The sequence below is a fragment of the Arachis hypogaea genome, chromosome 13 (genome assembly GCF_003086295.3).
Source record: "Arachis hypogaea cultivar Tifrunner chromosome 13, arahy.Tifrunner.gnm2.J5K5, whole genome shotgun sequence".
In the NCBI taxonomy this organism is placed as follows: domain Eukaryota; kingdom Viridiplantae; phylum Streptophyta; class Magnoliopsida; order Fabales; family Fabaceae; genus Arachis; species Arachis hypogaea.
Genome location: NC_092048.1, coordinates 30,493,858 through 30,556,587, shown reverse-complemented (window position 1 = coordinate 30,556,587; position 62,730 = coordinate 30,493,858). Strand labels below are relative to the sequence as shown.

General features: G+C 33.5%; 5 protein-coding genes across 7 annotated transcripts; 2 read left to right on the top strand and 3 right to left on the bottom strand.

Moving 5' to 3' along the window:
• Nucleotides 1-16,615: 16,615 nt before the first annotated feature.
• On the top strand, nt 16,616-17,206 carry LOC140177528 (serine/threonine-protein phosphatase 7 long form homolog). The gene has a single exon (XM_072210649.1). It carries the CDS (start codon nt 16,616-16,618, stop codon nt 17,204-17,206), a length of 591 nt encoding a protein of 196 aa, XP_072066750.1.
• A 68-nt stretch (nt 17,207-17,274) lies between these two features.
• On the bottom strand, nt 17,275-18,413 carry LOC112733292 (uncharacterized). The gene is made up of 5 exons (XM_025782210.1): nt 18,280-18,413; nt 17,926-18,231; nt 17,714-17,869; nt 17,496-17,629; nt 17,275-17,402 (listed from the first exon to the last, which is right to left on the bottom strand). The coding sequence occupies exons 1-5, from the start codon at nt 18,411-18,413 to the stop codon at nt 17,275-17,277; spliced, it is 858 nt and encodes a 285-aa protein (XP_025637995.1).
• A 4,583-nt stretch (nt 18,414-22,996) lies between these two features.
• On the bottom strand, nt 22,997-27,396 carry LOC112737913 (uncharacterized). The gene is made up of 5 exons (XM_025788067.3): nt 26,825-27,396; nt 24,683-25,256; nt 24,214-24,369; nt 23,752-24,114; nt 22,997-23,378 (listed from the first exon to the last, which is right to left on the bottom strand). Exons 2-4 carry the CDS (start codon nt 25,226-25,228, stop codon nt 23,767-23,769), a joined length of 1,050 nt encoding a protein of 349 aa, XP_025643852.1. The 5' UTR covers nt 25,229-25,256; nt 26,825-27,396; the 3' UTR covers nt 22,997-23,378; nt 23,752-23,766.
• Nucleotides 27,397-27,809: 413 nt separating this feature from the next.
• LOC112737912 (peroxisomal 2,4-dienoyl-CoA reductase [(3E)-enoyl-CoA-producing]) lies at nt 27,810-32,950 on the top strand. Its single transcript, XM_025788066.3, has 5 exons — nt 27,810-28,186; nt 28,420-28,579; nt 30,148-30,317; nt 30,397-30,619; nt 32,677-32,950. Exons 1-5 carry the CDS (start codon nt 28,001-28,003, stop codon nt 32,829-32,831), a joined length of 894 nt encoding a protein of 297 aa, XP_025643851.1. The 5' UTR covers nt 27,810-28,000; the 3' UTR covers nt 32,832-32,950.
• Nucleotides 32,951-36,563: 3,613 nt separating this feature from the next.
• LOC112737911 (uncharacterized) lies at nt 36,564-41,298 on the bottom strand. Of its 3 annotated transcripts, none has more exons than XM_025788062.3 (7): nt 41,025-41,291; nt 40,757-40,838; nt 39,641-40,200; nt 39,046-39,098; nt 38,746-38,783; nt 37,293-37,908; nt 36,564-36,842 (listed from the first exon to the last, which is right to left on the bottom strand). In XM_025788062.3, the coding sequence occupies exons 3-7, from the start codon at nt 40,080-40,082 to the stop codon at nt 36,660-36,662; spliced, it is 1,332 nt and encodes a 443-aa protein (XP_025643847.1). In that variant the 5' UTR covers nt 40,083-40,200; nt 40,757-40,838; nt 41,025-41,291; the 3' UTR covers nt 36,564-36,659. The 3 variants fall into 3 exon arrangements, with proteins under 3 accessions (XP_025643847.1, XP_025643848.1, XP_025643849.1); XM_025788063.3 differs by having other exon boundaries at nt 40,726-40,838; nt 41,025-41,289; XM_025788064.3 differs by lacking the exon at nt 40,757-40,838 and having other exon boundaries at nt 41,025-41,298.
• Nucleotides 41,299-62,730: the final 21,432 nt, after the last annotated feature.

Here is a 62,730-nt window from a genome sequence, read left to right as displayed (position 1 = left end):
ACTTATGTGATCTATAGTTTAATTTATTCTGATTAAAAGGTGTAAGAAGAGAAAAAGTATGCGCTACCAAAGATTTTGAGAGATTGATAATCAGGTTTCTGTTTAAATAAGACCTCAAAAGGTGATTTTTGTGACAAAATAGGAGTTGGTAACCTATTTATCAAATAAGTAGCTGTAACAGCTTCATCCCAAAAAATCTTTGGCATTTGAGCAGTGGATAACATGGCTAAACTCATTTCTATTAAATTCTGATGTTTTCTCTCAGCTCTTCTATTTTGTTGGGGAATATATGGACATGAAAAACGATGTTGAATACCCTCTTGTGCAAGGTATGTAGAAAAAACTTTAGAAGTGTACTCACCGCCATTATCTGACTGTAAAGCCTTTAATTTGCAATCAGTTTGGTTTTCTATAAAATTTTTATATTGAATGAAAGCTGTAAAAACTTGAGATTTGTGAGATAGTAAAAAAGTACATGTATATCTGGAAAATGCATCAATAAATGTAACATAATACTTGTAACCAAGATGAGAAATAATGGGAGATGGTCCCCAAACATTCGTATAAACCAATTGCAATGGTGAAGTGTAAACAGTTAAAGAATCACTATATGGAATAGAATGCATTTTAGCTTGAACACAATTTTCACAAAGACTAGGCTTCTTATTATCAGCACTATTATCAAAAGGAATGTTACATTGTGATAGAACAAGATGTACAGTTTTGGTGGCAATGTGTCCTAATCTCTTATGCCACAAATCAAAAGAAGGAAGAGAGATAGAGAAAGCTTTAGGACATGAATTTGTTTGTGAATGATAAGGGACAACAATATTAGAAAACCGATATAAACCTCCTTGCCTAAAACCTTGTAGTAGAACCTTCTTGGTGAACTGACATTTAACAAGACAATAAAAGGTATGAAATTCAAAATAAACAAAATTATCCTCAGCAAATTTAGAAACAGAGATCAGAATCTTGGTTATATGAGGACAGTGAATTAGCTTTTGTAGAGAGAACCATCTTTTAGAAGATAAAGAATACAAAAAGGAGTGTCCAACATTAGATATAGAAATACCTGTTCCATTACCTATCTACACTTGTTCTGGCCCTGTGTATTCAGATGATGCAATCAAGTTAGATTGAGAATCGGTTACATGATGAGATGCACCTGTATCGGGATACCAAGCTGGGTCAGAGATAGTAGATGGCGCAACAAGAAATGCAGTAGGGTTGTGAAAAGTATTTGTAGGTGGAGGAGGAGTAGTTGCAATAGAATTCACTTGGGATGGAGTGGAAGCAATCGATGAAAGAGAGTTGTAATTGTTCATTTGAGTGCCATAATTTTGTGACGGTGGGGGAATCTGTTGATCAAATCTATGAAAACAGTGCCAAGCAATGTGTCAAAATCGGCCACATACTTGGCATTGAGGTCGTGGTTGTTGATAAAAGGACCTGCCACCTCTAAAAGGTCGACCTCCACCTCTCCCCTTTCCTCGCATCGGATTGCCTCTCATAGTATTTGACATAGAAGGAAAAGAACTTTGAGTAAAATTAGCTTGTACAAGAACATTATCTGGCTTTCTGAACTTATTCATCATATCATCATGAGTCAATACCAGAGTTTGCACTTCACAAAGACTATACATTTTAGGTTTCGCATTGATTGTGATTAAAAGACTTTGATAGTCTTCATTTAAACCCTCAAGAATAGCTTTTACATGTTTCTCTGTCGAAAGAGGGTAACCTAAGGCTGCCAAAGAATCAGCAAGGCTTTTAATTTTTGAGATATAATCCTGATCAGACATACCATGTTTCTTGACCAATTTGAGTTGTGCTTTGAGTTGTTTAACCCTATACTTGATGGATTTCTCGAAATATTCTTCAATCTTTCCCCAAATTTCATAAGCAAAGATGCACCCAACCATTTTACCTTTGAAATCAGAATCCATAGATGCGAGCATCCATGAGCTGAGATTATAGTCGTCCTGCCTCCATTGTTTGAATTGTTGAGATTCAATCCGAGCTTACTGATTTGCCGTCGAATCAAATTGAGGAGGAATTCGTGTTGGATGGAGATGATCTTCAAGATCTTGTCCTCGAATTGAAAAGAGAGCTTGCTGTTGCCAAGTCTTATGATTATTCTCACCAAGTTTGTCACTAATCGGGTGAAAGGGTTTTTGATTGAAGAAATTTGGGGGAAAATTGTTGATAACAGAAGAGGGAAGAGGAGTGTTGTTGGAATTGGAATTGGCAGAGTCTTCGTTGGGAGAAGTCATGGATCAAACACCTGTTACTCTTGATACCATGAAAGGAATTTTTCAACAGTAGCTCTTATCGCAGAAGAATAGAAAGAAAGAAAGGGAAATTGAAAAGGGCAGAAAATCTAAAGAATAGAAGTATTGAATTTAGTTTTTCAGTAAAACAAAATAAGTCATCCCTTCAATAGAGTTTCCCATCTCTACTTATATAGCACTTTTAAAATCAAGATTAGTTTGTTATGAAATAACTAAATAAATAAATAAATAAGGAAGAGGTAATATAAAATAAGGAAGAATAATTAGATAACAATATTCACCACAATTACTATCTCAATATAATAGAGATGATTAATATATTTACTAATATTATATATAAAGAGTAAGAGAGAGGAGTATTCAAAATACTTGTAAAATAAAGAAAGAGAGAAAATATAAGAGAGAGAACGTTGCTATTATTGATGCTGTATAAAGAGAGAGAATAGTATTTGTTATTGATGGTAGTGTGTTTTCATTGAGAGGCTTAAGTCTCTATTTATATGTGTACATGATGACACATTTTTAAACTACATTTAACAGAGTCATCCTTGATAAACTAAGCTTCAATGGAAATGGGCATCCACATCAGTACTTATCACAACACTCCCCCTTGAATGACTATTTAGGATTATTGTCTCGTTAAAACCTTACTAAAGAAAAACCCAGTAGGAAAAAAACCTTAGTGAAGGAAAAAGAGTACAATATCCTTTGGTGATGGAGACTGCCTCATTAAAAACCTTGTCAAGAAAAACCAAATGGGAAAAAACCTGACCAAGGAAAAAAGAGTACAGTCTCCCCCTCTTGTTGACATTAGTTAATGTCTCGAAATCGGCGCATCCCAATCTCATGTACCAATCTTTCAAAGGAGGATTTTGGGAGTGACTTTGTAAATAAATCTGCTAGATTGTGACTTGAGCGGATCTGTTGGATAGCAATTGTCCCTTGATTTTGAAGATCATGAGTAAAGAAGAATTTGGGAGAAATATGCTTTGTTCTATCACATTTGATATATCCGCCTTTAAGTTGGGCAATACATGCTGTATTATCTTCAAACAGGACAGTTGGAGCTATCTTATGATCAATCAGTCTAAATGATGACAGAGTATATTGGATCAAATTCCTGAGCCAAAAACACTCGCGACTTGCTTCATGAATCGCTAGTATTTTGACATGATTAGAGGATGTTGCAGCAATCGTCTGTTTTGTGGACATCCATGATATAGCTGTTCCACCAAATGTAAAAAGGTATCCTGTTTGAGATCTCCCTTTATGTGGATCAGACAAGTAGCCAGCATCTGCATAGCCAACTAGTTGTGACTTGGATCCATAGGGATAAAACAATCCCATATCAACCGTTCCATGAAGATATCGAAAGATTTGCTTGATTACACTCCAATGTCTTTTGGTTGGAGAGGAACTATACCTTGCTAGTAGATTCACCGCGAATGATATATCAGGTCGCGTATTATTAGTAAGATACATTAGCGCTCCAATGGCACTAAGATATGGTACTTCAGGACCAAGGATATCTTCATTCTCTTCTTTAGGACGGAATTGATCCTTTTCCACATCCAAAGATCTTACGATCATTGGGGTACTCAAGGGATGTGACTTATCCATATAAAATCTTTTCAAGATCTTTTCTGTGTATGTTGTTTGATGAATAAAGATCCCATTTTTTATATGCTCGATCTGCAGGCCGAGACAAAATTTAGTCTTTCCAAGATCTTTCATCTCAAACTCTTCTTTTAGAGTTTTTATAATTGTTGGAATCTCTTCAGGAGTTCCAATGATATTTAAATCATTAACGTACACAGCAATTATAATGAATCCAGATGCAGATTTCTTTATGAAAATACATGGACAGATATCATCATTCTTGAATCCATTTTTGGCCAGATACTCCACATTCGTCCAGATTGCTTTAGACCGTATAAAGATCTTTGCAATTTAACTGAGTATAACCCTTGCGAATATTCACTAGATGGTTTAGATATCTTTAGTCCTTCAGGAATTTTCATATAGATATCCCGATCTAATGAGCCGTATTAGTAGGCTGTTACCACGTCCATTAAATGCATATGCAGTTTATAATATGCAGATAAACTGACCAAATAACGCAATGTTATCGCATCCACTACAGGGGAATACGTTTCTTTATAATTTATATCGGGCCTTTGTGAAAAACCTTGTGCCACAAGTTGGGCTTTATAGCGCACAACTTCATTTTTCTCATTTAGTTTTCTCACAAATGCCCATCGGTATCCAACAGGTTTTACATCTTCAGGTGTACGGACTACAGTTCCAAAGACTTCACGTTTTGCAAGTGAGTCTAATTCAGCCTTCATGGCTTCTTCCCATTTTGGTCAATCATTTCTTTGTCGACATTCTTCGACTGATCTTAGCTCACGATCCTTACTTTCATGCATGATATTTAATACCACATTATATGCAAATATTTCATTAACAATTGTCTTATTTCGGTCCCATTTCTCTCCTGTAAAGACATAATTTATCGAGATCTTGTCATTTTCACAATTTTCAGGTACTTGAATGTCTTTTGGCGTTAAAATTATATCAGAATTTTGGACAACTGCATGTGTCTTTACTATGTCTTTTTCAACAGGAATAGTATTAACCTCTTTTCTCTTTCGAGGATTTTTGTCTTTGGAACCGACAGGCCTGCCACGCTTCTGGCGTGTATTTGCTTCGGTGGCAACTTGTCCTATTGGGACATCAATTCGAATTGGGGTATTTTCCGCTGGTATATAAGATTTGGTTATCCTCTTTGTATCGAAAAATGCATCAGGCAATTCATTTGCTATTCTTTGCAAATGTATAATCTTTTGAACTTCTAGTTCACATTGCCCTGATGATCGAGGATCTAAATGCCTCAACGATGGTGCATTCCAATTAAGTTCCTTTTCAGGAAGCTTATTCTCTCCCCCTAATGTTGGAAATTTTGATTCATCAAAATGACAATCCACAAATCGGGCTTTAAATACATCCCCAGTTTGTATCTCAAGATACCTCACTATAGAGGGAGAAACATATCCAACATATATCTCCAATTTTTTTGGGGTCCCATTTTCGTGCAATTAGGTGGTGCAATGGGAACATATTTTGCACACCCAAATATTCTTAAATAGAAAACATTTGGCTACTGGCCAAAAGCTAATTGCATAGGAGAGATATGGTAACTCGTTGGCCTCAAACGAATAAGTGCTGCGGCATGTAAAATAGCATGCCCCCAAACCGAAGTTGGGAGATTTTTTCTCATAAGTAAGGGTCTATCAATCAATTGGAGGCGTTTAATAAGTGATTCTGCTAACCCGTTTTGTGTGTGAACATAAGCTACTGGATGTTCACATTTATTCCATTAGCCATACAATAAGCATCAAAAGCTTGGGAAGTAAATTCACCAGTATTATCAAGACGAATTGCTTTGATTGGATTTTCTAAAAATTGTGTTTTTAATGGAATAATTTGAGCCAGTAATCTCGCAAACGCCAGGTTGTGAGAAGACAATAAGCACACATGTGACCATCTCGAAGATGCGTCTATCAAGACCATAAAATATCTAAAAGATCCACATGATGGATGAATAGGTCCACATATAACACCTTGAATCCTTTCTAGGAATTTAGGGGACTCAAATCCAATCTTTACTGGTGATGGCCTTAAAATTAACTTCCCTTGAGAACATGCAGCACAACAAAATTCACTAATTTTAAGAATCTTCTGGTTCTTTAGTGAATGTCCATGGGAGATTTCAATAATTCTCCGCATCATGGTTCTTCCCGGATGACCCAATTGGTCGTGCCAAGTTATGAATTCATTTGGACTAGTAAACTTCTGGTTTACAGTAGCATGTGATTCAATTGAACTAATCTTGGTATAATATAACACAGATGAAAGTGAGGGCAACTTTTCTAATATAACCTTTTTATTTAAATCATGAGTTGTGATACATAAGTACTCATGATTTCCCTCATTCATAGTCTCAATATGATATCCATTTCGGCGAATATCTTTAAAGCTCAACAAGTTTCTTAGAGACTTGATAGACAATAGTGCATTATTTATTATAAATTTTGTTCCTCTAGGAAACAAAATTATAGCTCTTCCGGAGCCTTCTATCACATTGCCTGAGCCAATAATAGTATTAACATATTCTTCTTTTGGCACAAGATGGATAAAATATATATTACTTTTAAGAATAGTGTGCGAACTTGCACTATCCGCAAGGTAAATATCTTCAGAATATGTCCTTGCCATTTTTCTTCAAAGACAAATGATAATAATAATAAAATGAGTAGAAGTACATGCACAGTAAAATTATTCACACGAATACTTAACAAACACACATATTAAACTATTCCATCATTGATCAAATAGCTAATATTTCCTTCAGGATCCTCAAAGAAATTAAATACATCATAATGAGTGGTGGAATTTTCATCATTTGAAACAAAATTTATTTCCTTTCCTTTGTCATCTTTTTTCAAAGATGCTTGATAAAGATCAACTAGGTGCTTTGGGGTACGACAAGTACGTGACCAATGGCCCCTTTCTACTACAACGGAAGCATTTATCCTCAATTGATTTACTTTGCCCAATATTTCTTTCTTTATCCCACTTTTGGTGAGATCTTCTCTTTTGAACATAATTCCTTTTCCTTCCATAATTTTTCTTGTTATCAAAATCTTGCCATTTACCTCTTCTGGGGTTATAATTTGCTGAATTTACTTCAGAAAATGGGGCGGCGCCAGCTGGGCGCACTTCATAATTTCTTAAGAGCAACTCATTGTTGCGTTCAGCAACAAGAAGGCAAGAAATTAACTCAGAATATTTTTTAAATTCTTTTTCTCGATACTGCTGCTGCAGGAGCACATTCGAGGTATGGAAGGTTGAGAAAATTTTCTCTAACATTTCGGGCTTGAGAAAGTATCACCGTCTTTTAATGATTGTACCTTTCTTCAAGGTCTTTCCATAGATCTGCAGTATCTTTTAATGTGGGATATTCATTTTTCAATCATACGTCAAGATGACGACAGAGGAAAATCATAGCTTTGGCTTTATCTTTCTGGGATGTATTATTTTCAGCCTCAATGGTATCTCCAAGATCCATTGAATCAAGATGGATTTTAACATCAAGTATCCATGATAAATAATTGTTTCCAGATATATCAAAATCATTATATTCAAGATGAAAGAGATTCGACATAATAAAAATTTGTTACTTGAAGTCTTCCTAAAATTTCATTAGAGTTTCATTCTGATAACGTGTTATGAAATAACTAAATAAATAAATAAATAAGGAAGAGGTAATATAAAATAAGGAAGAATAATTAGATAACAATATTCACCACAATTACTATCTCAATATAATAAAGATGATTAATATATTTACTAATATTATATATAAAGAGTAAGAGAGAGGAGTATTCAGAATACTTGTAAAATAAAGAAAGAGAGAAAATATAAGAGTGAGAACGTTGCTATTATTGATGCTGTATAAAGAGAGAGAATAGTATTTGTTATTGATGGTAGTGTGTTTTCATTCAGAGGCTGAAGCCTCTATTTATTTTTGTACATGATGACACATTTTCAAACTACATTTAATAGTGTCATCCTTGATAAACTAAGCTTCATTGGAAATGGGCATCCACATCAGTACTTATCACAACACTCCCCATTAAATGACCATTTAGGATTATTGCCTCATTAAAACCTTACTAAAGAAAAACCCAGTGGAAAAAAAAACCTTAGTGAAGGAAAAAGAATAAAATATCCTTTGGTGATGGAGACTGCCTCATTAAAAACCTTGTCAAGAAAAAGCCAATGGAAAAAAACCTGACCAAGGAAAAAAGAGTACAGTCTCCCCCTCTTGTTGACGTCAGTTAATGTCTCGAAATCGGCGCATCCCAATCTCATGTACCAATCTTTCAAAGGAGGATTTTGGGAGTGACTTTGTAAATAAATCTACTAGATTGTGACTTGAGTGGATCTGTTGGATATCAATTGTCCATTGATTTTGAAGATCATGAGTAAAGAAGAATTTGGGAGAAATATGCTTTGTTCTATCACCTTTGATATATCCGCCTTTAAGTTGAGCAATATATGCTGTTTATCTTCAAACAGGACAGTTGGAGCTATCTTATGATCAATCAGTCCACATGATGACAGAGTATATTGGATCAAATTCCTGAGCCAAAAACACTCGCGACTTGCTTCATGAATCGCTAGTATTTTAACATGATTAGAGGATGTTGCAGCAATAGTCTGTTTTGTGGACATCCATGATAGAGCTATTCCATCAAATGTAAAAAGGTATCCTGTTTGAGATCTTTCTTTATGTGGATCAGACAAGTAGCCAGCATCTGCATAGCCAACTAGTTGTGACTTGGATCTATAGGAATAAAACAATCCCATATCTACCGTTCTATGAAGATATCGAAAGATTTGCTTGATTACACTCCAATGTCTTCTGGTTGGAGAGGAACTATACCTTGCTAGTAGATTCACCGCGAATGATATGTCAGGTCGCGTATTGTTGGGAAGATACATTAGCGCTCCAATGGCACTAAGATATGGTACTTCAGGACCAATAGGATATCTTCATTCTCTTCTTTAGGACGGAATTGATCCTTCTCCACATTCAAAGGTTTTACGATCATTGGGGTACTCAAGGGATGTGACTTATCCATATTAAATCTTTTCAAGATCTTTTCTGTGTATGTTGTTTGATGAATAAAGATCCCATTTTTTATATGCTCGATCTGCAGGCCGAGACAAAATTTAGTCTTTCCAAGATCTTTCATCTCAAACTCTTCTTTTAGAGTTTTTATCATTGTTGGAATCTCTTCAGGAGTCCCAATGATATTTAAATCATTAACGTACACAGCAATTATAATGAATCCAGATGCAGATTTTTTTATGAAAATACATGGACAGATATCATCATTCTTGAATCCATTTTTGGCCAGATACTCCACATTCGTCCAGATTGCTTTAGACCGTATAAAGATCTTTACAATTTAACTGAGTATAACCCTTGCGAATATTCACTAGATGGTTTAGATATCTTTAGTCCTTCAGGGACTTTCATATAGATATCCCGATCGAATGAGCTGTATAAGTAGGCTGTTACCACATCCATTAAATGCATATGCAGTTTATAATATGCAGATAAACTGACCAAATAACGCAATGTTATCGCATCCACTACAGGGGAATACGTTTCTTCACAATTTATACCGGGCCTTTGTGAAAAACCTTGTGCCACAAGTCGGGCTTTATAGCGCACAACTTCATTTTTCTCATTTCGTTTTCTCACAAATGCCCATCGGTATCCAACAGGTTTTACATCTTCAAGTGTACTGACTACAGGTCTAAAGACTTCACGTTTTGCAAGTGAGTCTAATTCAGCCTTCATGGCTTCTTCCCATTTTGGTCAATAATTTCTTTGTCGACATTCTTAGACTGATCTTAGCTCAAGATCCTTACTTTCATGCATGATATTTAATGCCACATTATATGCAAATATTTCATTGAAAATTGTCTTATTTCGGTCCCATATCTCTCCTGTAAAGATATAATTTATCGAGATCTCGTCATTTTCACAATTTTCAGGTACTTGAACGTCTTCTGGCGTTAAAATTATATCAGAATTTTGGACAACTGCAGGTGTCTTTATTATGTCTTTTTCAACAGGAATAGTATTAACCTCTTTTCTCTTTCGAGGATTTTTGTCTTTGGAACCGACAGGCCTGCCACGCTTCTAGCGTGTATTTGCTTCGGTGGCAACTTGTCCTACTAGGACATCAATTCGAATTGGGGTATTTTCCGCTGGTATATAAGATTTGGTTATCCTCTTTGTATCGAAAAATGCATCAGGCAATTCATTTGCTATTCTTTTCAAATGTATAATCTTTTGAACTTCTAGTTCACATTGCCCTGATGATCGAGGATCTAAATGCCTCAACGATGATGCATTCCAATTAAGTTCCTTTTCAGGAAGCTTATTCTCTCCCCCTAATGTTGGAAATTTTGATTCATCAAAATGACAATCCGCAAATCGGGCTTTAAATACATCCCCAGTTTGTATCTCAAGATACCTCACTATAGAGGGAGAATCATATCCAACATATATCTCCAATTTTTTTGGGGTCCCATTTTGGTGCGATTAGGTGGTGCAATGGGAACATATATTGCACACCCAAATATTCTTAAATAGGAAACATTTGGCTGCTGGCCAAAAGCTAATTGCATAGGAGCGATATGATAACTCGTTGGCCTCAAACGAATAAGTGATGCGGTATGTAAAATAGCATGTCCCCAAACCGAAGTTGGGAGATTTGTTCTCATAAGTAAGGGTCTAGCAATCAATTGGAGGCGTTTAATAAGTGATTCTGCTAACCTTTTTTGTGTGTGAACATAAGCTACTGGATGTTCAACATTTATTCTATTAGCCATACAATAAGCATCAAAAGCTTGGGAAGTAAATTCACCAGTATTATCAAGACGAATTGCTTTGATTAGATTTTCTGAAAATTGTGCTTTTAATCGAATAATTTGAGCCAGTAATCTCGCAAACGCCAGGTTGCGAGAAGACAATAAGCACACATGTGACCATCTCGAAGATGCGTCTATCAAGACCATAAAATATCAAAAAGATCCACATGGTGGATGAATAGGTCCACATATATCACCTTGAATCCTTTCTAGGAATTTAGGGGACTCAAATCCAATCTTTACTGGTGATGGCCTTAAAATTAACTTCCCTTGAGAACACGAAGCACAACAAAATTCACTAATTTTAAGAATCTTCTGGTTCTTTAGTGAATATCCATGAGAGTTTTCAATAATTCTCCACATCATGGTTCTTTCCGGATGACCCAATCGGTCGTGCCAAGTTATGAGTTCATTTGGGCTAGGAAACTTCTGGTTTACAGTAGCATGTGATTCAATTGCACTAATCTTGGTATAATATAACCCAGATGAAAGTGAGGACAACTTTTCTAATATAACCTTTTTATTTAAATCATGAGTTGTGATACATAAGTACTCATGATTTCCCTCATTCATAATCTCGATATGATATCCATTTCGGCGAATATCTTTAAAGCTCAACAAGTTTCTTAGAGACTTGATAGACAATAGTGCATTATTTATTATAAATTTTGTTCCTCCCAGAAATAAAATTATAGCTCTTCCGGAGCCTTCTATCACATTGCCTGAGCCAATAATAGTATTAACATATTCTTCTTTTGGCACAAGATGGGTAAAATATATATTACTTTTAAGAATAGTGTGTGAACTTGCACTATCCGCAAGGCAAATATCTTCAAAATATGTCATTGCCATTTTTCTTCAAAGACAAATGATAATAATAATAAAATGAGTAGAAGTACATGCACAGTAAAATTATTCACACGAATACTTAACAAACACACATATTAAACTATTCCATCATTGATCAAATAGCTAATATTTTCTTCAGGATCCTCAAAGAAATTAAATACATCATAATGAGTGGTGGAATTTTCATCATTTGAAACAAAATTTGTTTCCTTTCCTTTGTCATCTTTTTTCAATGATGCTTGATAAAGATCAACTAGGTGCCTTGGGGTACGACAAGTACGTGACCAATGGCCCTTTCCACTACAACGGAAGCATTTATCCTCAATTGATTTACTTTGCCCAATATTTCTTTCTTTATCCCACTTCTGGTGAGATCCTCTCTTTTGAACATAATTCCTTTTCCTTCCATAATTTTTCTTGTTATCAAAATCTTGCCATTTACCTCTTCTGGGGTTATAATTTACCGAATTTACTTCAAAAAATGGGGCGGCGCCAGCTGGGCGCGTTTCATGATTTCTTAAGAGCAACTCATTGTTGCGTTCAGCAACAAGAAGGCAAGAAATTAACTCAGAATATTTTTTAAATTCTTTTTCTCGATACTGCTGCTGCAGGAGCACAATCGAGGTATGGAAGGTTGAGAAAGTTTTCTCTAACATTTCGGGCTTGAGAAAGTATCACCGTCTTTTGATGATTGTACCTTTCTTCAAGGTCTTTCCATAGATCTGCAAGATCTTTTAATGTGGGATATTCATTTTTCAATCATACGTCAAGATGACGACAGAGGAAAATCATAGCTTTGGCTTTATCTTTCTGGGATGTATTATTTTCAGCCTCAATGGTATCTCCAAGATCCATTGAATCAAGATGGATTTTAATATCAAGTATCCATGATAAATAATTGTTTCTAGATATATCAAAATCATTATATTCAAGATGAAAGAGATTCGACATAATAAAAATTTGTTACCTGAAGTCTTTCTAAAATTTCATTAGAGTTTCGTGCTGATAACGTGTTATGAAATAACTAAATAAATAAATAAATAAGGAAGAGGTAATATAAAATAAGGAAGAATAATTAGATAACAATATTCACCACAATTACTATCTCAATATAATAAAGATGATTAATATATTTACTAATATTATATATAAAGAGTAAGAGAGAAGAGTATTCAGAATACTTGTAAAATAAAGAAAGAGAGAAAATATAAGAGTGAGAACGTTGCTATTATTGATGCTGTATAAAGAGAGAGAATAGTATTTGTTATTGATGGTAGTGTGTTTAAAGAGAGAGAATAGTATTTGTTATTGATGGTAGTGTGTTTTCATTCAGAGGCTTAAGCCTCTATTTATTTGTGTACATGATGACACATTTTCAAACTACATTTAATAGAGTCATCCTTGATAAACTAAGCTTCATTGGAAATGGGCATCCACATCAGTACTTATCTCAACACTCCCCATTGAATGACCATTTAAGATTATTGCCTCGTTAAAACCTTACTAAAGAAAAACCCAGTGGAAAAAAAACCTTAGTGAAGGAAAAAGAGTACAATATCCTTTGGTGATGGAGACTGCCTCATTAAAAACCTTGTCAAGAAAAACCCAATGGAAAAAAACCTAACCAAGGAAAAAAGAGTACAATCTCCCCCTCTTGTTGACATCAGTTAATGTCTCGAAATTGGCGCATCCCAATCTCATGTACCAATCTTTCAAAGGAGGATTTTGGGAGTGACTTTGTAAATAAATCTGCTAGATTGTGACTTGAGCGGATCTGTTGGATATCAATTGTCCCCTGATTTTGAAGATCATGAGTGAAGAAGAATTTGGGAGAAATATGCTTTGTTTTATCACCTTTGATATATCCGCCTTTAAGTTGAGCAATACATGCTGTATTATCTTCAAACAGGACAGTTGGAGCTATCTTATGATCAATCAGTCCACATGATGACAGAGTATATTGGATCAAACTCCTGAGCCAAAAACACTCGCGGCTTGCTTCATGAATCGCTAGTATTTTGACATGATTAGAGGATGTTGCAGCAATCGTCTATTTTGTGGACCTCCATGATATAGCTGTTCCACCATATGCAACACAAGAATTGATTTTCAGATTATCTATATTACACTGAAACTACGTTTTCTTTGATGATATTTTGCAGAATGAAGATAATGTTTAGGCTTTTCACTCTTTTGTGTTTTGTTGATTATCCATTAGAAGATTCAAGAACTATTGGATGGTAATTTCAAAAAAATAGTAATCTAAGTTCTTCTATATTATTACTAAAAGTGTTATTATAATTAAAAACACCAGCAAATCCTATATAACTTTTAAGGTATAATAAAACATAGGTGTCTATTTATCTTTGTACCCATTTTTCAAACTTCAATATTTTGTGTTTCTTTTTATGTGTGATTTATATCCTCTGGAGCTGCAGCTTCTTGGGATACTTTTGAGATGCACAGTTGATTTTCTTGGGTTGTTTTACACGGTATGGTCATTTTTATCTTCTCTCTTCGAAATATAAATTGTGAATTTTAGTTTTCACCTCATTTATTTTTTGATAAATATGTTTGTGTTCGTGGATTAGTTGTTTGTATTTAGGGTATTGTCAATCCCATCAGTGCAAATAAAGAAAGAAAATTAAAAAGAAAGCAAACCTTAACATCGAGAGATTGTTGTGATTTAGAATTTGTGGGTTACTGCCCCTACTTCTTTGTTCATCTTTCTTTGCGTTTAACACTTTTTTTGACTTTCTATTAAGTTGGTATTTCTTTTGTCTTTATTTTCACTATTATTTTTTTATTTTAATTAATTATTTTCTATTTTGTTTTTTTCTCTTTTCATGGTTGTCTCTTCTTATTTTATGTGTTTTTCTATCTACTCTTATTTTCTTGTCGGTTAATGCTTAAATGAAATTATATGTGCGTCTTCAAATTTTTCTTAAGGTTTGTTTTGGTAAAAAACATGCAATCATAGGAAGATAAAAAAAACACATTGAAACTTGTGTGTATGTGTTGGTTATGCAAAGAAACATAAAATCTTTTTTGATTGAATAGTTGATTTGGAGGGAAAAAGTTAAATATGAATGAATACTTGATTTTTTACTGATAAAAATGGAAACTTGATTTTCCCATGTTCTAATAGTTTTGTTTTATCATTACTAAGAAATTTATTATATGTTCTCCTTTCTTCTTTGGCTTAGAATGAGCATATTCAAATCATATGATATAATATATTATTAGTTGCTAAAGTTTTTTTATTGGTGAGTTTTATGTTGTCTTTGTTATGGTGCCTAAATTGCCTAACTTACTTTTTAAAGTAAAAATAAAATATTTAAAGTAAAAAGTAAATCATATAAAATTTATTAAATATTATTTATTTACCTTTTTTAGTAACTTAGGTACAATATGATAGGCACCATAACATTCACCTTCTTTATTTTGGATGAAACAGATACAACTTGGTTGGTTGGTGGTAACAAAGTACCGGAAGAAAGACACACTGTTAAAGTGAAATTGAAGATGGCTCAGAATGGAAGAATTTTAAAATTGTATATATGTTTCTAATGGAGTTTTTTAATTTTGATATGGAGGTTGCGATCGTATATAACAGGGTTATGGGGGTTTTGGGTGTATCACCGAACTGTGATGGCTGCTAAACTGAAATCGGATGGACCGAATTGTGGCAGAAAATCGGACGGTCCGATTTAAGTAATCCCGCGTTGATGAGGTTCCAATTAAGCGAGTCCCACTTTTCCTTTCATTTTCACTCTCATTTCTCTCTCTCTTTGTTCTCCAACCCCATCATCTCTTTCCCTCTCTGTTTCCCAACCCCACCACCATTGTTGGACTACCGAAAACACATAAAAAAATTGAAAACAATGCCAAAACGAAGAAAAATCAAAGATGTAAATCAACTAGAGCTTCATATTGTTAATTATCTTGGGCATCCTAGTTATGTAAGTTTATATTTTTAATATTTTGATTTAATAAATAAATAATAGTAGTGATAAAATTTTATTATTTTTAATAGTAATATATATTATTATAGCACTAAGTAAAAATTAATCATATATATATATATATATATATATATATGATATGGTTACTATTAGGTGTTAGGTGTTAGACATAGATATTGAAGTAGAGTTAATTAGTTAATGTTTATCCTTTTAAAGTTTGTACGAATAGTTAATAATATGTATGTAATGTTAGATTTTTTATTTGATTTGGGTTTAGATTCATGATTATTATTGATTAATATATTCTGAATGGAGTGAATCAATGAATGAATGAGATCTATAAATAAATTTAAAATTTATTATTATTATTATTATTATTATTATTATTATTATTATTATTATTATTATTATTATTATTATTATTATTATTATTATTATTATTATTATTATTATTATTATTATTATTATTATTATCGATAGAGAGTTATTAGTATTATGAGTGTTATTATCCGTGGAGAATTGTAATTAGTTATTATTATTAATATTATTATTATTAATATTACTATTAATATTATCATTGTCGGTAGATAATGGTAATTATTATTATTATTGTTATTATTATTGTTATTATCATTATTATTCGTATTATTATTATTTATAGTTATTAATAATTGAGTTTAACATAATTTAGTATAATTTAGACAAATAATTAGGCATATTTATTATGTATGTTTACAATGTATGTATGTTTGATAGGCAATGCAGCTAGTTAGTTATAATAATGGTCATGTAAGGAAAATTATATTATTGTTAAGATAGTTATGTTACATTGGTACTTATAAAGGAAATGTGATTTTGTAGAGTTCACGGATGTTGATATGCGATCATTTGAAGTCGTCCGATCCGTACAACCAAATTGTTGAGGGTCACTTACGGGAGACGGATTTTTATTATGTTTCTCAAATTGGGGTCATCTAGTGTTAGTCAGCAATGATTAATGCTCTGATTGAGAGATGGCGGCCTAAAACTCACACGTTTCATTTTTCGGTTGGTGAGTGTGCGGTGACGTTGGAGGATGTGGCAATGATTCGCGGTCTGCCGACAAATGGTCTTCCGGTTACAAGACCAACCATGAGTTGTTTTGAGGTGATGGAGGCCGAGTGCTTGCACCAGTTTAGAGTTGCACCGAGGAAGGCAGACTGTAGAGGTAGCTTTATAAAGTTGACGTGGTTTAGGGGTTTGAAAGATCGCATAGTGTTGACTGATGATATTCACATTCAGATGTATGTAAAGTGTCACACAATGTTGTTGTTTGAGACTATTTTGTTTGGAGATAAGTCGGGTGCAGCGATGCTCTGGAAATTTCTGCATTTGCTCCGTAACTTCGCGGGGATTATACAGTTTAGTTGGGGTTCGGCATGCCTCGCACACCTGTATAGATCATTGTGTAGGGCAACTCGTGTCGACTGCAAGGAGATGGACGGTCCTTTGACACTTTTGCTTACTTGGGCCTGGATTCGGCTACCATTTCTTGCGCCGATACCTGGCAACCCTCGATTGTTTCCAATTGCAAACAGGTAAAATGAAATGATGTATGAATTGACAGCAGCACTAGAAATTGCATTTTATTTTTGACAAAAATAAGTTACTTACGAGATTGTCTTATGGCAGGTGGCGTAGCTGGGATCGTGAAAACTATGCTTACCGATATCATTCCCTTCCCCACTACAGGAGGTTGTTAGATGAAATGCAAGAAGGACATGTATGTCATTAAAAACTAGTACAATAAAAAACATTCACCAATGAATCACATTTTATCGAGCCGTATTTACTTAGTAAACAGTGGAGTAGAGCTTGTATTTAAACTTACCGATATTGAATATGAGCTTCTGCAAGTAAGGTGCCTTGAACTTCCTTAAGAAGTTCGACTCAATATGCCGGATACAGAACATATGGAAAGCTCTAGGAGGAGACCAAGTCCCATTACTCCGATTAATAGCTGACCTGATAGAATCGTGTCAATCAGAGATAAGACCGACACCATCACGTGTCACCACATGTTGACGCAGGTTACGTAGAAAAAAGTACCATACATCAGAAGTCTCCCCCTCCACTATGGCAAATGCAACAGGCACGATGTTGTTATTACTATCTTGTGAGACTGCGACCAACAAACAACCCTTGTATTTACCATACAAATGAGTCTCGTCCACCTGCACTACTGGCTTGCAATGTCTGAAGGCCCTAATACAAGGGTAATAACTCCAGAAGACTCTATGTAGTACACGGATATCAGGAACCAATTCATCCCCTGGTACACAGGCATTGTTTCAAAGTGAGCCACTGCTGATGGCTCCTTGTGACACATGGCCTCAAACCATATGGGCAAAGCTTCATACGATGCCTCCCAACCTCCGAAAATTGACTCAACCGCCTTCTGCTTTGCTAACCAAGCTTTTCGATAGCTGATGGTGTAGTTAAATTTTGACTGGACTTCCACAATGACTGATTTCACCTTCAAAGATGGGTCAACCTCTACCAACGGCTTAATTGCTTCTGCAACTGTCTTGGAATCCAGTTTCGAATGATCTTGAGAAATTGTCAACCTGGTACAAGTGTGAGTACCATTGTACCTCCTTATCTCCTAGCAGTACTTCTTCTGCATTTTTGTAACCCTGATCAGCCAATCAAAACCTTTACCATATTGTGTACATTTAGCATAGAATGTCGTCGGTTCCAATTCATAAACCCGATAGTCTACGCCTCTACGGATGGTATAGTCTTTCATTGCCTTGATTACTTCCTCCCTTGAACTGAATTCCATCCCACTGTAAATTCACCATCGGCCACAACAGGAAGCTCTGCCACAATCACACTGCAAAATATATCATTATAATAGTCTTTACATTCACTATTCTATCTACATAAGAACTAGTAAATATAACTCACAATAAAGAACTATTAATTAATAAAGTAATCAAATGGTATGGTCATAAACGACATACCTGCATTCATATACTGCGGAAATTCCGATGCATTCATTGCTTCCAAGTCCAACGACCGCATGAAAGAAGGCTCTTGAAACGGCACCGAGTTTGCTAGTGCATTAGCAACCTCTGCCACATCTGGGTTCATGGTGCCATCAGCTCCATCTTCGTCTTTGCCTGGACCAACGATCTCATAGTTACTTTCAAAATCCTCCTCGCTGTCACTATCATAATCTTCCAATTCAATATTTCGGTCCGCTTGAGATTGCTCAAACTCAATATACAACTCGATACACGATATTCGGTGGCGATTCTCCATATACATTGAAAATATTTCCTGCATACTCGCTTCATCTGTCACGTATTTAGTCTGAAAATGAACGAACCCATCAAACACAGGTAAAGGATACCTGTACAAAATACACGATATTCTTCTACATCTTTTTTAGTGTATCTTCTCACAAATCACACCTTTCAATTCATCCAGTGACAACATAAATGGAATAACAACATCTAATGGATTTTCACATATAAATTGAACTCCCTCATATGTTTCTAATAAAATCTGTTCATAACAATAAATTTTTAATACAACTCTATCATCCATAATACTATACTACTTTAAACACTTTCAGTCTCAATAAAATCTAATCTACAGAAATAAAGAAGGATGAGGGAAGAGGAAGAACATCACCTAAATGCAGAGACTCACAGACTGAAGAAGAAGAAGAAATGGGGGTTCTGGGTACAATCTTGGTTTATGTACGCATGACTCACCAAATCGGACGGTCCGACCGGGTGCTCAACGCTCACAATTTTCCACGCATCAGAAATCGCTTCCTCCGATTACATTGCATCCGATTTTCTTCCGGAAACAAATCAGTGGGTCCGATTACAGTGCCACCGGATTAAAAAATTTTTTTGATCCACAAATCCCTGGGACCGATTTGTGTTCCATTAGATTCAAATAAATTAGGCCAGCATCAAATCGGTCCATCCGATTACATATGCAAACCCAGCCAACAAACAAATCGGACTGTTCGATTTGTTTTCCTTTTCCACAGCAGTAAATCGGACGGTCCGATTTCATCCCCCACCAAACTCCAACTTTACGCCGTCACAGTCCTGTAAATCACTCACAATCTCCATAACGCAGGGTTACTCACACTTGGAAATCATATCGAAAAAAAAGAGCCTTTCTAATGCCTATCTAAATCACTGAATGTTGATATTGGTTGTCATTTGTTGATTTTAGAAGTGTTTATGAATTTTGATATTGGTACTTTTCTTTATAAAGGAAGTGAGTGATTGATTGATTGATAAAATAGCAAGAAATTTTAGTCAAATAGAGTAGGTGAGTCAATTTCTGCACGAGAGTCGAAAAAAATAGGTGTAATGTACTTAGGTAGCTTGTGGCTGACTCATTTGTCTTTTGATTTTTGAACTATAATCTTGTATTTTTTTTCTCTTTTCGAATTACATTATCATTAGAGTGTTAACATTATTAATTTTAGTCCATATAATAATACTATTAGTAATTTAGTATGCATAATAGACTATGGTTTAAAATAATACCGTTTCCAGTGGTAAATCTTCTTTATTTATTTCCTTCTATGTGCATTGTATTTTTTGTATTTAGAAAGAGAGTTTTAATTTTTTAAATAGAAAATAAGAGTTTTTTTTTTTAATGTAAAAATTGGGCAAAATTAGATAGTTTGTGATGTATTCAAAATAACTTATTATCATAAGCTTTTAGAACCACTTTTAGGGAAATTACTTTTTTTTTCTTGAAGCAATTTTTAAGTTTTAACAAAAACATGTAATTGCAGATTTTAGGTATTAAGGGTTAGGTTTGAATGTTTGGAGTAGTTTCATGCAAAAGGTGTGTGTTTAGGTTAATTTATTTGTGCTCAGTCAAAAATTTCTTGAGACATTTATTGAAGAAAAAATATGTGTATTTATTCCCTAAAATTATGTTAAGCAGAGTTGCTCTATATGAAAGTGTGACTACAACATTTCAAATACATTTTGAAACGAGCGATTATAACATTTGAAGTTATTTAGTTATGTGAATATTCTAACTCTGAAAAATTCCTAATGCTTTCATCCTTAATCCGATTGCTATTACATGAAGTTGATCTGTTTGAAAGATACATTTATATTTAAAAAAAACTAAATATACTGTTAATGATTATCTTTAATTTTAAAGACCTATATATGTCCAAAGTTATCTTCTATGTTTTTTATGTGACATTTTTATAAACATTTGTGGTGCAAGAGTTTAAATATCCTACAAAGTATATTCCATCACATCATCTATATTTTTCAGAGTGAATCTTCACTTCAATTGTGATATCATATGATCAACGAAGGAGTTAGAAGGTAACAATATCTAGGTGCAAAGTTAGAAGTTAACAATATCTTTATATGCTTTTTGAAATTTTCTTTCTTTTATGTTCACTATGATTAACTATAAGTTGATTTTGATTTTTTATCTAATGCTTTGAGTTGTTGCGTAATATTCTTCAATGCGATATCTTTTGCTCCATATATTTTATGGGGCTAATACTACTCTTTATTATAGACATTTTTGTTTGACATATATTATGTTATAATAGAATTAATCTCATTTAAAAGATTCATATAATTGCAACATTAAGACTTCGTTCTGTATCATGTTGATCCTCTGTGATTCTAGAATTTTTTAATGCTATGAGATATGTTTGTATAATCCTTTGTACCCCTTTGTTTGGGTCCATATGCGAGTTTTGCAGGGAAAGAAAGAAGAAAAAAGGAGAACAATATTCATGATTAATTTGGTGGTACTGTGTAATAATATACGAACTATGCGCCTTCATTTTTTATTATTTCATAAACAATTCTAATTACTTTTCAATTATTTTGGTTAATCAGTACTTTTTATTTTTATATCATTCCTAAGTGATTTTGTTCTGATTTATTTTCATTTTGTTTTGGTAATCATATATTGATCCAAAAAAGTGTAGCCGAGTTTGTTCAGGCAGGATTTTGTTAGACTGATGTTCTTTTATAGATCGCTAAGAATCTTTCAAATTCAAAGTTTGTTATCCAATTAATTGACCACTTTAAACACATTGGGCAGCATATTTGCATGGTCCTCAAGTTTCTTGGTGATAGGCTGATAGCTTGCTACTATTGATAAAAAACAATCGCTACAAATGCCTTCCATTGAATAAAGTTCGAAAATGTGCAAATGTATTTTGACTGGTTTAGATTACTTGTACAGAGAAGTCTACTAAAAATATTGATGAAATTGATATAAGATGCAAGATTGTAGATTTTGAAAATGCATGTTGGGCTGATAACCCGTTTATTGAAGACATAATAATCCACGGTATATAATCTATATATATAATATTCTTGATAAATTCTTTGTTAAAGTTCTTAAGTTTATGATTCAGAGTTTAATTTTTAGTGTTTACAAATTTGTTTTCTATAAAACCTTTTTTTATTGTTGAAATCTGAAATAGTACTAATATATATTCTATTTATAACATTCTTGATTAATTTGCTTATAAAAATTTTAATATTTAGGAGTGACGATTTATAAATTAGTATTTATGTTATATACTTGATATTTAAAAAAAAAATTCTCTGAAATTTAATGTAATATTAGTTCTTATTATATTTATAATTTATAATATTCTTGATTAATCACGTTATTAGTTGAGATTTAGGGTTTAAAATTTATGATCTAAGGTGTAAATTATTATTATATTTAAAGTTTAAAATTTATGATTTAAGCTGTAGATTTGTACATATTATGTTTATAATATTATTAATTAATTAGATTATCAAGATTTTTTGGTTCAAGATTTAGGAATGAGAGTTTATAATTTAGTTAAAAAGACATAGACTTATTGATAAAGTTTAAAGTAATGATAGTACAGATTTTACATTCACCTGTGAGGGTTAACAATTTAATATGTTCGATATATATTTGGAATTTAATAAGTTTTAATTGTTGAAGTTCAAATAAATATTAGTATATATTATTTGTTTACAACATCCTCACCTAATTTTTTTATTTAATATTTGAGTTTAGGATTTAAGAGTTTTAATTTTATAATTTATATTTCGTATAGATTTATTTTTTGATTTTTTTTAAGATTTTATTGTAATTTCAATATATATTATATTTATAATATTTTCACTTTCCGGAACGAAGTTCTAATGTATAAGATTTTAACTTCAAAAAGTATTTTTTGCTATTATTAGAATGATTAATGTCATTGTAAAAATGATGTTTCATACTTTGAAAAGAATATAAAAAAAAATAACAATTAAAAATTTATAAATATAATTGAATAGAATTTACTACTATCACAAAGTAAAAATATTAGGATAGATTAAACATACTTTTAAATATGATAAATGTATGATTCCGTGCAACTGCACGGGTCCTCAGCTAGTACAACCTTAAACTCCTGTCGAAAACAAAAAAAAGATACAACCTTAAACTACTAACTCAATACATAACCTAAGTTGACTACCTTAGACAATATGTAATATGAAAAAACTATAACCAATACTGTCTAAAGTGATGCCCCAATTGACATTGGTAATGAACCATCTCCTACATCTTGGATCAGTGCCATCACTGCACCACTCTCCACTGATAACAGAATATTAAATAAAAATGAGGAGTTTCATATATAATTTACCATCCTAATAAAATACAAGGTCCTAATGTATAAACTTGAGCTTGAAGGCAATCAGACTCAGACCTGCAATCACAGAAGGAAAAATATATTTCAACTCTATTATTAGTTTTTCGGAGTTTCTTTAGCAGAAAACAAAAAAGTAACAAGACAGATATAAAAAGCAAGCTACAGTTCGATCTCATTAGTTTCACTAAATTCAGTCGTAATTGCCAATATTATACCCATTGGTTTAACACTAACGTAGTTTAAATCATTTTTATCTTATTATTATGCAACAATTCAAGAGAAGGAAGTGTTGCAGGACTCAACAAATTAACTCATCATTCATTCGTGTACTAACGTTTTCCACCTGAACTCAACTATGGACTAGATGAAACCATACAGTTTATGCTTTACACCCAGATGCTTAGTTGAGCACAGAATGATAAGACAATACCTGAAGAATAACAAATCAAATGCTTTTCTCTGCAAGACCATTCAATTTGGTAGAGTTTGCTTCTCGCCAGATTGCTTTCACTTCATCTGTTCGGAACCGCTGGGTGAATGTAGAGTCCTCTAGTGGTGTCGACGCACCATAAGCAAACTCAAGGAGACCAGTATAAGCTATCATTGCACCATTGTCAATGCAATATCTGTCATCGGTGGCAAACAGCCTCCCACCCCGTTCAGAGCACATTGTTCTCATCATCTCCTGCAAACGCTCGTTGCAGCCCACACCACCAACTATAAGGACATCTTTCGAGTCACAATGAGCCATAGCCCGCTCTGTTATCTCCACGAGCATAGCAAACAGAGTCTCCTACAATGTTTAACATTCTTAGAAATCGAAACTCGCAAATTCATAATTTTATAAAGATAACAGCTTACCAAAGAGAAAAGGAGCAGCAAACAAATATACCTGCAGAGAGTAGCACAAGTCTGCAGGTGTGCACTCGTTATTCTTCAGCTTTTCAACTGCAGTCGCTTCGATGTAACTAAGTATTCCACTAAAAGATACATCCATCCCTTTGACAACATAAGGAATGTCAATAAATTTCTCTCCTTTCTTAGCAAGCTGAAAGGCAAGAAAACCATATAAAACAAGTTGAATAGATTGAACCATGAGAACACTAAACACTAAACCCTAAACGCTAAATTCTAAACCATGAGATCACAATCCAGTTAAGCACAATTATAACACTACATTTGTACTCCTCTATGCATATTGTATACTTATCTGGATCAAAGATTGCTACATTAAAGTTCTTAAATGTGTGACTAATTGATTCCTAAAATTTCCATGTTTACATAAACCTTTAAGTAAAAATTGCTACTTTCAACAAACAAAATGATTAAGGAAAATTGCCAACAATGAATTCATAAAAAACCTGCTCAATGTTGTAACCAGGACTGGGATCATTGGAAAGCGTCAAAACCCTAGCGAAGCGATCCAAGCAGTTACCAACAGCAATATCAATGGTCTCACCAAAGATTCTGTAACGACCCTCACTGTATGCAATGACCTGAGTGTTACCGCCACTAACATAAAGCACAACAGGGTCAACGGCACCGGTGACAACCCTACCCATCTCAATATGAGCGACACAGTGGTTGACAGCAATAATGGGCTTCTTCCAAAGCTGAGAGAGGACGCGAACGACGACAGCAGAGACCTGAAGGGGAGCACCCATTCCAGGTCCCTTGGTGTAGCAGATGCAGTCGATGTCATCGGGAGTGACGTTGGCGGTTTCCAAAGCGGATCTGACGAGTGGAAGAACGTGGTGAAGGTGGTGCTGAGCGGTTTCTCTTGGGAGAAAGCCTTGACCGGGAGGGGTTATGTATGTGTGGCGTGGATTGGAGAGGATGGTGCCGTCAAGTGTGACAACACCGACTCCGATTTTGTTGGCTGAACCCTCGAATCCTAACGCTATCATTATCTTCTTTTCACCAAGGTTCTGAAAACTGGACCGATCATCAAACTGCTTTAGTCACTGGTTTAATGGTTCATTGGTCCAACTAGTTCAACGGTGGTTCAACCGAAAAACCCGTTTTAAAATAGAATAATAAATAAATTATAAATATGCAAGTATTAAGTTGAGGGTATAGGGTAGTATGAAGTTTTTCCAATGGAGTGGTGAATTACTCTTTTAGGATTTTCCTTTTTTTATATTAAATGCAAAATTGCAAGATGAAAGCATGATACCAAGCAAGTACAATTCCTCATCAGTCCACAAAATGTTAAAAGAAATATCTGACAAGAATAGGAAGAATATCAAATGAATTATCATAAATCCAACTGAAAAATAAACATCATACTCGGATAAATAAATTTGATAACATTATTAATAACAAAGTTGGTAGTGGACTAGTGCTAGAAAGGCTTCACCAAATGAAGGTGCATACAGGCTTTAAGAGACAATAGACTTGGGTTTGTATAGTAGCATTTTGGATGAGTTGCTTTAAAGACCATTTGGTAAAACTAAGCTTTGAATAGGTACAATACAGGCTTCACCAAATGCTCATAACACACAGAAAGACAGTTTCTCAAGATACATAAATAAGTGCTCATCCTCTGAAAATAATCATCTGAATCGGTATAAGACAGGAAAAAATGACCATAAGTCTCTTTACCCAAGTCAAAATAAACAACCATATCTGAACTCAACAATCAGCATTCAACATCAAACATTACAAAACATTAACCAATAATCATACTAAACCTGCAACTAGCAATTACAAAACAGCAACAAACATTAGTATATTATAAAACATTCCAAAACAGTGATGACACTAAACCTGCATAGTAAATAATCTCAAAGACAATGATCACCAATATCCAGCAAATAAACAATAAATACACAACAACAATTTAGCAAATAAACAAGAATAAGACCTAAATAGAAAATCCAACAAATTAAAGTCGCAGCAACCTAACAATTTGGCAAATTAAAACAACATCAGCCCAACAATTTAGCAAATTATCAACTTAACAAGTTCAAGAACAAAAAATCACAACAAAAAAAAAAATAAATAAAAGTAACCGAACAACAACACAAGAACAATTAGCAAATTAACAAGTTCACAATAACAGTTAAAATTTACCAGAAGAACACTAATGCAAGTGGAATAATCATGCTAATATGTTTTCTGCAAAGATGCTATTTGTGCAGTTAAAATTTCCTAATTACTATGATCCAATTATTCTAATTTCACATGCAATCAACTTACTAAGTTTCTAAAAGCTAGAAATTATAAAACCAACCAGAAATATGGTTAAAGCATTTCATCAAACACGGTGAGAGCGGTAAAATTAAAACGAAATAAGAGAATTCAAAGCTTAATTTCAACGTGATAGAGAAGAGAACATAACTATTGTAAGTTTGTAACTTTAATTCAGTCTATGAAAAAATCCAAACCACTACCAAATCAAATAATTACTAATTGTAATAGAAATCAGAAGTTGCAGCGTTTGAAGCAGAATATTGGTGTTGTGTGAGTGTATTGTCTGGTGGCGGGTTTAGGGAACTCACGGCGGCGACAAAAGAGAGCAGTTCGACGGCTGGGTGGAGCGCGCGGGTTGGTCGCAGAGTTTGAAGCAGAGCAACGTGGCTTCCAGACGAACGCGAACTCGAACGGTGAACAGCTAGTGAACGCGAACGGTGAACGCGAACGGTGAACGCCGAGCGAACGTGAACGGCGAAGAACGCGAACGAACACGACAGATGAACGAAGACGCGAACGTGAACGGCAAACAAACGGCCACGGAAGCGCGGCTGAGCAGACAAAGACGACGGACGCCGAGGTCGAGGAAGCAGCCGCGATCGGTGACAGCAAACAGGGGTTGAAGACTTGGAGCACGAGGGAAGCTAGATAGACGGACGGATGGCGAACTTTGAGTGCGACGGACGCGGCAGTATGCCACTCCTTGCGGCGGTGGTGTAGGCTTACAATGCTAGGGTTTTTTGGCTGGGGTTGTGTGATTTCTTTCTGAATGAAAGAAAAGAAAGAAAGGGGGAAAGGGAGAAAGAACAAAGAAACGAAGGAGCTTCCGTTTGTGTGTGAACCAGGCGGGTTCCGGTTCGATCCGACCATCCGATTCATCAGTTTTTCATCAGTTTTTAAATGACGGTTTTATATGTCTAACTGAACCGTTAATATTGTCGGTTCGCAATTAAATCGGTCCGACCGACCGATCCGAATTCGATTTTCAGAACATTATATTAAAATAATAATATTAAGGTAAATCCAGCTTAATAGTCCAATATAAAAAAAAGAGTAATGCTAGGGACTAAAAATTTTTGTAATTTGTAACTATCAAATAGTCATCAACGATGATTTTAATGGTGTGAGATTGATGTGAGATTTCATCCAATAACTCACTTTTTTTTGCTGGTTATATACTAATCAGAATTTAACAAAATTACTGACCCATAATTTTCCTAAAAAATTAGCTTGAAAATGTTGTTTCATAAAATATGATTTTAAAAAAATGGGAATCTGGATTAATTTAACTTTGTTTTTAGGTTGGAATTTCCGGATTATATAGCACATAGTTGTTAACAGTTAACACCATACATGAATGCGTTCCACTTGGTTACTGTGCGCCGTGCGATTTAGCTGTCGTAAAATTTTAGTGCCCGAGAGACAGAGAGAACCGCACACAAGCACGAGATAGTATTTGACTTTTTGGTGGAGAGAGTGAGACGATGGAATCGCCGTTCAAGGAAAACATACTGAAAGGGAAGGTAGCTCTTATCACAGGAGGAGCTTCCGGAATCGGCTTCGAGATTTCCACCCAATTCGGCAAACATGGTGCCTCCGTCGCCCTCATGGGTCGCCGCAAACAAGTCCTCGATTCTGCTGTTTCCGTTCTCCAATCACTTGGCATCCCCGTAACTACTCTTCCTTTTTTACTTCCTCCAACCTTTCAAATGATTTGTGGTTAAATCAATGTATCTGGACATAAATTGCGCTTAGGTACGTTCATATTCCGTTGTACTAATAAGTGTGAGGCTGCAATCGATTAGAAAAGGAGGGAGGATTATTCATTCCTCGTCTAATTTTAGTGGAGCAGTAAGAGAGAAAGAAAAGAGTGGAATTTTGTTGAAATTTGTGTTTGTTTTAGGCTGTTGGCTTTGCGGGAGATGTGAGGAAGCAGGAGGATGCGGCAAGAGTAGTGGAATCGACTTACAAGCATTTCGGAAAGATTGACATTCTTGTAAATGCAGCAGCTGGAAACTTTCTTGTTGCGGCAGAGGATCTCTCTCCGAATGGATTTCGAACTGGTAGTGTATTTTGTACATGATTTATTACAGGACAAAGTATGTGTTTTTTCAATACCTGTTTAATTTCATTTAATTTTTTCCGATTTGTATCAATGCTACCTTGACGCTTTTAATTTTGTCCCTATCGTTTTAGACGAAGTTAATGTCCAGTGGTAATTTTGACCCAAAATGAAAATGTTAGTGACAAAATTTAATGCAACTAAATTTATTACACTTCACTGGAGGGGCTGGATTGTTTGAAGACTAAATTGCCAGGATGTTTTTCATTGAAGATGGATGATGAGGAGGGGAAAATTAAAAAAATTAATTTCTATGTTCTATAAGTGTGAAAGAGTTCTAGTGACATCTGATCGGGGTTATCTTCTGCACCAACTATCTCAAAAAGAATGCTCTTTGCCTATTTGATTGAACTTCATTGAATGTTAATGGAAAACTTTTTTACCCCAGTGGTGATGCATAGTAATTAAACACAAAGAAAAGTTTGAGAGAGGTAGGGCCTGTGAAGATGTAATGTGGTATGTTAATCTATCTACATATGTACCAAAGAAACAAAACAGGAAATGCTGAGAAGGCCTAACCTATCTTAAAATGTTTTCTAAACGGGAAGAAGTCCCGTTGAAGATTACACCATTCAGTTTTAGCCGAGAACAACAAAGTTGGAAAATTTTAGTATTGCCACTATGGTTTCCCTTGTTTTTGAGTCCCAAATTCTTTGAAATTAGTAGCAGAAACTGATGTAGGTCTGTGGGGCAAATCCGGGTATCTGCAAAAGTATCAAAAGGCTTATTCCAAAAGAAAATGGTGGAAAACAATGATAAAAGGGATGAGAAATTGATTTCAAACTGGAATCAAACATGTTTGGAGATAAATTAGAGGCTTGTGCTTTTGTAGCATGTCACTTGTGTCAATCCTGTTAAGGATGTGTGCCTAGTCAAATTTGATCTTTTTTGGGAAGCTGTGGATTTCCACATAAGTTTTTCTCTACTATGGAATGTGTGATTTACAAGAGATCCCCCGAAAGATTCAAGAGATCAAACTCTTTTACTATTAAGGGAATAAATATGGAAAGAGGCTCTTACTAACTTCCATATCATTCAAGTTTCTTTAAAAATGAAAATTAAAATAGAAATTAGGAAATAAAGTAAATTTAGCACATTGGAGCATTATGTAAAGAATAAAGATAAAAAGCTTAGAAGGGACTTAGAAAGAGGAGTTTTTCTAACCCTCCCAAACTTTGATCCAGGACCAATCACCTTAGCAACAAGAGGATGAAATAAAAGAAGTAACTAGTATTATGCAGTCAGTGCAATATGTGTACAGTAAGCTAGAACATAACTCTGTTGTTGACTCTTTCTTTCTTCATGAGTTCTCTTAAACTGAATAAGCAATAACATGATTTGCATATCGAAAACCTCATTTCCTACTGAAGACACCACCCAACAAAGTGGCTGTGATAGAATTATGTTCAGAGTTAAGGTTTCTTTGGAACACCTTCTAGTTACAGCATCTTTCTAATTATTATTTGCATCACAAAGAAAGTGGTGATCAGTTCTCTTTATTCTTTGCAGTATTGGATATTGATTCTGTTGGAACATTCACAATGTGTCATGAAGCACTAAAATATCTCAAGAAAGGGGGGCAAGGAAGGACCACTTCTGGTGGGGGAACAATATTGAACATTAGTGCTACCTTGCATTATACAGCTTCTTGGTATCAAATTCATGTGTCTGCAGCTAAGGTTTGTACTTCATAACACATTGCCTAGATTTGAAAATCATCTTGTGTTCATCCAAATATAAATTTTACCAATTCAACAGGCTGCAGTTGACTCCATTACAAGAAACTTGGCATTAGAATGGGGCACAGACTATGACATTACGGTCAATGGAGTTGCACCTGGACCAATAGGTGACACTCCTGGCATGTTTAAACTGGACCCTGAAGAAATAAATAGCAAAGCCAGAGAATACATGCCTCTGTTTAAAATTGGGGAGAAATGGGATATTGCAATGGCTGCTATCTACCTAGTATCAGATGCAGGTTTGTAACTTTATCTATTCACTTGATGTGAAAATTTATTGCTTGAATTTTGTTTACATGATTTATAGATTGATGAAATGTTTCTTACATTATAAATGAACATCAAGAGTATTGTTTTGTATTTGCTTTTAATGTACTTTTGCTGAATTTAAGGTGCCATTGGATTTCGTTGCTTGAGTTCATGAGTTGAATTACCATCATTTACAAAATCCATGCTTAGATTATATAATAAAATCTGATATGCACGGGGATCCCATGATCACGAGCTTTGATAGCAATTCATATAGGCTTTGTATCCATGGAGAAGAATTAGACTAGGAGAACATAATACAGAAATGAACTCTCCGGAATTAACTTGATGGAATAAAATTGCCAGAATGAATTTAGCAAGTAAACAGTAAAATACAAATGGCACTCTGAGGTGCCAGATCTCTCCCAAGTTCCAATTCCACTTATGTGATATCTCCCACGTTATCCCTCCCTTTGCTTTATAGTTTCCTTTACCATCCACCATTCCATTGTTGAGCAATGAGCTTGCTATCGACAAACAGAAAGAAACCATGGCAGTAATATCTTGAGGTGCTTTTTGTATTGTTGAGGAAAGTGCATTATTATAGTTGCTAGACAAGAAATTTTAAAAAATCCTCAAGTTTAGGTAGAATTCCAAAATCCTCAATTTTATGTTAAAAATGCTTGATCCGGTTAACTAAGCATTTTGAAATTCCCTTTCAGTTTTGCGACTGAAAAATAATATCATTAGAATCATTTATCCAAACCTAATGGGAGAGTGATTTGTCTTGTTACATAGTCTCGAGTGGTAGTGCTTTTGCTAGATAATACATTCATGTAGTCCATGTTACTAGATTTTGGTGATTTTTAATGATTTTTTCCCCTTGTCTGATTTTTTGTTGCTGTGCTGATCTCCCCCCTAGTCTCTCCTTTCTCTATTTGGGTGTAATTGCAACTTTCTATTGTTCTTTCCTTCTTGCTTTTGTCTTGCTGTTGAATTGAAGTCTGTTATGACTAATGTTCTTTCCTTTCTGTGTTTATTGCAATCTTCACTGCACATCAAAAGGACCCTTGTGTTCTTTGATATGACCTTTCTGCAGTGGAAGCATGCATCATTTCTTTTAAATAGTTAAATTTGCATTAAACATTTGTGGCATATGCTAGAGAGAATTATTGGAATTTTATTTTATTGTATTTTAATTTTCTCGCTCTCAGAAAAACCATGCAATATTGATTACTATTGATCTTCTGAAGATTTTTAATTTCTAATGTATGAAGCATATATGGCTCAGCAGATTTAGACGCACATTATTTTCACATAATAAAATTTGCTAAAATCTTTATTTGCAAGGTTGATTATAAATGTTCCTTCCCACATGCTTGTTAGTTCTGTGCTATTGTTAAAACCTCTTGTGAAGACTCTCTTGAATAATTGAAATGAGGGCATGGTTAGTTTGTTACTCTGGCATAAGACCTACTTTGTCCCTGAGATTGAAGTGTTGCACTAATTTAGTCCCTGACTTTTCAATTGCTACAATTTGGTCCTCCAAATTCAAAAAAATGCACCAATGTAGTCCCTTGTGTTTTTTCCGTCTCCGGAACTCAACGCTATTAGTGACGTGACTCAAGCCTTGCCATGCTGAACGTATTAAAACGACGTCGTATGCGCTTTGGCGCTAAAGAAGGCACTAAACAATATCGTTTTAGAGTTCGAACAAAACTAAAATATTACATCCCTCCCTTTTGAACAATACAAATTGTTCAAACCCTTAAACGATGCTGTTTAGTGCATTTTTTAGCGCCAAAGCGCATACGACATCGTTTTAATATGTCCAGCGTGGAAAGGCTTGAGCCACGTCACTAATGGTGTTGAGCAAAATATACAAGAGACTACATTGGTGCACTTTTTTTAATCTGGGGGACCAAATTGTTACAGTTAGAAAGTCAGGAACTAAATTAGAACAACTTGCCAATCTCAAGAACCAAAGTGGGGTTTAACTCTATTTTTGTCTTCTGAAACTTAACACTAGTTGTGTGATTCTTTGAAGGAAAATATGTCAACGGCCACACTCTTGTAGCTGATGGAGGACTTTGGCTGAGCCGGCCTCGGCATCTGCCAAAAGAGGCGGTGAAGCAGGTCTCCCGAGCAGTGGAAAAGAGGTCCAGAAATGCACCAGTTGGTGTTCCAAAGAGCAAGCTATGATGTGTAATGTAATATTAAAGGGGATATGATCTCTATTACATTTATATATAATATACCCCTACAGTGTTATTTTTTTGAACAAAATAGTTTCTAAATAAAAAATCCCTTTCAAAGATTAATTTATCCAATCTGGAATCTATTTTCAAAAGCTAAATTACTCTCTCTATTTCAAAATAAATATCTCACTTTAAATAATAAATCAATATATTTGGATATAGATTATTTTTGCATAAGTACATTGATTTTTTTTTATGTATCCAAAATATAACATAAAAGTGGCATTTATTTTGCAATGAAGAAAATAGTTAATTAAAATTACCAAATTGATCAAGTAATCAAATTTTTAAGTACGCATTAGAAAACTTAGACGGAATATTTAAATTTCTGTGGTTTTCAATTCATTACGTACATATTTATTCATTTTTCACTAGCCAAACCATCAAATAATAATTTTTTTTTTAAATGATACCCATAGTTAAAATGTTGATTGATTCATTTAACTTAGTTTTGGCTTCAGTATCTCCGGAATACATAATTAGAATTATAGAAATGTTTTCTGACCAAGTTAATTTTATAATTAAATCTAATCAAGTATTTTTAACAGTTTCTTTTTTAAAATCTTCACACACCATGTTCCATGTACTTTTATGTCTTCTCCTTTTTCTTTGCTTTCTTCGGTCGTCTTCTTTTTCTTATACGCTGAATAATAGGAATGTCAGAATTTATTATTTTTTATTATTACTTAGTCATTAATGTTTAAAAGTATAAAATAAAATATGTTGTTAAATTATTAGATTAAAAAAATTAAATTAAAGAAATTGAGTTAATTGCTAAATGATGGTCAAAAATAATAAATTCGGATGATCTCTTAACATTTCTCTTCTTATATTTCTACTTTTTAAAATTTTGTAAAAAAAATGAGAAACAGAAGAAAAAAGCACATAAAAAACAAAAACTACATGAATTATCCGATAAGCATATAAATTTTAGAAGAAGATACAGAAATATCAGGTTTCTATATTTATTCAAACATAATTTTGTGTATAGTTTATATATATATATATATATATATATATATATATATTTGAGTTTTTTTTTTTTAACGAAATTTCTATGTTTGTGTACTCATAAATTTTTTGTATTTTGAAGTTAAGAATGTTATACTTCACAAATTTCTGTGATTTTTGTGAGTGAAATTCTTTTTCGCTTTTTTATTTTATGGACAATTTCTTATAACAAATATTTAAAAAACATATTTTTAAAAAAACGAAAAAAAAAATTGCATGTGAAAACGTAGAATCCTGTGTTATTTTTTTTCACATTAGCAATAAACACATAAATTTGTTGACAATAAACATAGAAATTTAAGAAGAGCAGCACAGGAAGAAAACAGAATTTTAGGTCTTTGTATTTATCAAAACATAATTTGGTATTTAGTTTAGGTAGCAAAAATTCTTGTGTTTTCATTTTTTTTTTAAATTCTGTGCTTGTATACACAATTTTTTTCTATTTTGTGATGAAAAATCTGTGGTTTTTGTTTTGACTATATCACTATTCTAATTCAACTTAAATACTTTATTTTCCATTGCTAATATTTTTATGTTTTCATTTTTCTAAAAGGAACAATATTTCTTATAACAAAGATTTAAAAAATACAAAATTTGTAGATAAAAACACAAAAATTGTTATTTCTATTCTATTTTTTCTCTTGGCAATAAACACGTAAATTTTAGAATAAAACCACATGAATAAAAGACATAAAAGTTGCTTTTTTTTCTTAACGAAATTTCTGTATGTGATAAAAATGTGTTTATAATTAACAATTTATGTGCTTTTTATTTTGTCTTTATAACTATTATACGTTCTTCACAAATTTATACTTTTTTGTTATTGAAAATTTCCAGGCTATTCATTTTATTTTCTTTTTTTTTTTTTTTAAATTTTAGGGACACCATTTCTTATAACAAAAGGTTTCTTCTTAAAAAAAACCCACAACTTTGTAGATGACAAAAAAACACAAAATTTTTTAAGAAAAGCACAAATTCTACATTGTTTTATTTCATTTCTTCGATTTTTGTTCTGTTATTGTTTTTTTATGAAGCACATGCATTTCGCTGAGTTGTCGTGTTCTCGTGTCGGGCACATTTCGGACACGATACTCACCGACACTCATCCGACACGCGTGTCTGTTGTGTCAAACCGTGTCTTAATAAAAAAAATAAAAATTCTTCTTCGGACACACTTGGACACATCTAAATACCATTACGTGTCAGCGTGTCCAGTCTTATTAATATATATTTTTGAAATAAATTTAGATATAGTATATATTATTATTTATTAAAACAAAAAATATTTTAAATATTTGATTTAATTAAAATAAGACATTAAAAATAATTAAAAAATTAATTTATATTTTAACATCAATAAAATATCAAAATATCATTACGATTTATCTAAAAAATATTTTATATTTTATATATATGCGTGTTCCCGTGTCTTGTAAGATTTTAAAATTCGCGTGACATGTCCCGTGTCCGTGCATCATAGCTGTTTTTCTGTCTTTCAACAAGAAGAATAAGAACAAGAAGCTAATGGTAGTATGCAAGGGAGAGATGACGAGACAAGTACCCAACATTGGGAGATCGGAGTACAACACTTGTAGTAACAAGAAGATATTAAGGTGTTCGAGATGCGCAGACTACTTGCCCCGCAAAGAAATTGGAGCTCTTGCAAACAAGTTAGAAACGGCGTCTGAGGCAAAGCATATGGAGAAAAGTAGAAAACTTAAGTGTTAGTGGACCAAAGAATACCTTAAGGTGACGGACGTCCTCAAGCAAGTTATTAAGTGACCGCCCACAGGAATTTAAAATAAGCTTGTCTCCACAAGAGAGGAAATGGACAACAGACGACACAAGAGGAGAGCTCGCAAGGTTTCTAATCTCAGACAGCGAAGGTTAGCTCTAGCACCATCACCTACGGATACCTTTAGGATCAACCTAAGAATTGGGTTAGTGAAAATGATAGTTAAGATAGATTCCTTAGAGGTTTTATAACCTCTAGGTATATCTAAAGTTTCGAGAGTGAAACTTTTTGTAAAGAAGGTAGAATATAACACCCTAATTCTCTATATAATTAATTCTCTAAAATTCTGTTATGAGAATTCGCAAACATCCAAAATTTGCAAACATCCAAGAATCACCTCACCACAATATAATAAGGCGAACTTAGATAAAATAAGTGAAAACAAAAGAAAGTACAGTGAAAAATAAAAGCATGTCACAAGCTGAAAACCGTACCAATAACAAAGAATTTCGACTAAATTCATCTATAAAAACTTTACTACTGGCTTTTCTTGAATAATCTAGCTTTAGTAAAGTATTCTAAATGTGTTTTGGAGCTGAGATACTCTCTGCTACCAATATCTCAGATATCAGTTGTTTAACCGACATGGTTTGAAACGGTGATTTCACGGTTTAGCCATTAAACCGTTTCTTCTTTCTCTTTCCTTAATAATTTGGCCAAACCACCAAGAAACTCTCTACAACCAAAATCATGAAGCTATTAGAAAGATTACCTAGAGGAAAACAAGGAACCAAAATAACTAGCCTAGTTAAAATCTAACCGAGCTTAAACTAAACCAAACCAACTCCATTCCCTTCCAACCGAACTGGTTTTCTTCACACCCTCTCTCCCCAAACCCAAAAAAAAAAAAAAAAAAAGAACACTACCAAATAGTGGTTAATCAACTATTTGTTTCAACACATGGAAACAGATTTATAGATAGATCTCCAAGTAAATAAGTAACAAGAATATGCAGTAGATTCCATATCAGTGTAGTTCGGCTTTTCTGTCCCTAGCAGCTTTGATCTGATCCGCAAGTGATACTCCTTTCTGCAACTTTTCTCTCTTGATAAGCTCTATATCCAATTTATTGTAAGTTGGGAAAATTGAATTGAAAACATCTCCTTCTCTAGATACTTGACTGCTGATGATATTCTTATTTACAGGAATCTGAAAACAGCACAGAAAAAAAAACAAAATCATGATTAGAGAAATAAAGGATACATAACAAAAATGGGTGTAATGTTATAATATTAGAATGAATATTAGAAACAAGGTCATGGTAAGCAGTTATGTTAATTTTAGATAGATACTTCTTAGTGGCACCACTCTTGAAAGGGGTGCTTTAACACAACAGTTAATTTCTGAGATAAATGTTCAGGTAGCGTTTAAGTTTCTAGTAATTAGTATCATAACAAAAATGAATTGTTCCCCCAATTAACACAACCACCAATTAGTTACTGATTTAACCATTAAATTTCCTATGTTTATCTCCTGATATTCGAAGTTTAGCTAAGATTTACATTCGGTTGCCACATCAATAGGTAGTTCTCTTATCCTTAATTGCTTTAACATTTGCACTTACAATAGCTAATATAGGGAAACACTATAAAGGTGTACCTTCGTTAATTTACAGGCAAGTTTGAACTCTTTAGTAACTTCAGAATCAATATTGTCTTGCTTTCCTTTTCTAGATTGCCGGATCTTCGTATCCCCCTTCGCTTTTGTCCTCTCCTGATGTTCTTTCCTCTTTTCAGCAAGCATTGCCTTCCTTATTGCCTTTATCCGTGCAGCTTTCTCTGCTTTTACTCTTGCGAACTCTTTTGCCCTTGCTTTTTCTGATGCACATTGAAGCTTATAGAGGAGAACCATTTCTTGTTTTATCTTCTGATAGCTCCCCCATTCTAGTTCTTGTTCACCACTCCCTCCTTTCTTAGCTGCTGTGGCTATGCATTCCCTCCATGACTGAATGAAATTCCTTGCTGCAGCAATCGCCATCAACTTTTTCCCCTTTTTCTTTTCCTTGGCCTGAAGAAGTTGGAGGACCTCCAATTGTTGTTCTATCTTACTGTAGCTATCCCAATCTAGTTCTTCTTGATCACTTGCTCCCTTCCTAGCAGCATTTGCTATGCCTTGTTGCCATGAAAGCAAAAAATTCTCCCCCAACCGCCTTGACTTCAGACGCTCTTGCCAAACACGTCTCAGCGAATAACTTATTTTTGCCTTGATTTGATCACTGCAGGAAGGTTGACAAAGGTTGGAGAATGCATTGTCATTGACTACATTCATTTTCATATTAATGCCACAAAATTTAGTAGAAAACTATTACAAATGATTGCGAAAGTTCACTTTTCAGTTTTTCAGCATTCATGGTGCTTTGAGGCTGATAGAATGATAAAAAATTTTGTTCTAGAAAGTCTTCAGAGATACCCTTGTAGTATAGAACAACAAAAATAAACTTTCTGTGATCCATATCATAAGGATTCAACATAGCTTATGTTGGCTGTTAATGAAGTTATACCTGTAGTTATAGAAGTAACAAGATTCTAGGAAGACAGCAATTAGATTAAAAATGTACTCGAATTATAATATAAATTTAGAATAGTCGCATATTGTTACCTATATTTTACTAAACCTGACAAGTAGCAATAACTTAGAAATCTGGATGTCATATCCTAAGATAGACAAAGTCTAAAGGCTATCCTCCAGTATTTTTGTCCCTAAGGGGATAAGCCAAATAAAATACATTATGCAAATTTCACAACCTCACTGCATATGCCATTCCACCATAACTATTTTCACTAGGAACTTGAAAAAACAAAAGTAATCTGAAATCCTTAATCAGTCACTTTCTTCAGTCGATACTTCTCATACTTTTCTGTAATCTGTATTAAGAAAAGAGTAGTATTCCTCTTTCTATAAATATTGAAAAAATTTTGGAAACTCGAAAGTACAATACTAGGTAAGGCATACCTTTTTCTACTCATCCTTATAAGCTAGAATTTTCAATGAAATAAAATTAAAAAGTTCTTTTTTGAGGTGTACGGATAAACAACATGAAAAATATGATTACCTATGAAAATGAGGATGTTCAGCCATCTTCTTCCGTATCTGAAAATTTGAAGAAGAAGAAGAGGCTTAGGATTACTATGTGAGTCAATATAAAGGAATGACCTATCAGCACAAAACTTTTGTGAGACAATAGCACTTGCATATTGAATACTTGTGATAAATAGTGGAAGGAGCTCAGAACAAAAGAGTATCACTGACATATAAAGCATTGCAATAAGTCAATAACAAAACATGTCATATTGTCAACACATACTAAAAGGATGAAAACCCCCAAAACTAAAGGGCTCATATTTGACTTCACCTTTGGATCCCTTAATGCCTCTAACGTTCTTATCCTGATTCGCTCACGGGTCTCTGCATTGTGTGTGGCGTCAGTTATACAAAATTAGCTAACTATAAGGTAGTGTTTGGATAGTGTCGAGACAGAGACAGAGACAATAGAGACAGATTAAAAAAAAGTGCCTTTGTCTTTTGTTTGGTAGTACCATGGGATAGTGAAAGACAACACAAGAAATTTTAAGAGTATGTTTGGTTTCCGTTTTCACTTTCTATTTTCAGTGTTTTTTGTTTTCAGAATTTTGCAAAGGAAAAAGAGGAAACAACGAAAACAACAAAATCTTCGTTTCTATTTTCACCTCGTGTTTTCTCTTTTTTGTTTCACAAAATTCTAAAAACAAAAAGTACTGAAAATAAAAATACAAACCAAACACACCCTTAGTATGTTCCAATGCTCAGGCTCCAGTATCCCCACTTTTTGGAAGTATTGGGGCACACTATATTTTTCATTCCAAACAAGACACACAGACAATTTGAAGTTTGTGTCCTTGTATTTCTGTCTCGTCTCGCAAACCAAAGACTGCCTAAGGTACATTAGTGTCCATTTAAATGCAAACTACCTGCAGTGTGTTTCCTTCCTTTGTTCCAAGGTACTCTTCCTTTGTTGGCTAGTCCTATTCTCATTCTTCTGATCCTCTCCTTAAGAATTTCTTTGTTCTGAGGTTCTACAAAGTCACTAAGGCCACCAGCCTCATTCCCGTTGTTCACATAACTCAATTCCAACGAATCAATATTAACTTTTGACTGATTGTATTCTTCAACTCCCACTGATTCTTTGTCATCAGCACTTATTATATGCAGCTCCTGAACTGGTAAAACCCTTTGAGATGAACAAACAAATAATGTTGATTTAGGGACTTCAGTCTTCACCACAGACACTTGAGGTTGTACTTTAAGTGTTACTCGGGGACAAATTGCACAAGCACAATCACCAACATTGCTCAGGAGCAGCAGCGAATTCGTGTTAGAAATATGAGTTAAGGGAGGAAGCATAATGGACATTCCTCTGACACTAGCATCAATTGAAAAATAAAAGATAAAATGAAATCTTCTTTCTTCTTAATAGCAGAGCACTTGCTGGTTCAATGCTTGACAAGTGTTAAGAGTCCTTGAGTGGCACCTAACAAAAGCAGCAGAAATTCAATTGAGATTTAGAAAGGTTATCATTAAACAAAAAGTAAATATCAAAATTATAGTAGATAAGGAAGCATGAGCGGAGGCACGGAGACAGGGGAAGCAAGCAAGACTAGTCACATGCACACATTAGCCTTTAAATTTGAATTTCAAACCCACCTAGTCCTGGCAAACTTCAAATACAAATTAATCTATACATAACGTGACAATGTAGATATCACATTCAACGACAGAAATATATTCTTTATTTCTTTGGGACAAGAAAAGTGGAGGTTGAGTTAGTTATAGTTTTTTCTTGTATGATTAAAATGAGTGCTCAAAGAACATGAGGAACACTAAAAGGAACCAGCAAACCCATTTTTCAACACCATCAAAAAGTTAATTTTCACCAACAGTATACACATAACATAATATAGCATTCAACTTTTTTAAAAAGGATAATAAAAAAGTCAACAATTAAGATAAAACCAAAACAATAGCATACACCTTTATTCACTTTAACAGAAGATACCTAAATAATAAATTGACAACAATATCAATACATTACTAATTGCAACCGTGACAAGGCCCTCCTTTCCCTCCCATAGTTCTTGCATTCTTCCAAAGATTTTACCGACAAATAGACTGCACAATTTGAGCATTTGACAACCATATCTTAGCAACACACCACACCACAAATATCATGAATCATGAAAATTGCGCAAGAAAATTCAGTAACTATTTTCATGAATCAGTTTAACATGAACCAAACACTGGAAATTAAGCACCTAACGAAAGAAAATCACAAAATAAAAAGCTAGAAAACCAAACCTTAATAGAACCAATAGCAAAAGAATGGTAGAACGACACAGAGAAATGAAGCAGAACGCGTGTGGAAGAAGAAAAGATCTGTGAGGAGGGTGACGGTTGGCCCGAAGACCCGCGGGAGAGAGATAAGGCGGGGGTGGCTGAAACCTGAATGCGAGAGTGAAGTAGGATTAGGTGGAGAGTATGTGCCTCTAATGGCTGTAACTAGAGTCTGGAGTAGACAGTAAACACGGGATTGTTGAAAAAAATTGAAAAAGTAAATGTGATCTCTTGATATAAATTTTTTAGATCACATCTTATTTCATTAATTATTAAAAAAATTGAGAAAATAGTAAACACTCAAATTTATCCTCAAAAAATTTATTCTCTTGACATCTCAAGAATTATTTCCACCCGATACATCGATACATTCGATAACTAATCAATTTTTAATATGCATATTAATTTATAAGTTCCTACTAATTTAATAAATTTTTCTTTAGGACCATTAAATTTCAAAAAATCAGTATAAAATAAATTAAGATTTATTTAAGTGATTTTTTATAGAAAGATTTTTTTTAAATAAATTTTTAAAAAATTTTAAAAAAATAAAAATAATTTTATGTTTAAATATTTAATGTAAAAACATCTTTTTATTTAATAATTATATTTAGATATGACGATATAAAAATATTTTTTTATTTATTTATAATGTTAAAAGTATCTCTTTTTTTTAAGCTAAAAATCTTTTAAACAAAAATATAAATTGTAATTTTAAAAAAATATATTTTTATTTTTATCACTAAAATTTTGTCAAATACATTAAAAAAAATTTATTAAAAAAATATTTTTCTAACAATTTAATAATACCTAAATAAGCTTTAATCCTCATTTAAAATGGTAAAAAGAACAAATTATTCAAAAAGATTAATTCTTGAAGACTTTTAAAAATTAAAAATTTGTTAACAATTAAAGTGTTTGGTCTAAAAATTTTTGGGAATTAATTTGAATGTTTATTCTTATAACTATTTTAAGTTATTTATTTATAAGTGAATATAAATTGTTTTTGTAGAACTTTCTGTTTTTATCTTAATTAACAATTTTTTATTCTCTAGATTTTTTTAGAATTATTTTTTATATCTTTAAATATCTATGTTAGATAAATATCTGTGTTAGATAAATAAATTTATATTGAATTTTATTATAAAACAATTAAATCTCAAAAATATATTTTAAGATAAATTAATTATTTTTTAAAATAATAAAAAGAATAACTTGTCTGACAAAAATAATTCTTAAAGATTTACAAAGAATAAAAATTTAGTGGAAATAAAAAAATTTGATCTAAAATTATTTGAAAATTAATTGACCTATCTACTTTCACTTTGTTTCAAGACAGGTAGAACTATTGTGCATTATTGTTTCCCCTATCCTTAAACTTGTACAATGTAATATCTTCCTTCAAACAAGTCATTGTCAGCTTCAAATGTCTTCTTCCATTTGCCTATTCGGCTATTCCCACTTAGTTTAAGAGTTTTTTTCCCGACAAATTCCCTCTTTAATTCCCCTTTCCAGCCAATAATATCTACTATTCTTTCATGTTCTTCATTTCAAATTTAAAACTTTTAAAAATGAATTAGCAATATCTTTAAGTCATTACCCAATTTTTTTTTATTCGCCATTTATGAGGTTTTTTATTCTTTTGTTATTAAAGTAGTAGTATTTAACTATTTATTTTTAGGTCATGGATTTGTTACTTTCATTTTTGACGTGGAAGTATCGTTAACCATCCAAAAAATATTTATAAAAAGAACTCCATTTTTTTGTTTTTAGAAGAATTCATAATTTGACATTTATCTCTCTATTTATGTTTTTTACACATTTTTCCTTTTCTTTTTTAATCACAATTTTAAAGAGGAGACATTTGCCTAGCATTCTTGTCTCCTTCTACCACCGTCACTCATTCTCTATTCCTCTCCCTTTGTGGTCGCTCGTTCTCTGATCCTTGTCGTAAGTCGTTGCTGGTTCTTTGCTCCTCACCGTGCGCTGTCGTTGTTACCCTACTTCTCTTCGTGTCTCGCCGTATCTCGCCGTCGCTGATGGGTGGTCTCGCCATGTTTCTCTTCTGTGTGTGCTCGAAGTCGAAGCAACATTTCTTCTTTTTGGACTCGCTATTTCTAACTCTCTACTTTAGTTCGATAACTCAGTTCAGATATACCACTCAATTTAGCTTCTTTATTTTCAAAGTTTCAATTTCAATTTAGAAAAGGAAATAATATGAGAAAGTCTGCTGATATTTTTTTTAAACATGTGTAGAATTATAGCATTGGTTAGTTTAGCAATTTTAGCACTTCATAAAGTTATGTTTTTCTTTCTTTCAAATAGCATCAGTTAGTTTTAGCAATTTTGACTAGTTATATTTTTTGTCAGTAGAAGATAAAAATTTTGCAAAACCGTTTACCTTTGTTGTTGAGAAGCATTGCTATGTCATTATTATGCATGGACTAAGGTTCAAGTACAGAAGATATTATAGTAGATTCTTAGAAGTTATTGCATATCAATTCGATCTATTATGTTCATATTATACTTTATTACTGTCAAGCGATTACTTGGCTTGGGAGTTTGCTGTTCTTGATTCTTGTATCTGACATTGTCTTACCACGTTAGTGTATTATTATGTTCAAAACACAATTCTTAGTCTTTTCACGTGTTTATGTAGATCAGATTATTAACATTGTGATTGAGTATCTATTTTCTTTTGTTTAGTTTGGAGTTGAAATTGTCCCTGTCCTCAATGGCCTAGTTTTATACTTGTTGGATATGTATGAAAAAATCATATAGAAACTTTTACAAAGAGTTCACTTCATCCAGGGCATCTTCTTCTAAGATTAGTTTGACTCTTGGATTTAGTGAGACTTACCAAGGACTTAAATCTGATCTTGAAACTCCTTTAATTATTTACACCGAAGAACTAAGTGTAAGAGAAAAAAGTACACCTCATAAACCTAACTTAGTCACAAATTGATGAACCTAGTTTGTGGCAAATTGCCAAATGTGGCTTATACCTAACAACATAGATTGCTTCAAATGTAACAACTAGCAAGGTTTCTTCTAAATCTTTTGTACTTAAATTTGCAATTGAGCACATTGTTTCACTTATGTGATTGCTAATTTGCTATGCTATTTGTATTGTGAGCACAACTGTGATGAGTTCCACATCAGGCCTCTTTATCCTTTTATTTGTAACTTTTTTCATACAGGACTCACTAACTACCATCAGGATGGTTGCATGTTAATAAAGCATAATTAGTGTTTATATTACAACAGTTGAAAAAACTTGGGTAGCAGATGACTATATCATTAACAGAAGTATTTCTTTCATGGTGTTTCCATATCATTAACAATAGTTGCAAATATTATATTTCACTCTATATTTACATCGTTGTTGCTTCGATTTCTGAAAATAGATATAGTCTCCCTAATGACTGGAAAGCATTCTTTAAATGGTGACATTTTTTGTTTAGTTTCAACAATATTGCATTGATTGCACTACTATAGCATTGTCTTAAATAAATAATATTTTAGCTGTATTGGTGAACATCTGTATTTTTTTATTTACATTTGTTGCTTACCCTCATTAACTTGGTAATTGTAAATGGTGAAGCAGTGCTACCTTATTTCTATGCTTACATATATTTAATAGATGCTATTTTTAAGTATGTGCAAGATGGCTAAATAAGATTGTGTTAAATCACAAAAAAACTCAATTCAGTCAAGAAGCTGAACCAGCTGTTTCCATAATATCGCACGAAATAATGACGAAAGAGCATAATGATGAATCAGAACTTGTGTGTCACACAATTCATAGTATGTTGATCTATCTAATGAATATAAACTATTTTGTTCATTGTAATCAAATGGTGTTGATACAAGAGTAATTTTTGTAAAAAACCATAATTTAGTCATATTCAAATTCTATAATACAAATCTTTCCAATTCAAGAACTAGAAAATCCCAATCAGCTTGGAATATAGCGAAACTAGTTTAAAATGTGGTTAACGTAAAAACATAAATAAGAATGCATATCTATTTCAGCTAAAGGATGAGATAATAGCTCTATTTGAAATATTCAAGCCATGGAATGCCGTTAAAGGCATTTGGAAAGCTTTAGAAAAAGGAACCAACACAAATAACACTCCATTTATTTATTTCACCTCAAATAACCTCAATTTTTGGCTTCAATTTCTTCAAGAATAACCAAAACTCATTTTGGAAAATCTTTTATTATTGTTCTAATTGAATACAACTTTCAAAAAAAAATTAACGAAGATTCTAATGCACCATGCATTAACTTAACAGCATATATGACAATCTTTAGCATTCGCATAGACATTTATTTAACTAGGCTAATTTCTGGTAGTGTCCTTCCCTCCATATAGCATGTAGTCTTTCTTCATTTCTCCCAAAACTGAATCATTAGTGTTGTATAAAAATAAAACACAAAGAAAAAGAAGTCTATCACTACATATTCAATACAAGATTCCTAATTGACTGTGCATATAAAAGCAAGCTGATGATAATGCCCCAAGAAAGAGCCAATGACAAATGAAAATTTGCAGGAGGTATGAGAATTGCTTGTGTTTAGAATTAAACAAAAAATAATGCCTTATATCAATTCGGGCACATGAGGCAAACATTGATTTAAGAAAAAGACGTCAACTACGTATGATGTATTTCATAGAAACACAATTCTAAACCATGAAAAGTAATAGTTTCAAGTTTAAAGTTACATACAAATGGGAAAAAAGAGATAGCATAACAAATTCTAGTAAATGGTCAAAGTAAGTTATACCTTTAAAATTTTCTATGAGAATATTCATTCTTCTTAGGAAAGCACAAGTTTTGACCACATGCTAGGACAATAACAACTTTGAAAAATGTACATGAATGAATTTCGGATATATATGTAGTCCTTTTTTCGAGAATAATACTACAAGGACTAGAAAAAAGGTTAGTTTACCCCCTTCAACTTAGATAGAAAAAAAAGATAAAAATTCAACTCCACCTAAAAAAAAGCCAATCCATGAACGAAACCCTAAATTATATTTTTTACCATTCATAACACAGTTCACAACCCAATAAAACAAGATACCTCTTGATAGTTAAATAACATGCTAACAATAAATATCAGAAACGTGATCCTTTTTGAATAGGTAGGCAGTGGCGGATCCAGAAATCTTATAAGAGGGGGCCAAATTAAATACAAAATAAATTAAAATATAACATAATAAAAAATTAATAAAATATAATTTATAGTATATAGATCAAAATTAATAATTATATTATATAAAAATTAACATTCAATTACATACTTTAGGATTTTGGTCTTTTTGAATTTGGTCTATGATATTTCATATAATTAAAATTATCAATTTACCATCTGAAATAAATTTTGAAATATTTTCTTTTTCAACATATACAATCATATAATATGTTAAAAGTTCGTCTTTCATATTATTTTAAAGTATTATTTTAATAATTTTTATTGTTTAAAAAATCTATTCAGTTGTTACGGTTGTCATAAAAAGAGCCAAAACAAGAATTTTTTTTATAATTATTACTTTTTATATTGATCCGAATCTATATTTTTTAATAACGTTTCAATTATTTATATATTTATATGCTTTTATTATTTATTAAATTTATTTGTTAATTGTTACTAATATATTATAATATATATTAGGGTAAAGTATTAAATTGGTCCCCTATGTTTAGGCGTAATTTTGTTTTGGTCCTTCAGGTTTAAAGTGTCTTATTTGAATAAAAAAAAGCTTCATTTAACTTCAATTTAGTCCCACCGGAGGTCAAAGATAAATAATTAATGAAATGTCCTATATGAAACTTTGATTATTTCGATAATTATTTATCCTGCTGTCATGTAGGACAAGGTTGATAATTATACTGCTGTCATGTAAGACAAATCGTTAATTATTTATCTTTGACCTCACAGTGAGACTAAATTGAAGTTAAATGAAACTTTTTTGAATTCAAATAGGATACTTTAAACCTTAAGGACCAAAACAGAATTACGTCCAAACGTAGGGGACTAATTTAGTACTTTACCCTATATATTATAACTTATACATATTAAATTACTAATATGTAAAATTCTTTTAGTATGTAATATACAAAGATATATTTAATCAATAATAATATATATATTAATTATATAATAATAAACTAATAATACTAATTTTTTAAAAAAAAAATGGGGGGGGACTTAGAAATGCAGGAGCATGACTAACAAAATTCAAAGTATACCTCAGATATAAGTAGTTCCAACAAAATAGTCAATTTTTAATAGAAAATGATGAACTAGCAATACAGAGACTGAACAATGTGTGTTTCCCGAGCTCACAACTGCAGTCTATTTTCTTTCTTTTTAACAATGAATATAACTATACACATTAGGATAACATGAAATATATTATTGTGTAAAACTAAGAGGAAAATACTATGAAAAGAATCCGAAATTAATTAAGATAATTTTTTGCTAGAAGAGATTAAGATTTTCAATTCTCATGGAACATGTTCAGTCAATGAATCTTTCACATGACAAAATAATAATTAGTCAATTAGCCTGACAATCCAATAGAAAATAAGATTTAACTTTCAATTAATAAAGACCAATTTTACATGATGTAACCTCAGACTTATGTCTCACAAAATGTATTAAAATTGCTTCAAGGACATATAGCAACTTTTTTTTTATGAAAACCCAAAAAAAGGGGCCGAAGTATAAAATATAATAAAAAGTGTGGTGCAAAGACCACATAAAACATCCAAATTCACAAAAATTTCTATAGAAAAAGCAATAAAAAAAATAAAATAAAATGAAACCTAGGTAGTTCGCATGGACAGAGACGAAGCATAACAACGCAAGGGACCAAAAAGTGTGGTACGGCGACAGTAGAAAGAGTGGTGACGGTGCTGAGTGCTGGAGGCGGTGGCGGCAGCCACAGTAGTAGCTGTGGGGATGGAACAAGAACATGACAAGAACCCTAGCAGAGACAAACATCTCAGGATTTTTTATTTTAATAAATAAATTAATTATAATACTTATTGAAATAAATAATTTAAAAAATATTTACCAAAATAAATACCCCTCTCTTATCTCGTTTACAGTGTAAACTGTAAACGAGATAAGAGAGGGGGACGTGACACGTGTATATCTCGTTTAAACTATAAACGAGATACTAGCAAAATTTTCTCGTTTACAGTGTAAATGAGATACAATGGGGCAAATTTTCAGCAGCTATAAAAAGATATGTAACTCTTGGCGTTCTCCACACACATTTCATATCTTTTTCTGTCCTATTTTTCTTACAAAAAAAGGCAACAATGGCCAGTAATAACATGTACGTAGTTGTGTGTGATTACCCCAATTGTCATATGAGAAATGGCGACAACGGGGTGATATTTGAGTGTGACAATCCGATACTGTTGCGGACTCAGCGTGTATAGGGGTGTCAAAAATCCCAGGAGGTGTGGATCCCTGCGGGGACCGCTTCGAAGCAGATGCGGGGACCTGAGCGGGGATCCCCATCTCCGTATTCTCCACAATCCCCGAATATATTAAATTACTTAAATACCCTTAAGAATTTAGTTTTTATTTTGGTTTTTTAGTCATTTCACCTTGCATATATATAGAAAAGTTAAAACCCTAACTCATCTTCCCAGTTCCCACATAGAGCGCCGCATTCCAATCCCTAAATACCCTCAGTCCCTCACCCTGCTCCTCGCAAAACCCTTCGTCTTTGCACCTTTCCTCTGCGTTCTCTCCCTCGTCCCAGCCAGCCACCTCCGACCGCCATCGTCACGGCCTCGCCACTGTCCGTTTCAGCCGGCCCACTCACTGCATCATCACCGCACCGCCCCGTGCGTCCTCTTCTGCGTTGTTCGCCGCTCTTCTCTTCACCGGCGTCTCTGACCTCTTTGGCCATTTCTCCCTTATCCCTGGTAAGATTCACTGCTCTCTCCTTTTCTTCTTGTATTTTGGCATTTCACTTTAGGTGTTTATTTTTTTTCATGAATTTGATGGTGATTTTGATTTTTTTTGAAGTTGGTGGCTGTTGTTTTTTTTTTAATGAATGCTTTGTTCTATGAATTTCTAATAATTGGTGGCTATTTTTTTCATACTTTAATTTTTTATTTTTCATTAATTCTGAATTCTAATTTTATTGGCTGTTTATGACTTTATGCTATGCTGTTCTGTTTATGCTATGCTATTCTGTTTATGAATTATGATCTTGGCTGTTCTATTTATGACTTTAAGCAAGATTGAAGCAATCTCATTAGGATTTATATCCCCTAACAGCACACAAAGATATTACTGCAATAAACATTTTTGTTTAAATCCTAAATTGAAATTTTCTTAACTAGTACAACGATGTTTGTGAACCTTTTCTTTATATGTGTTGTACTAACATTTTGTAAGGGTAAAGTAAATTAGTAAATCCATTTTGCTGTGTCAGAATGCACGAACATTTTGTTATTAGAGAAAAAAGTATTTATCAATATTTATAAATGTATGTAAGGGTAAAGCAAATTAGCAAATCCATGATTGGCGTTTCAATCACTTCGATCCCCTTATATGCATGCTTTTAGATCTTATAATAAAAGTATTTATTTTTGCTTGTTTTAATTTGATTTTGTGATTCAATTTGTTAATAACTCTGATTCCGTGATTCTGAGTTGCTGGGTTCAATTTGCTTGTTCTGAGTTGATTCTGTGATTTAGTGTTTATGTATTGAATTTTAATTTAGTGTTTCTATATTAAATCTTACTGTATAGGATGAATAGTTTAAACTCGACTCCTATTGAAAATAATAATGAGACAGAGCCAACTCAAGATGATGACGGTCAAGCAATTGAAGCATATGTCCAAGGAACACAAGAGGAAGGACAAGAAGAAATACAAGAGGGAGGACAAGAAGTTAGCCAAAGTGTGCAAAACGGACCTAACAAAAAAGGATTAATTTCTGAGGCGTGAAAACATTTTAGGAGGGAGAAAATAGATGAAAAGTGGAAGGCAATATGTAAATATTGCAAAAGAAAGATTGGAGGTGACACGAAGTAATAAACTAAGCACTTGCATGATCACATTAGAATTTGCTCGATTCGTACTGTTAGGGGACCAAAGCAATCAATATTGAAAACAGTGCAGCAATCATCAGGTTCGACAGGAACAGGAAGGCCAACAGATTCACTTGTGGTTGGAAACTTCACATTTGGTTAAGAGGGAGCACGACGAGCACTTACAAGGGGTTATTAGGGACGAACACCGTATGTCGTTTGTTGAGCAACATGGTTTTCATGAGTTTATGGCTGAGACTGAACCTTTGTTCAAATTTTATACAAGAAATACACTGAAACGTGATGCTGAGAAGATGTATGAAGCTAAAAAGGCATAACTTCTAAAATTGTTGGGAAAAAAATTCAAGCCGCATTACTATAACTACTGACACGTGGAGTGCTGATTGTCAAAGCAAAGGCTATGTGGCGATTATAGCTCACTTTATTAATGATGATTGGAACTTGCAAAATTGGCTTGTAAGGTATTATTTATGCTTTTAGCATCTTTTAAATATTTGAATTTTTAATGTCATGATTGTTTATTATATTTACATTACTCTAGGTTTGCATATGTGCCTACACCTCATACTGCTGAAGTTCTTAGTGATGCTTTGGTGAATTCCTTGTATGATTGGAAAATAGATAGAAAATTGTCAACTTTAACAGTTGATAATTGTAGTACAAATGATGCCATGATTCATCTTGTGCTTGATAAGATTTCACCGTCTAACTTTGTTAAGAGAGGAGAATTTTTTTACATGCGTTGTTGTACTCATATTGTTAATTTGATTGTGCAAGATGGCATGAATGATATATATGGTTCTATTGAAAAAATCAGAGATAGTGTTTCTTTTTGGGTTGCAACACAGAAAAGGGAAGAAAAATTTGAAGAAACTTATAGGCAATTGAATATTAATTATAGGATAAAGCTTGTACTTGATTGTAGAACTAGATAGAATTCAACTTATCTAATGTTTGCTTTTGCTTTGCCATATAGAGAAGTTTTTGAGTGTTTAAGACACCGTGAATCTCTGTATAAAGTTGTACTATCTAATGATGAGTGGGAAATGGTAAATGAACTTGTTGATAAATTAGAAGTCTTTTATAATGTGACTGAATTATTCTCTGGCACTTTATATCCAACGACAAATTTGTACTTTCCCAAGGTGTGTGAAATGAGATTGACATTGAATGAGTGGTTGCTTAGTCCCAATGAGATGATTTATAGAATGGCAACAAATATGATTAGTAAGTTTGAAAAGTATTGGGATCAAATTAATGAAGTCATGGCTGTGGGAGCTATCTTAGACCCTAGGTATAAGATGGAGTTATTGAAATTTTTTTCCCTAAAATATATGGATCTCAAAGTGAGAATCATCTGAGCAAGGTAAGAAAAATGATGGAAGAATTAGTATGTGAATATCAACTTAAGGCTAGGGTTAAAAGAAGAGCAACAAATGATGATAGTTCAGCTTTTACTTTGAATGTTGGACATGGTGAAGGATCTTCAAAGAGAAAATTTAACTCTATCTACTTGCAATTTATGGAAGATACATATGAAGATTGTTCTACAAAAACTGAGTTGGATTTCTATTTGGAAGAGAGTGTTATAGTAGATAAAACAAATTTGAAAATTTTTGATATTTTAGGCTACTGAAAAAATATTGGAGTGAAATATCCAACTTTACAAAAGATTACAAGAGATTTTTTAGCCATTCCCATTTCTACTGTTGCCTCAGAGTCTGCTTTTAGCACCGGTGGTCGAGTTATACATCCACATCACAATAAATTGGATTGTGAACTGGTTGAGGCGTTAATTTGCACTCAGCATTGGATACACTCTTCAGGTAAAAGTACTAATAACTCAAATTTTATTTCGTATTAAAGTTCAATTTCATGTTAAATTTAACTCTCGTAAATTGTTGGTTGATATAATATAGGTAAATCAGGGTCGAAAATTCCAATTTCTTGGGACTATGTGATGGATATGGAGATTTAGGAGTTTGGGTCATTTTTTTTATTATGTCAAATTCTTATTAAATATATGGTATTCTTGTTTATGATGTATGTTAATATATTCATGTTTGTGTTGTATTTTAGCAGAGAACATGGAGCTGTTTGTTGGAAGTTGAAGACTTATTTTATGGCTTTTTTTTAAGAATGGAAGTTGTATTTTAAAATTTCGTTTTATGGACTATGATTTGTTATTTTATATTTCTTGACTTGTAAGTTGTAATCTTAGATAAGATATGTATGTTTGTGTGTTGTAATAATGTTTTGTGGTTTTTTTTATATTTTTTAAAAATTTTTTATGGTAATTTTCATATAAATGTTCAACATAAACAGATTGGGAATGGGACCTGTGGGGAACATGGGAAATGCGGAGAATGGGGATGGGGGCAATTATCCCTCCATGGCGGGGATTGGGGCGGGGACGAGGAAAAAATCTGAGGGTAGGAATGGGGAGCTGGGAGGCATCCCCCGCCCCGGCCCGCCCTGCCCCATTGACACCTCTAAGCGTGTAAGTACGCTGTTGGAGTTGAAGAGTTTGATATTGAGCAACCTCGGAGGTACAGTTGCGAGGGAGGTGGGAAGAGTGGGGTATAGGTTGCTGGCACCTATGGGTAATGGAGTTTTTCAGTTTCGACTATTTCGACTTGTAGGGGACGAGCATGTGCGGCTCATGTTTGACATCCATGGGAGAATCATGGCGGAACAAATGATGGAGCTTTCCTCCGAAGTTGAAGATGTTGGTCGTGCTGGTTCTGTACACTCGACCTACGTACAAGGCAACCGACCTCTCACACCACCACCCATTCATGTCGCCATTCCAGTGGAGGAGGGTGACGAAGAGTCAAATGAATAATACGTGCCAAATAGTGCTGATAGTGATTCTTCTGAAGAGAGCAACGAGAATGAGTTTGTACCGGAGACGCCTACTGAGGCAGTAGCGCACCATGCTTTGCCTCCCCCCACCCAATTCCAGCGTTGTCGGTAGTACCAAGTCACTATCATAGTCTGAATCTGGATGCGATGCATGAGAGGACTTCATTTTCCAACACAGGAAAAGAGGATAACAACCTAGACGGAGTGGGATAGAGTTTCGGGTCGGCCACAGGTTCAAATGCCGAGAGGCAGTGCTGTAAGGTGTGAAGAACTACAATATTCGCAGGTCTGCTGAGTATCGGGTGAATGAGTCAGACCGATTAAAGTACCATGTGCAATACCGTCAAGCTGCGAATGGGTGTCAATGGAGTCTCCGTGTTTCCCTTCAACAGAACCTTGGATACTGGTGAGTTCAAATTTAATTAAAAGCATTCGATTGCTTCTGTGCAATATATATAGTAGTTTCGAAATATGGTTGAGCCGATGCTTTTCTATTGTGCTAGGGAGGTCTAGAGGGTTGGTGGAGCGCACAGTTGTTTAGCACCCACCATGTCCCAAGACCATCGACAGTTGGATAGCAGTCTCATCTGCAAGGTCATACTGTCGTTGATACATTTGAACCCCTTTGTCAGCATCCTGGTACTACAAGGTACGGTTCGAACGAGCTATCACTTTAAACCCTCCTACAAAAAGGTGTGGATGGTGAAGCAGAAGGCAATTGCACAAATATATAGTGATTGGGAGGAGTCATATAACAAAGTACCAAAACTGCTTCAGGCACTGCAGAGCTGTTTTCCTGGCACCATTTGTGAGCTACGGACCAGACCGTTCTACGATGGACACCTTCTGGTCTACGACTGTAGCATGTTTAACAAGGTATTTTAGGCTTTCCCATCCTGTGTTGAGGCTTTCAAGCATTGCAAGTCATTTGTTTCCGTCGATGGCATGCATCTGTACGAGAGGTACAGTGGAATGTTACTTATTGCGGTGGCACAAGACGGCAACAGCAACATCCAACCTATTGCTTTTGCCATTGTCGAGTCCGACAGCACCGAGTCATGGTCGTTCTTCCTTACTAATCTGAGACGCCATGTCACCCCATAAGACGGCCAACTGGTTATCTCGGATAGATCGCAGGCCATCAAGCTCGCTTCAGTGCCGATGACAGTTGTAACACCTTAACCTTTAGCACGTCATGATCGTACCAAAAGTAAGGCGTTACTAACTCATTTTCCTTTATTATCTATTTAATATTGAGCCTTTACGTTAGTATCATGTTTCAGTTTTTAAGAAAATTTCAGAAAATAGATTTTAGTAATTAAAATCATGTAATAAAAGATCTTCAAATAATAATAATCACATAATTATTAATAATAATAAATGCTATACAATTAAATTCAATATAAAACTTAAATACAATACATATCCCTCTGGATAAAATAAAAAATCCTGAAGCAACAAGGGCGATGGAACTCTATAAAAACAACAGGAATCACAAGTAAATCTACTAATCGTCTGCAGCTTCTTACTGAATCTCCGAACCTATGTCACTAAAAGGGTGGAAGATTTGGGGTGAGAACAAACCACACGTTCTCAGTAGGGAATAGGAATACTGTAAAAATAATGAAATAAAGTGCAAACAATTAACTTTACTCAAATAAACTTTATTTTTATCGAATCTTTTGAAAATACCCTTGGTTTTACTTTAGCTAACTAATTACCTCTTTTTAAAATCTCTAAACTCAAAACAAATTTTAAATATAAAACTAGTCACATTACCCGTTTCTCAGCCACATAGTTAATCTTCAGTCAAATGCCAATTCGTAATCACTTTAATACATTCACAAACAAATAGTACAAGCAAGAGATTCAATTCAATGTACAAGCAAGTCGCAACAAGGTAAACAGTACAATCACAAAGTAATAAGACAAGCAAGCGCAATCAAATGCAAATGTGCAAACAACATGATGCATGTCTATCCCTAATGCAGGCCATGAGCTCATGTGTCGGTTGCCTACCCGCTCCCGACATTATCCAGGCACGAGTCCCAGATATGACTTTCCAGATGCATACAGTGTGCTTATAAGTAGTACGGCTAGGCCGCATACAGTGTGACTTTCCAAATCAATAAGCGTACATCTGGAAAATAGTTCTCAGTGTGTGGGCGTCCCCACTTTACATTTGGCATTAAGGCCCAAACAATGTCACATCTGCTCTCTTGTGGCAGACGATCTCTTTAAGTTAATATATTCTTTAAATCCTTGTTCTCTACTCTCCTGTGACAGAGATTCCTTTTCTTAAAAAACCGAGCTCAAAACAACACTTAAAACAAAATCTCTCCTTATAAAATTGGATTTAAAACATTATGTTTTTCTTAATAAATCGAGTTTAAAAAAATAGAGTACACCTTTTCTCAACTAAATAAATCTTAAATAATTTAATTTTTCAAAACTGAATCTTTTAAAATAACTTTTCAAATAAGACCTCAGATTTTATAAAATTTCGGCAGCATTTCTTCTAAAATTCGGACTAAACCACCTTTACGAGTTCCCTATTCCTCAACAATTCACCAGCCTTTTTCTCAACAATTCTCAAATCAGCAAAATTCTTAATAGTCAGAAAACAGTCACAAATAAACCGTCATCACAATAAATCCAGACCGAGCACAAGCCTAAATCAATTCAACGCTCAACACAATATCATCCGATCAAATTAACATATCTAGTAACCAATAATTTCTCAAACAAGCTTGCAACAATATCCGCCATCATTAAGTAAATCTCAATTCCACAACAAATCACATTTTCACAACCTCAATCCAAGCTTAATTCCACCAATTAATCTTTCGTAACAACCAAATCAGTCACATTCACAGCAATATTCCATACTCAATAACATTACTATTATATATATATATATTTGCAATTATTCAATTAATTTTATAGGCATTCTAAATTAAAAACGTTTAACTTTAAAAATAAATCTCTTACCTTCGTACAAAATCAAATTAACGGGACCTCCGGAGATACTTTCTAATCGAACTGTTAAAAAGAAAAATGTCAAGAATTATTCGTGCCTCCTAGAACTCCAGTTGGCCAAACTCAAAGAATAGAGGAGTTACGTCACCGTCAATTTCTATCGGATAAAAATTATACCAACACGTGAAAAAGGAGGATACGAATACTTTTATTGAATTAAATCTTTTATCAGAATTATGGATCGTAAGAAATCAAAGTCGAAAGATCAATAAAAATCACGGTTCTCTCTTTCTCTCTCGGTCACTTCCTTCTCTCTTTTCTTCATATTGGTTCGTGATGAAAGTACCAAATAAAGTAAGATGATGAGTGTGGAGATTAATAAATAAATGGGATATGTGTCATGGTTTCATGTGATCCACGGTCATATTGAATAGAAATCATACAAGAGAATGTGGCAATTAATTGATAATTATACGAGTGAAAGAAGGTTAGGTGTCAAACTTATACGAGGCACGTTTCTTTCTTTAATTTTCTTTGGTTTCTTAATGGCTTTCACCAAAAGTAATGAAATAATAATAATAATAATAATAATAATAATAATAATAATAATAATAATAAATTTAAGTTTTGTTTAATCAAAATAATTTTTGATAAATATTTAAATTTAATAAAATAAGTAGTAATTAAATTAAATTTTAATAATTATAAAATTCTATTTAATTATTTTTGTTAAAAATAAATTTTTTAAAAATTACATCTCAATATAATATAATAATTTGTAAATAGACAATTATTTAATTTTTAAAAATTTGGGGTCTTACAACAGTGGTTTGCATCCCCCTAGAACATTCTACGCTTACTGTATCAGACACATGGTGGCAAACTTCATGAGTCGTTTTAAATTAGTCGAGGGCAAGAGATACCTTATAAACACTCTGCTTACAGTTTAAACAAAGCTGGATATGAGTAGTACATGGATGTCTTGAGAAGAGTAGAAGGTGATGCCTCTGAAAAAAAAATAGTTCAGAATTATAAAGAAATATTGTGAAAAGTTTAATTGGATCTTCGACGTTTAAGGGTCCTCATATTTTTTAACTTTTAAATAGGCTTCTATACTTTTTCTATTAAATTCTTACACTATTTTTAAGTTTTTTAAAATTTTTTAGTATAAAAAATATTAAAGTTAAATAAATATTTTTTTAAGTTAAAGATATTTCTAATTAAGAACATATTTACATCTTCAATTACTTATTTTTTAAACAAATATTACTCTTTTAATTTTAATATATTTGATACTACAAAAAAATCTTACTAGAACATAGAGTTCCAAACTAATAACTATGTAGTAATTAATAACTTACAACAATTAAATAGAGTTCCAAATTTCTACAAGCCACCTATTCCTAACACTACAAACTATATTCTACTTCTTCGCGACTATGTTAACCATGACTACATACAAAAATATATCTAAATGGGATTGCACAAAATTCAACACAAAAGAACTAATTTTAAAGTTGGCTGCCCCGGTGTAATGTGAAGTCTCGTTCAGTCTATTAATGTCTCCATCGTTACCAGCTGCATGCGACATCGTCGTATGTATTGATAATATGCTTAGAAAGTGGTAAAAGAGACGAGAAAGGTGTTGAAAAGTTTAAAATGGGACCTGGTCAAAGGCTGTGAACGACATATATTTAAAGACGTCTCCCAAACTTATCTCGTTTACAGTGTAAACGAGATAAGCCTCCACATATCTGGTTTACACTGTAAACGAGATATACACGTGTCACGATAAACGAGATATACACGTGTCACATCACGTGTCTTATCTCGTTTAAATTATTTATTTCAATAATTATTATAATTAATTTATTTATTAAAATAAAAAATCCAAACATCTCATCTCTTCGACATTATGATTAAAAGAAAATAAAGAATGTGTAAATAGCAAAAACAAAAAGGCAAGCTTTTAATTGTTAATTTTTCAAAAATAAAAGAGCGGAATTCTATTTGTAAATATTTTTATGTTGGCTAATGTTACTCCCACCTAAAAATAGAAGTAACGAATCCACAACTTTATTTTTAACATTCTCATTCTCTTTATTTTTGGCTTAAATTTGATTGCAATCAGAACCTTTTTTTTTTCCATTTTCCCTTATTATTTGTTATGCTAATATACCCCATAAAAATATAGAAAATGATATATGTAGATATTTTGTATTAAATCAATAGCTTTCTACTTTGTATTAGGAGTGTACATGGGTCGGGTGAAGTCAGATTTGTTTGACCCTAGACCCGATAAAATTTTACTATTTTCGGGTTACACTAAAATCAGGTCTAAAACGATAAAACTCAGGTCTTGATAAAATTTATGTCAAAAAATTATAATGCACTTATTTATGAAAAAAATACTTGTTACGGAAAAACTGATATACATATTTGAATTTCAATTTGTGCATAAATTCTAATTTTATGCTCTTTTGATCTATTTTCTAATAAAACAAGTGTGATTAAAAACAAAACAATAAGCTTATAATTAATATAACATAATATTGGAATTGATTTAAAATATATATACTTTTTTTAGTCTCCTAAGAATGCACATGAGCCGGGTGAAGTCGGATTCGGCTTGACCCGGACCTAACCCTAAATAATGACCGGGTCTGTTTTTGAGACCCTTACCCGACCTTAAATCCGATAAAATCACACCAAATTAGTTCCCAAAATATTCGGGTCTAGGTCGGGTTGCCGGATCGGGCCAAATCTTGTACACTTCTACTCTGTACGGCAGTTTTGTGGCACAAAAAGGGATGCTTTTGTAATATGATTCTTGGCTCATAAACTAGACTGAAGTTTTATCTCAAGTTCACTCCTCCTACTCTTAAGGATTGAATATTGTATCCATGTTTAAGTTGTTGTATAATTTAGTATTGTTTTGTTGCCATAATATTTGAGTGAAAATGAACCATTGTTAGGTTTACGCATAGCTCCACCTGAAAGCACTTATAATTGGATAAATGTTCTGGAAGGGGTGTATTATAGTGAAATATTCTCTAAAAGTGCAAATTATTACTATACTACTCATATGGAGTGCTCCTTTTTGTATGAAATTGGTCTTATCTTTTAGTAACCATTTGTTGCATCATGGATAAATTTATTCAACAAGATTGGAATCCCATCATCAATATCATCGATTAATGCTGCATGTCAATCATATTATATAACTGCAAGAGTTCAAGTTGTAGATTTTTCATTATTTTGTTTTCTCATGTTGCTAAAACATAACGTTAGTATTGAGCACTCAAGGTTTCATTTATAATATTGGATGATCCAGTAGTTATAGCTCAGCCCAACTTTATCTATTGATCTGTTATCTATAGTTTGGCCTAAATTTACTTATTAATCTGTTAGCTATAACTCGACCCAGAATTTACTTATAAATCAGAATTTGAATAAAAAATAAAATGTGCTTATTGAGTAACACAGATTCTTGGATATAACAGAATTATTCGAAAAAATGTTCACAGATGGTTACCCAAATATCAGGCTCGCGAAATAACTGTGATATAACGTAACAACTTTATAAAAAGGAGAAACTCTAAGGAGAGAAGGTACATCATTGGAAGCCGACGTATACTTCATCAAGCACAGGTAGAAGTGAATTTAACCTTGGATTGGATGAGCTATACCTCTCTCGAGCCTTACTACGTAAGAACATTTGGCGCCTACCGTGGGGTTGAAGTTTTAAACTAACCTCACCATCATTTCTTCTACCCTATTTTCACCTTTTCTTTGTAGGTCACAACCTATGGCGGAAGAGCAAAGTAACCATCCTCTTCCCTCCACTCAAGCCAAGCTTCTGGCTATCAATGAGTCGTTGTGGCAGAAGTCCAATTCATGGCCGAGTTTTCGAACTAGAAACAAAATGGCCAATGTGACGAGGAGGAATAGAAAAATCCTTCTGATGATGACGATGATGACAACCATACTGCGGAAACCAAAGCCGCGGTGATAGTCAACCCAAAGCCATTAGTAAAAAGAACTAATCCATTCTCAAAGGAAATTATGAGCTTTCAAATGTACAGAAACTTCACTCTGCCAATGACACTGGAACCTTATAAGGGAATCGATGATCCCAACATCCACGTCACTAAATTCTACTCAATGATGTTCATGAACAGTGCATCTGACCCAATACTTTGTCGTACATTTCCTACTTTCTTAGACAGTAATGCCTTGATCTGATTTTCTGGTTTACCTGCAAGTTTATATCGAGCTTCGAAGAGCTAGACCTCTTCGTCAACAACTTCGCAGCTTTGAAGATCTATGTGCATGACTTTGATTATTTCAGCACCATAATGCGAGGACAACATGAAAGCCTTAAGGACTGCATGACGAGGTTTGCTAAAGCAGCCATGGAGATACCTAACATGAATCCAGAAGTCCACTTTTATGCACTAAAGAGTGGGCTTCGACCTGGAAAATTCCAGGAGACTATAGCAGTGATGAAGCCAAAGACACTGGCCGAGTTTTGACAAAAGGTAACAAACCAAATTGAAATAGAAGAACTCCAACAAATCCAAAAAGTAGAAAGAATTAACCCTAACAGAGAAGAAGACAAATGGAACAAACACCCGACAATAAGGCAGACCAAAAGCCATTCAGACTGACACTAAAGTTTGACACATATACTCTATTCAATACCGAGAGGGAGGACATCATTAGAGATATCTTGCACTCCAAGTTGATCAAACCTCCAAACAAAGCAGGAACCTACCAAGACTAAATTTATGTAGACAAGTTCAAATATTGCCCTTTTCATCAGAAGTACGGACATAACACAAATGACTGTATTATAGCAAAATACCTTCTTGAAAAATTAGCTCAGCAAGGCCTTTTGGATAAATACATTAATGGACAATGAAGAAATACATCAGAGCTCAGCCAACATTCAAACACAAATAACAATCACAAAGAAAAGAGAAATAAGGTAACCGAAAACCCTAATCAATCCCGTAGTGTTATTAACTGCATTTCTAGTGGTTTTGCAGGTGGAGGGAGCAGTAACTGCCAGGAAAAGGTCATACAAGACCATGATGTCAGTAGTTAGGTCCGGACCGACCTCAACCACCAAATTGAACATTCTAGAAATAACATTCCAACCTTCTTATTTCAAAGCAGTAAACAAAAACCTAGATGACCCCGTGGACATAACGATGTAGGTCGGCAAGCCATTGGTGGAAAAAAGTCCTTCTAGAACTAGGAAGCAGTACAGATGTGCTATTTTATTCCACATATCAAAAAATGCAATTAAGCAATAAAGCCCTGCAACCATCAACAGGCAAATTGGTAGGTTTCTCAGGTGAGTGTGTTCCAATACGTGGCTATATATGGTTACAAACAACCCTAGGTGAACATTCTAAGCGTAAAACCCTAGATATACAATACTTAGTTGTGGACTATCAGAGCCTATACAATATCATTCTTGGAAGGCCTTCTTTAAATACATTTGGTGCTGTTGTTTCTATTGTACACCTGTGTATCAAGTTTTGTATGTAGGATAACATACTCGTCATAGTCTACGTCAACCAGAAGGATGCCAGACAATGCTAAAACACAAGCATCAAAGCAAACCCTCCAAAGCAATCTGAGCAACAATATGTTCATACGGTCTATAACTCGGAGGGCTTACATCCCTTGGTAGAGCTTGGTCCCAGAACAGACATACAAGACCGACTTATACTAATAGACACTTTGACCAAGGTGACACTGACAGAAGATTTAAATAAATTCACTTACATACGAGATGCATTATATGGAGAAGAAAAAAATAACTCGTCAACTTACTGCAACAACATGCGAGCTTATTCGCCTGGACACTAGTAGACATGCCCAGTATAGACCTAAACATCATCTGCCATAAACTCGCACTCAATCCTTTAATCCGATTTATAGCCCAGAAGAAGAGACACCTCTGCACAGACAAAAAGAAAGCATCTTTAGAAGAAACTCAAAAACTACTCGATGCTGGGTTCATCAAAGAAATTCGATTTACAAGTTGGTTAGCAAATGTGGTCATGGTCAAAAAATACAATAGCAAATAGAGAATGTGCATGGACTTCATCGACTTCAACAAGGCTAGCCCAAAAGATGCATGTCCTTTACTAAACATAGATAAATTAGTTGATAATTCTTCTAGCTTTCAATGTTTAAGTTTTATGGATGTTTATTCTGGTTATAACCAAATACTTATGTATTCGACTGTTACAAAGTTATGTCCTTTGGCCTAAAAAATACAGGTGCTATAACATCCTTACAATTAGAAAGTCACGCTTACGGCTACGCTACTTTGATAGAGCGAATATTACGACGACTACCATACATATATAATAATAAAATAGAGGAGCCTTTAACTCGAAACCATATTGCTATTTTTCCTTTGAAAAACCAAAAATACCTTTCTTTCGTTTTACAAGCATGCATACATACAATACCAATCACAAGACTTCACACACACACACACACACACACACACACACACACATACAAGGATCCTTTAAACAAGTAATTTACAACATTAATCATCATTACAATAATGACTCCTATCCCTCTTTACAAAAATATAAATCTCAATAACAAGGTGAGGGAAAAGACATCTATGATAATACAACCATGAAGCGTAAAGACCACCTCATAAGTTTTGCTTCGTGAAAAGAGAAGTCTATAGGGA

What these genes read in the sequence shown, in the direction of transcription:
- LOC112733292 (XM_025782210.1), bottom strand. Translation starts at nt 18,413, where the DNA reads ATGAAAGACTATACCATCCGTAGAGGCGTAGACTATCGGGTTTATGAA. An exon ending in GTTACAAAAATGCAGAAGAA is followed by an intron (nt 18,232 to 18,279) that starts GTACTGCTAGGA and finishes CACTTGTACCAG; the next exon opens with GTTGACAATTTCTCAAGATC. An exon ending in GGGGAGACTTCTGATGTATG is followed by an intron (nt 17,630 to 17,713) that starts GTACTTTTTTCT and finishes CGATTCTATCAG; the next exon opens with GTCAGCTATTAATCGGAGTA.
- LOC112737913 (XM_025788067.3), bottom strand. Translation starts at nt 25,228, where the DNA reads ATGATAGCGTTAGGATTCGAGGGTTCAGCCAACAAAATCGGAGTCGGT. An exon ending in CTGGTTACAACATTGAGCAG is followed by an intron (nt 24,370 to 24,682) that starts GTTTTTTATGAA and finishes CTTGCCTTTCAG; the next exon opens with CTTGCTAAGAAAGGAGAGAA. An exon ending in ACTTGTGCTACTCTCTGCAG is followed by an intron (nt 24,115 to 24,213) that starts GTATATTTGTTT and finishes TAAACATTGTAG; the next exon opens with GAGACTCTGTTTGCTATGCT.
- LOC112737911 (XM_025788064.3), bottom strand. Translation starts at nt 40,082, where the DNA reads ATGTCCATTATGCTTCCTCCCTTAACTCATATTTCTAACACGAATTCG. An exon ending in AGGAAGGAAACACACTGCAG is followed by an intron (nt 39,099 to 39,640) that starts GTAGTTTGCATT and finishes CACACAATGCAG; the next exon opens with AGACCCGTGAGCGAATCAGG. An exon ending in AGGCATTAAGGGATCCAAAG is followed by an intron (nt 38,784 to 39,045) that starts GTGAAGTCAAAT and finishes TCAAATTTTCAG; the next exon opens with ATACGGAAGAAGATGGCTGA.
- LOC112737912 (XM_025788066.3), top strand. Translation starts at nt 28,001, where the DNA reads ATGGAATCGCCGTTCAAGGAAAACATACTGAAAGGGAAGGTAGCTCTT. An exon ending in TCCAATCACTTGGCATCCCC is followed by an intron (nt 28,187 to 28,419) that starts GTAACTACTCTT and finishes TGTTTGTTTTAG; the next exon opens with GCTGTTGGCTTTGCGGGAGA. An exon ending in TTCATGTGTCTGCAGCTAAG is followed by an intron (nt 30,318 to 30,396) that starts GTTTGTACTTCA and finishes CCAATTCAACAG; the next exon opens with GCTGCAGTTGACTCCATTAC.
- LOC140177528 (XM_072210649.1), top strand. Translation starts at nt 16,616, where the DNA reads ATGATTAATGCTCTGATTGAGAGATGGCGGCCTAAAACTCACACGTTT.